At 45.3% G+C, this 72,089-nt stretch overlaps 1 pseudogene; it reads right to left on the reverse strand.

The window, feature by feature from the left end:
- Nucleotides 1-8,195: 8,195 nt before the first annotated feature.
- On the reverse strand, nucleotides 8,196-51,863 carry LOC142297220 (uncharacterized; annotated as a pseudogene).
- Between the last annotated feature and the right edge of the window lie 20,226 nt (nucleotides 51,864-72,089).

A 72,089-nucleotide genomic window follows, 5' to 3' on the forward strand; every position in this document is an offset into this window, starting at 1 on the left:
ACAACAACCATAGCTGACTTAGTAATCTGATTTTATAAACGGAGTAGACATAATATTCAGATATCATTCTCTACACAACCCTTTACGGCCACCTGTGTTTTTCCAGCTCAAATTTAAACATAGTCTTGGCAGATTGGGCATCAGATTAAAATGCTGTTCAGTCTCTCAGTTTCCAGCAGAAACATACTTTTTTTTCAAAGTAATAATTTATCTACATTTCTCACCCAAAACCCTGAAATGTTTTGCATATCCCAATATTTGCCTAAAAAAATAAAGCCTCATGCACATGACAAAGCCATGTGCACAAAACCCATATGGCAGAAGAAGTTGCACCGTACAGAAACAAAGGCTCTCTGTGTGCAACCATAAAGCACCACTGTACAAGGAAGCATTACTGCTTTAACCTTTAAAGGACAGGCTTATTTTGAGGCTAAGGCCTAAGACACACGGAGAGAAAAATGGTGCGAGTGGAGTGCGATAAATCATCGCATTTCACTCGGACCAATATTAGCCTATGTGCCGGCAACCATGAGCAATTATTTTCTCAGCCCTAATCGGACCGAGAAAACAATCGCAGCATGCTGTGATTGTAATGTGACTCTTTCTCTTGCACCCATTCAAGTGTATGGGGTGAGAGAAAAATCGCACTGCACTCGCGATACACTGGTGTACCATGAGTGCAGAGTGAGAATCGCAATAGCCGGCTACGGAGCAGAGAAGGAGAGAAATCCGTCTCTCACCTCCGCAGTCCTGGTCCTCCCTTCCTCAGTGCCGGCCCGCCCCCCCGAAGCTGAGGTCCGCTCGCACAGTCGGACCTCAGTCGCAGGGACACTCGCATGACACTCGGCTTCTGCTGTACTGCCAGCGTGAGCCGAGTGTCATGCGAGGGGATTGCAGTAATCCCCGTGTGACCCCAGCCTTATAGAACTTATCTGAGATTTAGGCTATGTTCACACGTTATGTTTTTCCTGCTTTTTTCTGCTGCGAAAACCTGCTCTTTTGACAGTAAGAATCTGCTTCCAAGAAGCAGGTTTTGCTGCATTTTTACAGCTTGTTTTGTTGCGTTTTTTAGCTGTGCTTTTGGTGTCATTTATCTACAGTACATATTTAATAAAGTTAGATTTATTCACCACAAAAGCAGCAAAAATGCAGCTGTTGAATTTTTGCCCTTTCCCATTGCTTTCAATGGGGAAAAAAAAAATCGCTGCAAGAAGTGACATGCTGCTTCTTTCAAAATTGCAACAATTTTCCATTTCAGTCAGGGAAAAAAAACAATCTTGTGAGTGAGATTTCTGAGATCTGATCTGATTTTGTTGGAATTGTAAAAATCAGCTTTTAATTTGCATGACACTCAAAAAAACGCTGCAAAAAAAGCAGCAAAAATGCAACTTGTGAACATAGCCTTGGAGATTAGTGCGGTCTAACACTTGGAACTTCCACGGATCCCTGATATTTGCTCTACCAGAGGTCTGATGTAAGAAAGTCCGGAAGTTTAGCTCCCTTTCACTTGAATAATGGAAGCCCACTGATCTGAATGTGGAAGACAATCCCTTTAAGTACATATCAATATTTTTCTGTCAAGGTAGCTATGTGGGGCCAGTTCTTTTGCAGAAACAACTTGCATTTTTGATTGCATCATTTTGAGCTGTACATAACATATTAGCCACATTTATTGGCTCTTTCCAGGGGAAATAAATTAAAGCAATAGGGGTGTACCACCCCGGGGCTCGGCCGGCAGCCGAGCCGCTCAGATCTGGGCTCGTCGGTGAGTGGCTCGAGCGCCTCCGGACCCGGGGGTCACATCGCTCTGAAGGGAAGCTGGCGCTACGTGAGGGGGGGTGGTCTTCGGTGGTGAAGTTCACCGCCGGGGCTGTGGTGTTTAGGGATGTAAGTTCGTGATGCCACCCACGGGTTGTGGTGAGTGTGGACACCACCGCTGCCGTTAACTAGGCTCCCAGGGATGGTGTTGTGCAGCCTAGTGTTGACCCCTCTGTGGGCAGGGGGCGATGGTCCCGGGGCCCGGTGGTTGCGAGGTGCGGGCGTGTTAGTGCGGTGCGGTGCGGTGCGCGGCCCGAGGGCACTGTTGTACTCACTATGACAGATACACCAGAGTCTCTAGTAAACCAAAACGATAGTGGTCGGTGCCCGCAGTCGACTGCGTCAGGACCCCCACACAGTTCGGTGGTTCCCGCCTTTCTCCTGCACCTCGTTTTGTAGATTTTGACTGCCTATGCCTCAGCAACAGTAGTCCGCTCCCTGCCTTTGTGTGTGTGTCGGGAGAGCCCGTTTGCCCGCAGACGCTGGCCCGTGGGACCTTTCTGCTTGAGCAGTGGCTTTCTATCCCCCTCGTTGGGCTGTTGTCTTCAGTCGGGACTTGGGTGGGAAAGAACCTAAGATCCAGACCCCAATCAGTGAATTCGACTCAGTCCAGTGGTTTCTGGGCCTCGTACTGGGTCTGAGTACCCCTCCTGGTGCTCCGGTTTCCAGTTGGTTCCCCGGTTCAGTACCGGCGGGCCACTACCCTGTCCCGGTCCCTTACGGTTCCACCAGCCATCTTCCCACCTCCTGCAGGGGGCAACCACCATCTGCCTCCTGGCCACAGGATATCCGGGCTACAATCCAGATCCCTGACAGACGTTTTACTCCTCCTGACTCTTCTCTCCTAACAGAACTGTTGTGTTTTCCCACCTCAGGCTATCCAAACTCCTCGGTGGGTGTGGCCAACCACCTGGCTCCGCCCCCCTGGTTTGAACGTCAAGACCTGAGAGGGGTGACTCAGGGCTTTAGGTTGGCTGCTGTTACCTTGTTAGGGGACAGGTGTTTGTGCAAGGGCCTGTCTGTGACTACCTGGCTAGTCCAGGGTGTCACATTTCCCCTTGGTTTAATGCAGACCGTCCGCGGGCTGCCCGACCACCACCGGTTTATTTTTGTTTGCTGTAAAAGATAAACGGGAAAAACAGGTACAAGTATACTAAACGTTTTACATTTTAAGCAGGTTTTGAAATCATCCCTTACGGGAGGCGCATTCTTAAACGTTGCACATATATAAAACATTTTTATCAATGGTAAACAGGACCGGGTCCTTCTGCTTGCCCACCCAAGCAAACTTAAACCTTGATGCTGCCTCTAAAATTAGGTCAGCACCCCTTTTCCCCAGTCCAGGAACGGGTCAAGGTCCGGGTATTGCCCATATGGGCCGGGTAAAAAATTCCTTACCCGGCAGTCTCTCAGAGGCCCCACGTCCAGAGGGCCCCTGACTCGGAGGGTAGTCACCGGTTGTATTAGTGACAGGGCCTCGGCCTCCTCTGCCACAGGCCCTTCCTCCAACCAGCCTCTCCGGAGACTGTAGGACCGAAAGGGTAGTCTGGGAATTATTTACAAACATTAACTCTGCTGCCGGTGCAGCCTCCTCCAGCCACTTTCCCTCAGTACACCACAGGGCAGCACGGGTCCCCAATGCCCCCTTCACTCACGGTGACACTGTCCAGAAAGACCCTGTCTTCCACTGCCTGCGGTGCAGGTACGGTGGACCGGACTCTGAAACGGGAACTGTCCTCACTACTTTAACTCCTTGCCGTCCTCTACCAGGGGCTCGGACCCCTGATGGCGCCCACCGGGGCTCCGACCCCAGCAACGTTCAACAAGTCGGGCAGCAAGGTCCTCCTCTTTCCACCCGTGTGCTGGATGCGTCTCCCAGAACATGGGGACGTTCAACAAAGGCAGAAGGGCTACTGCAGGAGCGGGTCCTTTAAAACTTTAAAACTTTGGAACTGTAAAAACTGTGGTACTTCAGGGGTTAACTTGCGGTAGTTCTCCGGCCCCCTCTCACGGCCGGCCATTCTCAGGGCACGCACCCGCAAAGTGCCCTGGCTGTCTGTAGTACCTGAAAATCGCTACCATCATGTCTCCGTAGACGCCAATGATGAGCGGGGCCTCCTCTTCCAAGAGGGACTCCGTATCATCCCCTGAGCTTCTGCCATCTGTTGCTTCTGACTCTCAACTGGCGATCCGGGGGGCCTCCGAACTGGGCGCCGTTCCCATCATGGCCGGGCGGGCTTCCAGAGCCGACGCCCTTCCTGCGGCAGGCGGGTCACCGCCAGCTGCTGCATGGGGAGTCACCACCGGTACCTCAGGGCCCGCCGCTCCTGCGTCCAGAGCAGGAGCTGTAACTTTCTCCTTGCCGGCAGCATTCTCGGCGGGTGCCGCCGCTCCAGCGGTCGGCACGGGGCCTGCATCAGGCTTGGGAGCAGACATCTTCCATCTGCTCCCCCTTGGTCTTTTCGCGGCACTCAGTGCTCTTTCCGCTCAGTTTTACTTTTCTACCACGCGCTTTCCTGCACCGCTCTGTTCCCACGGGGTGGGGATTCACTCTCCCGCTCTTTTCGCGGGGAAGACAACTTTGGCGGCAAATTTCGCAACAAAAGATGGCGGATTCTGCAATTTTTCAACGGGTCACCGCTGACTTCTCCTTCAAGGCGCACTTCCACCGGTAAGTGGATGGGTTCAATCCTGTTCGTGACGCCAGAAGAGTCAATGTGTACCGCCCTGGGGCTCGGCTGGCAGCCGAGCCGCTCGGGTCCGGGCTCGTCGGTGGGTGGCTCGAGCGCCTCCGGACCCGGGGGTCACGTCGCTCTGAAGAGAAGCTGGCGCTACGTGAGGGGGGGTGGTCTTTGGTGGGGAAGTTCACAGCCAAAGCAGGGGTGTTTAGGGATTTAAGTTCGTGACGCCACCCACTGGTTGTGGTGAGTGTGGACACCACCACTGCCGATAACTAGGCTCCCGGGGACGGTGTTCTGCAGCCTGGTGTTGACCCCTCCGTGGGCAGGGGGCGATGGTCCCGGGGCCTGGTGGTTGCAAGGTGCGGGCGTGTTAATGTGGTGCGGTGCGCGGCCCGAGGGCACTGTTGTACTCACTATGAAAGATACACCGGAGTCTCTGGTAAACCAAAAAGATGAAAAACACAAAACAGTATATCTGGATTTCAGTGATAGTAATAGGCAACAACTTCAAGGGACATATGCATAAACGGAGGAATTGGAAGTCTTTCATTTTGCCAAGATAACCACATACCCCGTGGTCAGAATCAACAATCAGTCATAGGCACCAGTGTGCAGATAAAAAGTATGTTTTAATTGATCAGACAAAGATATATAACACAGGGCATGAATAGTAATACAAAGGGTATACAAAACAGTTTTTAAGGCAAAAAGGGTGAACAGTTCCCCATATGAGGCTGCATGCAAAGTCGTGCTAAAGCTAAGTATACATACCTCTCTGGTATGGTAAGTGCTGAAAGATAGGGTTAATGTATTAGATAAACCCAGGTTATACCCACAAGGGGTAAAACACTGGAAAATTCAGAGTACCAGCTAAAGGGGAAGTAAGGAATAGCTGCAGCACAGAGCCAAAAACCAGCAAGGAGCTTACCAAAAGGAATAGAGGAGCATGCAGGCACACATGGGGATAGTCCCAACACGTGTTTCGTGTGATATCTTCTTAAAGGAACTGTGGACAACAGGGAAGGAGGTGAACTTTATATACCTGCCGTAGTGATATGGAATTAGCAACACATGTCGCAGTTCAATGGGGCTGGGAGGTGCAACGTCATGCATACATACTTATATAAGACACTGCACTTCTTATGCAATGCAAGGTTTTATACCTAGCTGCCAGAATTCTACTGACATTCTGCCTTTTACACACTGCCTCAGGTCTCTGTCACACGTTTGTGCCTCCGGTACCTGTTTGACAGTTTTTTCACGTTCCGGAGACACGTGCACACGTTCACCAATGTTACCCTAAGGTAACAGGCACATTAACGTAAATCCACACGGAACGTGTGTCCATGTGGATTGTGCATTTGTGCGTGTTTAAAAACGGCCAACATGCGCACGTATCCTCCGGCATCACGGGTGTCACAGGGCCCGCACCCGTACCACACGGATGTAGTGTGGATGCAGTCACTTGTGACACGCACAGGAGAAACATGTGTCATTATTTAAAAATTAAAAAAAACAAATACTCACCTCCTTCTGCCTTGCAGAATCTTTCACAGCAAACAGTTGCTGCCGGCCGCCGCTCATTATGAGCGTGTTAAGGAGGTGGGTGTGATGTAACGGACGCTGATCTCCGCCCCTCCGCTTGGCCGGAAGCAGCATCAGCGGGGAGTGGGTGGGGCTGGACCCGAAGATCAGTACCCTGGACAGCAGCAAGGACCACGTGAGTATGCAAATTACCGGTTCTCCGTGTGTTATTGCGGATAGCACATGGAGAACACACATGCACCGCACGTCCCGGAGACACGTACTTACCACACGGAAAACGCAAGGAAAATACGTGTCTTGCGGCACGTGCGTGATTTCCACGTGAGTGTGGCAGAGGCCTTACACTGCTTTTTCTAGTTGGTGATTGTGCTACAGGAGGTTGTTGAGTTGACAGATGTTCGATGAAGAAAACTTCCCAAATGCTTAGGATCTTCTTAAATCAAGCATTAACAATATTGATGAAGGCTGGATTATGTTCAATGGATAGTGTCAGAAAAGTACAGATATGTGTGCATGTACTTATAACAATGTCTAAAGTCTGTGACCTTTGCACAAAGGAAAAGTTCACTTTTCTTAAATCTGTTGAAACTAAATATGATCCAAGTAAAACTAAAATTGTTCAAAATATTGTTTCTCCCAATGAAGTTTTTGATACGGATAATTTGCTTTAATTGAATATACAATACAAGTGTCAAATGTCAAATTAGTGCTTATCTAAGGCAGATGATGTGCGTAAGAATAATAAAAAAACCCTATACATCATTTAATACAAAAATTTGACTTAAAATGTGTTTTGTGAACTGCTACAATATGTTTTGGACTCACAATCCAATTTAATCCAGATTTAAAAATAAAAAGCACATAAAATATTTTACTTGTCTATTTTCAACAAAACCTACGTAACTGGAGTCTAATGGAAATAAAAAATGTTTCCTGGAGAGTCTGGCTGAGTCTTACGTGCTCTAATCTAAATAATGAATAGTCAAAAATTCCAAAACAAAGTTAGACCTCAGGAGCAACAAAGCTAAGATTTCAAAAACACATTTTATTAAATACAGCTTTACCGTTAACAGGGTCACTTACGGTACCTTTACATATCTTTTGTCACCTCTGTTTTCATAAACATTCTTGTTTATTGGGAAATGAAATACTGAAATAACAATATAATTGGATGTGTAAATAGTATTCAAAGTTTTACGTAATGTCCATGAATTTAAAGAGTTTGCAGCACTACTTTAACCTTGATGGCCTATCCTTAGGATAGGTCATCAATGTCTGATTGGTCCGACACCCAGCACCCCCACCAACCAGCCATTGTGATGGCGGCAGCAGGCCACTGGAAATGCTCAGTTCCAGAGTTTCCCCGTCTTCTGATAGGGGGAAGGTCTGCAAATCCGCCTCCCATTTAAATCAATAGAGGGCAGTATGCAGATGATGGTGCAGCTCCGGAAAGGAGAATTTCTGGGCATCCTGCTGCAGCCGTTGGCACCGAGAACAGCTGATTGTTGGGGGGTGCTGCCTGTCAGACCCCCGTTGACCAAACATTTATGACCTACAGTTTTCTAAGGATAGGAAAAGTAGTGAACAACCTCTTTAAGTGAAATTACTATCATTAGAGCTTGTGTCTCTGTTTAGATAGGGGCAAAAAATTCTTATTTTATTTTGTTACATGGACTTTTGAAGTCTATCTATTGACGATACTGTGCTCAATCATTCAAATTATGGATCTGATTATAAATCTATGAAATAATCTGATTTATAACTGGGTCATCAAAAACAACAATACTATTTTAGTTTTTTATGATATGTGCACAAAATGACCCCAATTCTTTAAGGGGTGTACATAAGATTTTTGGTGTAAAACGTTAAACAGTAGCCAAGTTTGTCAGACAGTTTTTCCTAATGTCTAATCTGAATTTCCTTCATTTCTGTTTCATCCCATTGCTTCTTGTACTTCCTTATGCTAATGAGATTGTCTGCACTGTGACTACCTTTCAGATATTTGTAGACCGCTAATAAGTCTACTTTCAGCCTTCTCTTTTGCAAACTAAACATCCCTAGTCCATTTAGCCGTTCTTCACATGACATGGTTTGCAGACCTTCTACCATCTTGGTTGCTCTTCACTGGACTTGCTCCAATACTCCCATATTTCAATGTCTTTCTTCTTTCTTAAATTGGGGCGCCCAGAACTGTACACAGTATTCCAGGTGGGGTCTGACCAGGGCAAAGTATAGGGGAATAATTATCTCTCTTGATCTAGTTTCAATGCTTGTCTTGATACATCCCAGAATTTTGTTGGCCTTTTTAGCTGCAGTACCGCACTGTTGGCTCATGTTGAATCTGGTGCTATCACCTAGTTCTATTCCTCCCATACAATATATGCTTTTTAAGTTTCTTTTACCCAGATGTAGGACTTAGCATTTGTCCCTGTTAAACATTAATCTGTTTCCCACGGCCCATTGTTCGAGAGTGTCTAGATCCTTTTGAATGCGCTCTCTTGTCACTCTAGTGTTGGCTACTCCTCCTATCTTAGTATCATCTGCAAATTTTATGAGTTTCTCCATTAATTCCATTGTCCAGATCATTTATAAACATATTAAACAGCACTAGCCCCAGGACAGAGCCTTGCGGCACCTGATTTTCCTCCAGGTTGATGTGTATCCATTTAGTATTACTCGTTGTGCCCAATCATTGAGCCAGTTGTGAATCCATCTAAATGATTTTTTTGTCACTTCCATACTTGATCATTTTTTCGATGAGGATGTCATGTGTTACTTTAACAAATGCCTTACGGAAGTCAAAGTATTTTATCCATGGTATTCCCCTGGACATTCAGTGACTTTGCTGTAGAAGGATATCAGGCTGGTCAGGGTAGATTTTTTGCCGTGCTGGCTTTGGTTCATTAATGCCTTCACATCCAGGTAACTAAGTAAATGTTCCTTGATAATAAGTTGGAAGATTATTCCTGCTATGGAGGTCAGGCTTACTGGTCTGCAATTTCCTGGATCCTCCCTTTTCTCCATTTGTAGATAGGAACCACGTTTGCCATTTTCCAATCTAGAGGGACCCCTCCTGTTTTCCCATGAATTATTGAAGATTATTGCAAGCGGTGCTATTATTTCCTCTTCTATCTTCTTCAGGACTCTCGGGTGTAAATTATCTGGGTCTGGGGACTTGGTGTCTGGTAAATTGGCTAAGTATTGTAATATCAGTCCTTTTTTTATTGTCAACTTGGATTCTTCCTGACTGTCATTTATATAATGATTATGGTTAATACATGCATTAGTTTTTTGGGAGAAGACAGATACAAAATACAAATTTAGTAGCTTCACCTGCTGTTCCACCTGGTTGACTGTTTCACCTTTTTTATTCTGCAGTACTCCAATGGTCTCCTTCACTTTTCTTTTGCTTTGAACATACTCCCAAAATCCTTTTACATTATTCTTTGCCTCTTTTTCAAGCCTCAATTCCTGTTCATCCTTTACTTCTTTGAAAATTTGTTCTTCTGCTCCTTTGATTTGAACCCATCAGCTCAAATGATGAAATGATCAAATATTAAATGGCAGAAGTTGCCTGAAGAATGGTCAAGTCTCTACTTTGAATTACTTAATGGCTTTGGAAACATGAAGTGTTAAAATCTCAAAAGTTTGAATATATATAAACAAGTAATTTTTACATTAAAATACATACACTGAGTAAAATACATATTTGATACACAATAAATTTCCAAGTTTTCCCATCTACAAAGAATGGAGAGGTCTGTAATTTTTATTGTATGTACAGTTCACCTGTGACAGACAGGATTACCCCACCAAAAATGAAGAAAATCACATTGTATGATTTTTAAACAATTAATTTGTATTTTATTGCACACAATAAATATTTGATACAATAGAAAAACAGATCTTTATAGTTGATACAAAAACCTTTCTTCACAGTTACAGAGTTCAGATGTTGCCTGTAGTTCTTGACCAATTTTTCAAACACTTTTTCAGGTCATTATTATGATGGAAAACCCAGCTATAACTTATCTTCAATACCTCTACTTAGAAAAATCTCATGATACATGACCCTATCTTCCCTTCAATTTGGTGCAGTCAACCTTTCTCCTTTGCAGAAAAGCACCCCAAAGTATGATGTTTCCACCCCCATGTTTCACGATTGGGACAGTGTTCTTGAGGTTGTACTCATGCTTCTTCTTCCTCCAAACACATAGAGCAGAGTTGATACCAAAAAGTTCTATTTTGGTCTCGTCTGACGATGTGCTTCCTCTGGATCATTCAGATGGTTATTTGCAAACTTTAATCGGGCCTGGAAATGTGCTGTGGTGAGCAGGGGGACCTTGTGTGCCCTGCAGGATTTTATTCAATAACATCATAGTATGTTACTAACTGTAATCTTTGAGACTGTGGTCCCAGCTCTCTTCAGGTCATTGACCAGGTCCTCCCATGTAGCTCTGGGCTTACTCCTGACTTTTCTATTAATCATCCTTAAACCTTCAGGCAAGATTTTGCATGGAGCACCAGACTGAGTAAGATTGACAGTCATCTTGTGTTTCTTACATTTTCTGCTAAAAAGGCCAACAGTTGTTGCCTTATCACCAAGCTGCTTGTCTATTGTCCTGTAGCTCATTATAGCTTGTGAAGATCTACAATTTTTTTCCCTGGTGTCTTTAGACAGCTCTTTGGTCTTGGCCATGGTGAAGGGGTTGGAGTTTGATTGAGTGTATGGATAGGTGTCTTTTATACAGGTAATGAGTTCACACAGGTGCAAATAACACAGGTAATGAGTGCAGAGTAGTATGGCTTCTTAAAGAAAAAATAACAGGTCTGTGAGAGCCAGAATTCCTGCTGGTTGAAAGGTAATCAAATATTTTTTTTTATGCAATAAAATGCAAATTAATTATTAAAACCATACAATGGGATTTTCTGTATTTTGGGGGGGATTGTATCTGTCACAGTTGAAGTGTACCTATAATAAAAATTACATACCTCTCCATTCTTTATAGGTGGGGAAAACTTGCAAATCGGTAGTGTGACAAATACTTATTTTTCCCTCTATATATTCCTTCTTTTAAACATTTATTTTGTGCTTCAGAGCGTCTTGAAAAAGACGATGTGTGCACATACCCTAAAGATGGTGGAACCCCAAACAATGGATCCAAGTGTAACCAGAACCTTATTGTACTAATGGTGGAATAACTTTTCTGTGTCAGTTCATTATAGCATTATTGCTTTCATCAGTTTATTTTTCAGCAATAAAGTACTACAAAATGTTTGTTCATGTCATTATAGAAAAAAGGTTACTTTGTGGGCATAAAGTTGTAAACATGGCTGCAAAAGTTATCTCGTAAACATATATTTTCTTGTAGATAGCATTTTCCAGATAGGCTCTGCTCTAACCCCTCCTGTAAAATCACAAAGACATGAGTCAAGGTTAAACACCAGAAACGAGAGAGCCCTAGAAACTGTGTAAAAGGCAACAGATAAAATACATCAAATATGTAACATATGACATACCGTATTTTTTGGACTATAAAACACACCGGACAATAAGATGCACCCTGGTTTTAGAGGAGGAAAATAGGAAAATAAAATTTTAAGGAAAAAATGTGGTCATGACACACTGTTATTGGGCGAGGATCTGCTGCTGAATCTGTTATGGGGGTAATGTACCCAAATTCTCTATTAAGGTACCCTATCCTGGTAATGATCCTCCTGCCTTGTATATAATCCTCATCCTTGTATATATGTCCCTCATCCTGGTATATACCGCCATCATGGTATAGTCCCTATCCTGCTACATAGAGCCATTCTGGTATATGCCCTTATCCTGCTATAAACTGCCATCCTGCTCTATAACGCTATCCTGCTATATACCCCCATCCTGGTATATGCCCTCATCATGCTATATACCCCCATCCTGCTATATACTGCCATCCTGGAATATGCCCCCATCCAGCAATATACCCTCATCTTGCTATATACCCCCATCCTGATAAATACCCAGATCCTGCTATATACCCCCATACTGCTAAATACCCCCATCCTGATAAATACCCCCATCCTGCTATATACCCCCATCCTGGTATATGGCATGTATCCTGTGGCACACAAAAAAATAAACACATACTCACCTTTCCTCACTCCAGCAGCATCGCTCGTCTTCCTGTCTGTGCCAGCAGCAGCGCCGCTGACCTGTGTTGAGCCGGTCACCGTTCCCTGCAGCATCATGATGTCCTCCTGTCTGCCTGCCCGCTGATGTGTGTGGAGAGCAGTGTGCACAGGGATGACGTCATCGCTGTGCTCACCACTCTCCACACAGGTCAGCGGCCGGCAGACAGGAGGACATCGCGATGCTGCAGGGGACAGTGTCCAGTGAGTATACCGTACTTATTCACTGCCCTCCGCGCTGATGATAATGTGCAGGGGCAGTGAATATAGCCACACATGATCACTCCAGGCTGTAGTTACCAGGGGTGATTACGTGGGCCAGCTCCCCCAGCCATCATCCCGCCCACCTGTCAGCGCCGGCTTCAGTGCTGAGAGATGATGAGCGGGAGGATGCATGCATATGAAATGAGCGTGTCCACGTGGTCATGGTAGGTGCTGCTACAGCCTGCGCATGCCGCCGATGTCCCGCTCCACCGCAGCAACCTCATTCCCTGCAGCCATGCAGGCCCTACATTCAGACTATGACACGCCCCCACACACTTTCCCCCAACATTTGGGGGAAAAAAGTGCGTCTTATAGTCCGAAAAATATGTAATAGTTTTTTGGTCACAGTAATACAAAACATTTTTGTAAAAACAAAGCCAGGATGAACTAATCCAACTAGAGTTGAGCGAGTAGCTTACTATTCGTACTCGCTATAATCATAACGAGTACTGTCTAATACTTGCGTATTCATTCCGAATAGCGTGTGCAATGCAAGTCAATGGGGAAAAATTCGCAATGCAATGAGTAACCCGAATTTCACACTATTTGTGCGATTAGCGAATAGTACAGCATTCAGGTTACTCGTTACATTGCGAGTATTCCCAATTCACTTGAATTGCGCATGCTCTTATAGTGAGTACAAATAGTTAGGTACTCTCTCAACTCTAAATGCAACTAAATAAAGATACAGAAAACAGGTAAGGATGATGTGGTATAGGATTAGATTCCGTAGATCTGGACAATCATTCCATGCAGGCAACTCTTGTTAACTTATTTTCCTGGCTACATGTCGATGATGATAGCACAAGCAAAAAAAAGTGTAAACACATAGTAAAGTACCTTTTAATTATCTAATCTGCTTTTGTTAGATAATTATCAGCTTGGGTACGATTATTACATACTGAGAGTCTACAAACTGAGTTTTATTACAGAGTATGTGTCGCCAGCATTGACTTTTGATCATATTCTCCTTATTACATTATTGTTGCTCAGACCACCCAAAGAAGGTTTATTTGGGGGCAGTAATGTTGCATTTTTATTTTACATTGCTTTTAAATTTGGAGTGTATTTGATCACATGCTTTAGAAAATAGAATTAAAAGAGCATAAAAGTTGAATAAAAAAATCATGGCTCAGATGCTTGGCGGTAGTAGGTCTCTTATAATGAGGATATTAATCACCTCTGACTTAACTGCATTCTGGTAATTTGATGTGGATCCTTGATCCTGTTCACTGGTGCTTTTCTGTGCGTTAATGAGATTAACCTATTATATGCTCTGGGTGATTGCATCACATCTTAAGGAGAAATACAAATCCCTCTTAATTGTGACATGAAGGATCTGATTGACATGTGGCACCCTCTCTTTGTTTTGTCTACATGAAGTTATAAATATTCCAGAACAGTAGGCTGCAGAGTAAAAACTATGAAAGGAGAAAGAGATTTCGAGCAATATCAGTAAACGAATTTATAAAATGATGCTGGGTATCCTTAAAAAAAAAAAAAAAAAATATATATATATATATATGTATATATATATATGTACAGTATATATATTTGCTCTGTGGAGAGTCGAGGACTTTGGAAGTTGGTTATGAAGTTGTATGATAAAGTTCCCTAATAGGGCTGGAACATTTAAAAGAATTAGTGATGCGCAAACTCATGTACATTTGGGTTTGCCAAACCAGCACAGATGAAAATAAAAAATTGTGTTCGGCATGCGAACTTGAACCTGAACAACGAACCCCATACAAGTCAATGGGGAGCCTAAGTTCGAGGTCGTAAAATGGTGGTAGTAAGAGCTAGGGGGCTGCAAAAGGAACCTAAATGGGGGTAAAAACATGTCAACTGTCCAGAAAAAAAAAGGGAAAGGTAAACAAGTTAAAGGGCTTCCTTCATAATAGCAATAATGGTTACATAGCAAGTAAGTGAACAAACTAAAAATTGTAACAGTGATCCCAAAGAGATGGATTTCAGAGATTCTCCACAGACCAATAATTTAGAAAGGGCCCTTACAGAGCCTGTATTCCTAGTTCACCCACACACAGTCAACATTGCCAGACTTCCCCCCCAAAAGGCAACAAGTTTTACAAATTTCCCCTATTTAGTCGGTATTCCCAGTTCACCCACATGGTCAAGATAAGAAAAGTTACCCTACAGAGAAACAATTTTAAAATGGCCCATACGGACTCCGTCACCAGCTCCAGCTCGGTGCGGAATCCCCAAACAGCTGAGTCTCAGAACAGCCTACTGTTGTTTCCCCCTGGCTGCGCTGTGGTGAGGTTGATCGTGCATGTGTTAGACTGATCGGATGAGGAGGAGGTGGATGTAGCGGAGTAGTAGTAGGCAGAAACATAGACAGAGAAATGTATAACCAATCTTTGGTGGTGTTAGGACATGTGCTAAAACGGTTTGCACCTAAGGCACAGCCCACATTACATTACACCCTGCTGACCCTGTTTTCACATTTTACCATCACAGCTAATATTGGAAGGGTACCATCAGAGAACATTTTTAAAAAAAGGCCCCGAGAGATCCTGTTTTCCAAGTTACAGAGACTAATTTTCAGTTCCTGTTGGATTTGTGAACAAGCTTTCGGTCCGCCAGCTGAACTTGCTACTGCCAGTACCAACCATTTAGGGGTACTTTGCATGCTGCGACATCGCTAGCCGACGCTTGCGATGCCGAGCACGCTAGTACCCGCCCCCGTCGCACATGCGATATCTTGTGATAGCTGCCGTTGCGAACATTATCGCTACGGCAGCTTCACATGCACTTACCTGCTCTGCGACGTCGCTCTGGCCGGCGACCCGCCTCCTTTGTCACACGGCAGGCGGCCAATAAAAGCGGAGGGGCGGAGATGAGCAGGATGTAAACATCCCACCCACCTCCTTCCTTCCGCATTGCCGGTGGAGGCAGGTAAGGAGATTTTCCTCGCTCCTGTGGCTTCACACACAGCGATGTGTGCTGCCGCAGAAACGAGGAACAGCATCGTATCTCCTATTGGTGCGACATTATGAAAATGTCCGATGCTACACAGATCACCGATTTACGACGCTTTTGTGATCGTTTATCGGTGCATCTAGGCTTTACACGTTGCGACGTCGTTACTGGTGCCGGATGTGCGTCACTTTCGATTTTACTCCGACGATATCGCAGTAGCGATGTCGCAACATGCAAAGTACTCCTTAAACTTGAAGCAGATCACCCATGCTGCACAGTGTCTATCTAGAGAATGCACAGCATTTATTTTGAAAAAAATATCATTCAAAGCAAGCAGCTCTGACTAAATATGACAGTTTTAAATAATGGATTAATATTTTGTTTCCATTTTTGGGTTTGGTGGTACTGTGGCCACTAATAGATTACACTGACTGCTTCACAAAGCTGCATGATGTAACGCAACATGAGCTTTCAGAGATATTCACACAACAAGCTGTACACACACTGTTTTGTTGTTTAGACTTGTAACGGCTCACCCATGCTGCTCAGTGTCTATCCCAGTAATCCAAAGCATTTATTAAATAATAATAATTGTTCAAAGCAGACAGACATAAAACATTGGTATATTTTATCCACAGATCAACAAGGTTAACAAATAATGTCCCCTATATAGCCGGTATTCCCAGTTCACTCACACAGCCAAGACTGACAAAATTCCCCCACAGACCACCAAATTATAAAATAGGCCCTGAAACAGCTGGTTTACCTGGTTGACCCTCACAGCTCTCATTGCCTGAGATTCACCACACAGCACCCAATTAAAACAGAGATGAGCCATGGAACCCTATCAAACAAAGTGCTCAAAACCAAAATTGACAGGTGCCTTACTTGTTGTAGTTCCCACTGCTTTGCTCATTTTCAAGGGAGTGATGTTGAGAAAAGATACCCATGATCCTAAGTAGCCAACTCTGCGCTTTCAGCAGTGCACTGATTTTTCAACTGCCTGTTTTAACAGTTTCCACACAGGAGCCAATTTTCTGCTCTAGTGGTGGCCAGTCTAGTTGCTGCGTTTTGAAAGCTCCTGGTTGGATTTATAATTAAGCTGGAGGAACGACCAGCTAGACTTGGTACTGACACACACTGTTTTGTTTTTTAGACTTGAAGAGGCTCACCCATTTTACTTAGTATCTATCCCGGGAATCTAAAGCATTTATTTTGAAAAAAATATTATTCAAAGCATTGAATAATGGAATAGGACTGTGTTTCCGTTTCTGGCTTTGGGGGTATTGTGGCTGTGATAAAGAGGGGATTTGACTACGGTTCAGTGATGGAACTAACTATAGCAGCTGTGTCGCAGTGAACATTCAACAGGGTGGCTACCCAGTAATCAGAACTGGTAACAGTCAGCGGAACTTGGAAGTCACTTGGCAGTCACTGCAGTAAGGATTTGCTCATGTTAGCCACGCTGCCCAGATGCAACTACAAGCTGTTATCAGTTGTCAGGTGTATTGCATTCTAAAATGTTCAGATTTCCCCCACCTCCAAAAAAACTTATAGAAAAAGACCCATAAACAGCCTTTTTACCTGATTAACCCTCACAGCAAAGATTGCCCAAGATCCAACACTCTTGCACAGTGCTGTATTACAGATGGTTTTCAGAGCTCCGCAACACTGTGCCTGCTGCAGCGCAGTTACACGTTTGTGAAAGATTACGACAGTAATACCTAGTACACAGTGATTACTTTCACGCCCGTAATACCTGGTGCACAGTGACTACATTTTTCTTCTTTCTTTTTTTGTAAACTAAAGACCATGGAGAGAAGTGGCGAGAGGTAGTTTTTCCCAAAAAATTAAGGCAAAAGACTTACCTGTCTGTGATGACCCTCCCTGCCATGCTGAACACACCACATGTTTAGACAGTGTTACGCTCACCGAGGAGCGGCGAGCGGCCGGAGGTGGACCCACTGGACTGTGCACCGGACTCCCCTGAGAAGACGACCAGCAGCGAACCCCTATACAGGGACTGTGCGGTGCCTCCTCAAAGGGCCTAGATGCACGGCAGCCAGGAACCGGTAGTAGGAGTCTCTGTACGGCCAGGTGTAGTACGGGTGTGACGTCCGCAGCATGCAGAACACGGTTGTGGCACCGGAGTAGGTTCACAGCAGGTGGCACGGAGACGTTCACTGTAGGTATGGCATGGTGACGTTCTCTGCAGGTATGGCCGGTGACGTCCACAGTAGGTATGGCACGGTGACGTCCACTGCCAGAAAGGTACAGATGGCACTACGACGAGACAGAAGATTAGCCACAGGTAGATGGTGCACAGATACAAACTGTAGTACACAGGGGCCTGGACACTAGCAATGCACTAGTAGGAGCATTGCTTGGGTACCTGCTGCCAGGGGAGGTGAACCTAAATACCCATATGGTAACAGGTGACCTCTGAGGTCACTTCCAGATAATGGGGCGCTACCGCTTTAAGAAAGGGGGCGTGGCCTTGCGCGCAGCCGAGAATCACTTACTGCAGATCTGTGTGTGGACGGGAGACAGGAAGAGGCTGCAGCAGCTCCTGGAGCCGGGCGCCCGACCCGGGAGTAAGCAGGACGCACAGGAGGACCCGAACCAGGAGCAGAGCCTGCAGAGCCATGGGACCGGTAAGAGGAAGGACATCGCTGGCGGGGGCTGGGACCGGGAGTGCACGTGGGGACCATGCTGGGGCTGGGCAGATGTGAGGGAGAGCGCCCCCCTCAGGATAGGGGGGTGCTACAGACAGTATAATTGCAGCAGAAGAGGCCAACACCTCAAAGGCGTGTGCAAGCTAAGGCCTTGTATTCAATGTTGCCCCCTAGAAATTAAATGGTGCAGAACCATCAGCTAGCAATGTGAAAGGTGTGGACATGTACTCTTTCACCACATTTTCAAAATATTGACTCGAGGAAATAAGCACCATAGTAGATGGTGTTGCTGGATGGTGTGGAGGGCTGCACATGAATTGCTGAAACATTGCAGCCATGTTGACCCTCCCTCCGGAGATGAGGCCAGTGCAACTGCAGGGTTGTTAACTTCCTCCTCCTCCTCCTACACCGCCTTTTTGTTCCACTGAGCCCCCAATGTCTGGTGGGAGTGCCCTAAGAACACCGTTACACAGCTTGTTCTTATATTTTCACACTTTTTGATCCCGCTCCAGTGGCGAAAGTAGCGATGCCAAGTGGTCTTTGTAGCGTGGATCCAGCAGGGTCGCCACCCAGTAATCACCACTTGTCAGAAACCTTGCATCTCGAGGGTCATTGTGCAGGCACAACAGCATGTATAGGCTCATGTGTTCAAGTCTTCCTAGCATCAATGACAAGCTGTCCTTTGTTGCAAGTGTGTAGGTTTGGACTGGTTCCTCTGTATCCCCAGCAAAGGTGCAGTGATACCCCTGACCTAACTTCCCAACCACCCTGCTGGGCAGATGGCTCTTCCTCCTCCTCCAAAACTTCCCCTGGTTGTAAAGTTGGGGACATAGCCTCTTTCGACCCATAAACTATACCTCAAAACCTTTTGGAAATGATGGCCCAGATAAATGAGTCAATGTTTCCTCCTGCTCCTCTTCCTCTGGGGCCATCACCTCGTCCATCAAAGCCTCCAGTATTTTTCCAGTGTGCCGCCCCGGCAGCAGCCAAACTGCTCGAATCTGGGGTCTGCTGTGGCTCGGGGGTCTCCGGACCCGGAGGCTCGCGGCCACTTCAAATCAAAAGGGGGGTATTTACAGGGGATTTACAGTTTGTGATCCCACCCGTGGTTCAAGGTAAAGGGAGTACCACCGCTGCCGATCGGAGTACCCGGGGAAGATGGAGTGGGGCAGCCAGATGGCGTTCCCAACACGGGTAGGGTAGGCCCCGGGACTCTGGATGGTGGAGGTGTAGGGGAGTGCAGCACTGGTTGGAAGCAGGGGAGGAAAACGTACTCACTGAGGCAGTGTTGTTGGTGATGTGACCGCAAAGCAGACTCTGGCACAAAGGTAAACCAAGTCTCTGGGTGCCGCTGCTCTCTTGGGGGAGCTCGTCCGGGTGTCCGTCCCCTCTGGTACTGCTGAATGGTCCGAATCTCTGAGCTTCTTTGGGACAGTTTGTAAAGACACTATCCTCCACAGGCTAATTGCCGGGTTGCCTGAAGCTACTCCCCGACCTTGGGTCCTGTACCCCACCATTGTTTTGGTCCTGGACCGGTTATTAGGCTTGAGATGCTGACCGTCCTTCAAGACCAGGTCTAGGCACCCAGCCTCAATACCCTGTGACCGGGTCTCCGACTCCTCTGGGCCAAGACCACCATCTGCGACCCAACCAACAACATACAGGAAGCCACTACTCCCTCAGCTCCTCACTTCTTGAGGGCTACTACTGTTCTGTCTATATCCCTCCCACCAGTCTGCCTGACCCGTAGGTGGGTTGCCCTATTCCAGCTAGACCACCCACTGGTGTGCCTGACAAGATGTGGTGTGAGATGTGGTTGGAATTTGGATACTGATGGAGGCAGTACCATAGGTTGGGAACCCAGAACCAGGAGGGGTTGAGTCCTGCACCAAAGGCTAAAGAGTGCAGGATCCTGTGATACCCTGACTAATTCAGGGGCATCACATTCTCCCTTCGTTAAATGTAGCTCGTCCCCGACCTACAGGATACCCAGAGGTTTATTTTGTTTAACTGAAAAAGAAGAAAACTAACATTTTAATTCAACAATTTCTCATCCCACAAAGGGGAGGCACATCACTTGAACGTTGCATAACAAACTCTCAGAGTTCCCATTTTATGAGAACCATAGGAACACTACCGGTTCTAGCGGTAGTCGGTGGCTCAGCCTACTCTGCTGCAGCCCCTTCCTGCCACAGTCCATTCCCATTGTCCCTCTCCCTTCAAACCACCACCCAAACAACCTGGATCCCCCGGTTCCTTGTGACGGCATTGACGTCCTGGAGGCTTAAAAGATGACTCTGTAACAGTCCTGAGTAACCTGGTAGCCGTTATTCATTGTGCCAACCTCCATCAAGGGTCCTCTGATGCTGTCTACCAGCGCCGCACCATCCAAGACCCTGATGGCCTTTTTACCTTAGCTGGAACATTGACAGGGTCAACAAGGAGGGCACAGTCTACTTGCATCATGAACTTTCCTGTCACCTTCCACCAGGGACCCCTCAACCGATCCCCGACGGCCTTCTCCACTCAAACTTAACACCGGAGAACGTTCAAAAAAGGTGACATGTCTAAACAGTCATTTTTTTACTTTATAACAACTTGTGGGTAGCTATCCAGTTTCAGCTACCGCTGCTGCAACAAGAGGCACCGGCTGTTCCACAGCCGGGATAGCAGAGTCCGGGTGCTCCATACCGAGGTACGGGCCCGGTGATGCGGCCAGGTCTGATCTGGCCGATGACAGGACCGGAGGCGTCTCGGCCTGGTCTAGTCTGGCCAGTGGTGGAACTGGAGGCATTGCGGCTTGCTCGCTTTCTGTGGGGCTAGAAGTTCCATTGCCGGGGTAGGGGTTAGCGGCTCGGCGTCCACCGATGGTGAGGGTGGCTGGGTGATCACGGTGGCCGAGGGCAAACTGGATTCCGCTGGCAGGTAGTCCGGATCAACCGGAACTTGGTAGTTGCTTACCAGCTCCACACGCAGGACTTCCATCTCGTGGTCCCGTACTGCCACAGCCACGCTCCTCAGCTCGACTCTCAAGGTAGCAGCCCCAGGAGCAGCGCACTCCGGTGACCAGTGCCGTGCTGCCGCCATCATGTCTCTGCGGTGCCCAGGAACTTTATCGCAGAGTCCTGGCATCCCTGCTCCACTTCCGCTTCTACATTTCGTCACGCCCCCCTTGGTTTTTCGCCAGCACCTCTCAAGCGCAGGGGAGCACTGGAAATTTCCAGATCCAGCCACTACCGGTTTCTGGGAGCATTCTCAGCGTGGGGGCAGAGCTTCACCTTCGCGCTCTTTCTGCGGGAATGATGGCGGGGTTGTTCTTTTTGGCGCCAAAGATGGCGGAAAATGGTGGCAAATGGTGGCAATAGCAGCAATACAGTTTTTAACACCGCAGTTCACTATCACAAGGCGCACGTCACCCAGGTTAATGGGCCCAGTCCATATCCTGTTCATGACGCCAGAAATTTGAGGTGTGCTGCCCCTGCAGTGGTCGAACCGCTCGGATCCGGGGTCTGCTGTGGCTCGAGCGTCTCCGGACCCGGGGTCTCACGGCCACTTCAAATGAAAAGGGGGGTATTTACAAGGGATTTATGGCCCCATCACACACAGAGATAAATCTTTGGCAGATCTGTGGTTGCAGTGAAATCATGGACATATTGTTCCATTTGTACACAGCCACAAACCTGGCACTGATTGTCCACAATTTCACTGCAACCACAGATCTACCGCAGATTTATCTCTGTGTGTGACAGGGCCTTTGAAGTTCGTGACGCCACCTGTGGTTCACGGTAAGGGAAGTACCGCCGCTGCCGATGGGAGTACCCGAGGAAAATGGAGTGGGGCAGCCAGATGACATTCCCTCCACGGGTAGGGTAGGCCCCGGGACTCTGGATGGTGGAGGTGTAGGGGAGCGCAGGGCTGGTTGGAAGTGTTTGGAATTGATTGTGTTTATTTCTTTTCACTTACAGATTAGTGATAGGGGTGTCTCATAGATGCCTGCCATCACTAATCTACTGCTTAGTGTCAGCTATGAGCTGAAATTAACCCCTTATTACCCCAATTGTCATTGCCCCAGCACAATTGGGAAGAGCCGGGTAAAGTGCTGGGGTTGTCACAACTAATGGCTGATATTTTTAGACTGGGAAGCTCCCAATAACCATGGTCCCCAGCTGTCTGGCTTTATCTTGGTTGGTTATCAAAATTGGCGGGGACCCCAAGCTGTTTATTTATTTAATTTTACTGTACACCTGAAGACCGGGTCTGTGATTGGAAGAGTCAGACAGGCTGTCACACAGGCTGGGGATGCTCTCTGACTGCAACCAATCACAGATATCGGTGGGCGGGGGAAGCAGTGAATATGCCTGAGCGGCCCCTGAAGAATGAGTGGCTACAGGAGCAGTGTACAGTCGCGCAGGTGACTCGGTAAGTAAATTGCACTAGCTTTATTATATTTTTCTTTAGATTTGCGTTATTTTTTTTAATTTATTTTCCAAGTGTCCGACCCCCGCCAGTGCCTTTGAACTCTCAGGGGCCAGACTTCACAGTCCAGTCCACCAATCACTATTTTATCACAAAAAAAGCATTAAATTCAGAACTAACAAATGCACCAAAAAACAAACAAAAAGCACACCAATAAAGCATTCATCATTACGAGTGTTTTTCTTTACATATCCAGGCACTCTGGGAAAAGTGGCAGTTTTGGTTGCAGTTTGGGTGCAGTTAAAACTGCAGACAGAGTGTTAATATAGCCTTACTCTGACCAGATGAGAATGAGGAGGGGGAGGAAAAGAAGTAGGAGGAGAAAGCAACACTGACCGACAAATGTCCAGCGATCCAAAGTTGTGGAAGGACATGTGCTTGAACGCCTGGCACTTCATGCCAAGCCGCCACTACCTATGTCCAGTGTGCAGTTAGAAGAGAGCTATACCATCCCTGCCCCTGCTTACTGATCCAAGTATCTGTAGTTACACGGACCTTTGATGGTGTGGATCTAGTAGATGATGCTGGTAGTAGTGCTGTGGCTGCCACATCATGTGCTTACAGGCAAGAAGGTGGACCAGGTGATCGTGAGTGGATGCAAGATGCCTACACCGCAGTTGAAGAGGCTAACATCGCAGCAGAGGAAGGAACAGGAGGAGCCAGAGTTTTTTCATCATTTCTCAAGAAACTACTCCACTGCACCTTGTGCTTGGAAGCCAGATAATCCATCATGCAGGTTGTGCTCAGGTTGAGAATACTTTTCCATTGTTTCAGACTCTTGCAAACCACCATTCTCTTGTTATCAGCACATTCCCAAAAGAAATGCCATGCCAGGCAGCTCTTTGAAGCTGGCTTTGCTGGGATCTTTTTCCTGGTGTGATGGACAAAAGCTGCCAACTTACTGGCTATGGGCTGTCCACATAGCGTTTGCCCCATGCTCCCTCTTTTGCTGTGCTAGTGGTTCATCTGCCTGAACACTTCCTCCTCATTGGAAGTGCGCATGTCACTTTCATGGCCTTCACTCTAAGCGGGGTCACGTACATCATCGTCAACTCACTCATCATCTCCCATTCACTCCTCATCCATGCCATCCTTCCTCCATACACTGACAAAATCTGCAGCAATTGGCACCTTTGTTTCATCATCTCCTGAGCTGTGGTGTGGTGATTAGCAGACCATATCCACCCGCCCTCCCATGGACTCATCCTCAAACAGAACAGTTGGTTGGGCGTCAGTGCACTCAGTCTCTTCCACCTCTGGGGCAGGACCTGGTAGATGGGCCACGGAACCCCATCTAGCAGAGTCATCAAAAAGCATAAGTAACTTCTACATGACTTGTGGGTCACACTGCTTGGCTAATTTTGAATGGGTTGAGGTGATGGAAGATGACAATGGAACTTAGGAGATGATTTTGACCTTTCAGGTGTGGACTGGCTGGAAGAAAATGCAAAGGAACTGGAGGCACTGGTAGTCATATAATCTAAAACCACCTCAACATGTTCTGGCCTCACCATTCATGCAGGGATACTTAGGCCTAAGAAATGATGAAGAACAGCCCGCGGCCTGTTTGCAGTGGAGGAAGGTGTTTCAGTATGGAGCATAGTAAGCACATATTTACCATGTCCTCGCCCTGAAGTAACTAACCCTCAGCTGCCCCCATCAATGGTGTGTATAACAGGATTTCAAGAAGAAAGCCACAACTCTCCAAAAACAAGATTGCTGCTCCTATGCAGTTTGATAAAAATAACAAGTAAAAGCCAAAGACTATGGGAACAATGTTTTATAGTCGGAAGGACCAAAATAAAACATTTTTGTTTAAACAAGAAGCTTTATGTTTGGATGTTGACTAACAATGCTTTACAGCATAAAAACCTCTTGCCATCTGTGAAACATGGTTATGGTAGTATCATGTTTTGGACCTGTGTCACTAAATCTGGGCCACGACAGGTTATCATTGATGGTTGAATTACAAATGATGCCAGCAAATTCTAAAGGAAAATGTAAGGACATATGTCCATGAAATGACACTCAAGAGAATATTGGTCATGCAGCAAGATAATGACCCAAAGCACACAAGTTTTTCTACAAAAGAATGGTTAAAGAAGAATATAGTTAAACTTTTGAAATGGCCAAGTCAAATTCCAGACCTTAATGCTATAGGAATGTTGTGGAAGGATTGGAAGTCAGTAGTTAATGGGAAAAACCCACCAAAATAAAAGTTGATCTGTATATAGGAATGAGATAAAAGTCCTCCAAGCCCAGGCGCAACACTAATAAACAATTCCTGGAAATGTTTAGATGCAGGTATTGCTGCACAAAGAGGTCACACCAGATACTGAAATCAAAGGATCACATACTTTTGGCACAGACATGGGATATTGGATTATTCTCCTCATTTAAAAATGATAGTCTTTTGACTGTGCATCCGGTTCCTGTTCTGGTTTGTCATCCATATAAAGCTTGTTGAAAGGTTGCAGAGCAGCGAATCAGCAAGCTTTTCCAGTGTGGTTGCTTCCGGAGTCATCACAGCCATGTTAGTATTGGCATCTTGCTCTGATTGGCCAGGGAAATCGTTGTAAAAACAAAAAAAGGGAAGCAAAATAAAGTCTCCATGTTACATCTCATGCATATTCACTCCTTCCCCCACCCACCATCTGTGACATTGTCTGTGATTGGCTGCAATAAAACTGCCGGTGTGTTGGCGTCTCTGATTGGTTGCTCTCATAGTGGCTGTCTGACTGAATAAAGTGTAAAAATAAATAAATAAAAAAATGACGTAGGGTTCCCCGTATTTAGATATTATTTGCCGATAAAGCATACAGCTACAGGCTGTAGCCCCAGCTGTGCCCAATATCTTGGCTGTGTATCACAATAAGATTTAATTTAAATAAATAATTAAAAAATCTCACTTGCGTTCTCCCCTCAATTTTGATACCTTGCTAATATAAAGCCAACTGCTGTGGGATGGTATTCTCAGCCTGGAAAGGCTCATGGTTATTGGGACCTCCCCAAGTGTTGCATTCACTAGATGGGACAATCCCGGTACTTTACCCGTCTCATTCTGATTGACCTGGTGCGGTGGCAATTGGGTTAATATAAGGGGTTAATGACAGCTGTGATTTGTCAGTAGTCATCAAGCCCTGGATTAGTAATGGCTAAGGGTCTATGAAATCCCCCATTACTAATCCTGTAAGTCAGAAGAAATAAATAAAAACACAGAGAAAAATCCTTTATTTAAAAAAAAAAAGAAAAAACACCCTCTTTCACCAATTTATTCACTTCATAAATGCCCCCTGCAGTTCTGATGTAATTTACACGAGGTCCCACGACAATCCTGGCTTTGCTACATCTGAGGTCGCATGTGCGCTGTCAAATTAGAAAATGTGACCGCTCACTGCAACTGTCAGGGACACACTGATTGAGCCGCAGCTTTGAGCGGTGATGTCACTGAGTTCACATCAAGTATACATGCGCTTTTTTGAAAGAAGATGCAAACGTGGTGCAGATATTTGGTGTATAAAGTTCAGCACTAAATCTAACATCTCCTGGCAAAAAAAAGCACACTTTTGTTGCGGTTTTCTGCTAGGAGATGCTGAAATGTCTGCACCAGATTTTGAACCAAATTTGCATCTTCTGGAAGAAAATCATACTATAACAGCATCAAAACTGCTGAGTTTTTTTGCAATTTTCTGCCAGGAAATGCAGATTTGGTGCTGGAATTTATATACCAAATTTCTGCATCAAATCTGCATCTCATGGCAAAAAATGCATCAAAATCGCATCAATACCGCATTACATTTAGATGCATTTTTTGCCATACGATGCAGATTTGGTACAGTACGCTTTTCTGCCAGGAGATTCAGGTTTCATTTAACTCAATGAATTCACCTGGGATGAGATTACTGAGTTCAATGAGTTCACCTGAGAGGAGTTTACCTGTGGTTCCAGGTGGGCTTCCAGCTGTGACCGCAGGTAAACTCAGTGATGTCATTGCTCACAGCTGTGGCGTAGTGAATGTACCTAAAGCCGCAGCAGGCAGTTATGTTTTCTAATGTGCCCATGCGCTGTGACCTCAGTATGTTGCAGAGCCTGGTTCATCGTGGGACTTTGTATGGATTACATTGGATCTGCAAGGGTATTTTGGGGGTTGATAAAGGGCTGAAGAAGGCTGTGTGTATTTTATCTCAAATAAAATGATTTTTTCGGATTTTCTGTTTTATTTCTTTTTACTTACAGGATTAGTAATGGGTGAGGGTCTCATAGAGTCCTCCTCATTATTAATTCAGGGTTTTATGGCAGCTGACAAATCTCAGGTGAAGAGAACAAAGTTTTTTCAGCACAAATAACATGCACACTCTTTAGCAATAAAAAAACATCCCTGCCCACTGTGGGAAGTTCATGGTACTCAACTTCAATAGTCTTGAAAATTATAAATGTGGAAGCATACTTAAAAACATGCTTATAGGAGTCACAAAAAGCACATAGAGGATAGCTGTTTTGTGTTCACAAATCACACTTCAACATATTTTTTAAGGATGGTAAGTGTCACTTTCATTTTTTCTGTTTCCACATTTACAGCTGACAAATCACAGCTGTCATTAGCCCTTTTATTAACCCAATTGCCACTGCACCAGGGCAATCGAGATGAGCTGAGTAAAGAGCCAAAAATGTTGCATCTAGTGGATGTGACAAATCTGAGCAGTTTGGCTCCTCCCATCCTGATAATACCAGCCCCCACTATCTGCTTTACCGTAGCTGGATATCTAAAATAGGGGGACTGTATGTCTTTTTTCCCTCTCTATTTTAATATCCAGCCATGGTAAGGCTCACAGGTGGGGGCTTCAGCCTGCATATGCTGTTTTACCCTCTCTGGCTATCAAAATAGGTCGGGAGCCTACGTAATTTTTTTTTATTATTATTTCTTTTTACACTGCGATACAGAAAACTGACTGCAATCAATCACAGTTGCGGACACAGGCTGGTGAGTGTGTATCACAGTCTACAACCAATCACATACACTGGCACAGTGGTTGGGTGTGGGACGCAGTGAAAATTGATGAACCTTAATAAGTCGGCCAAGAAAAGAGTCTGACTGCACCGTGAGTATCCTGGAAACACCAGGAAATCCGGTATGTATAACTATCTTTTTGTTACTACCATTTAATGTCATTTGCAGCCCCCTAGAGCGTACTACGGCCATTTTATAGCCCCAAACTTCTCGTCTCCATTGACTTGTATAGGGTAGGTTGTTTGGTGTCAAGATTGGCATCAAGTTTGCTTGCCGAACCCGATTTTTCGTTTTGTTCATGCTGATTTGCTGAATTCCACAGGTCCCCTCATCACTACTTTTTACTCACTTTTAGGGCATGTGTGAAAATCTGATATAGATTTAAGTCAAACATTTGCAAAACTAGGGAAAATTTGAAGAGTTTATAAACTCGCAAACACCACAGAATGTATGCTTTTGGTTAAATAATATGCCCAAAGTATATATTGATTTGTTATTAACTCTGAAGCAACTCGCTGTATCCGGAGTCCTTTCTTGCTCATAAGTCTGTAGCAGAAGATAATAAAAGTTAAGTCCACATTCCCTTTCCTATCTACTAGACTAAATAGGCAGTCAACAAAAAAAAATAGGAGTAAATTAACAACATGCCCTATGCAAGATTTTAACTTTGTAGATTATATTTTCACATATGAAGATACAGTATATGTACCTTTTAATTGCAAATCTGTATTAGAAATAAAAATGAAAATCTGCTTTAAAGAAAAGTAGTTTAAAGGTATTTTCCAATACAAAAAAAGGGTGGGAACCACTGCAATATTTTTTAATAAATGTCATTTTTTGTAAAGTTCTAGCTTTATTCCTTTATATTCTGTTACAGTGTTGGCTACAAGGTAAAAGTTTCTTTCCTGGCATCTTTGATCCTTTTTCCATATTACTATATTTCATTTTATTAATACAAACTGGAATTTTGATAACAATGTCTGTTTAACCGTATAATATTAGTTGATGAAAAAATAATTTCCAACTTTTAAAATATGAGGAAACTGATTTTTCCATATACCTCTGTGATAAGACCAAAGACATCAATACATTTTACCAAATGTTGTAGGGGCCCATTTAGCTGCTGGATACTTGTGTATTTTTTAGCTGCCCACATCCCGATTTTCTCCATGCTATAGAACTAACCATTACTTACAAGTTTAAAAATACATTATAATGACTAAAATATATATATTAGATAGCTTTAAACTACCATATTTTAAGGACTAAAGAACTTATTATAACATGTAAATCAAAATATAGACAACAAAAATAGGAACTTTTTTGCATTCTTTGAAATTCCATGGTAGTGGAAGGAAATGTAGGTGTAATAAAGAGTATTTCATTAGAGTTAATCGGTCACAGTCAGTACCTTTTAATGTTTGTTTTAGCAAGATCGTTAAATATATAAACATGCATGTGTGTACACACACACACACACACACTCTCCCACACACACACACACACACACTCTCCCACACACACACACAAACACACACACTCACACACACACACGTTAAATTTCCATCATCAACTGACTATTTCTCTTGCGTGACTCCTTCCCCATCAGATCTATTCATCTTTGTTTATACACTCAACATTTAATTTACAACATAAAGAAGGATATCTCATGGACTTATGAAAATCACAAGAGAATTAGAGGTAGGCGAGCAATAAAATGCTTGGGTGTTCAGTATTCGAGTCGAACAATTTGGTGTGGTCAAGTGCTCGAGTAATGAGTATACTGGAAGCCAGTGGGAAGCATTTTTCCGGAAGACCCTCTGAGGTGGCCTGGGGGTCCAGGAAAATTGCTAAAATAGACGGAAGCAGTGCTCAATTGGAATAGGAACAGCATGGGGAAGACACCTGGACACATCTCTAATTACCAGGTAGCTGCTGGGAACAATGTTGTCATAGTATTACGCCACTTTTATAGACTGACAATAAAACATCCCATTCCAAAGATAACTTGGAGTAACACGGTGACCAGTATGTATCACAGAAGTGGAGTAAACCTGGATATCCGTTCCAGTACTTGTAGTACCACAAGTCTTGTTAGCGCATACCAGGGCCATGTTGTATGGATATTGGAGAGACGGGTGGGTCTGGCTATCCACATATCTCTGTCCATGGCTGTGTCTCATCTGTTAAGATGGAGCCAGTTTGCCATTGTGGGGATACTGTGATGTCTCCAGGAAGGTGTCCTCTGAGATAAAAGAGGATTTGTTTGTCCTTACTGTGTTCATGGATAATAGGTTGTGACATCTTTGGAAGGTATCCATTGAAGGAACAGGGTGTTCGCTTGATCTCACCGGGGTCAGGATATGAAGGTTTGTGAACCCTCGGAAAGGTACCTCTGGCCGGGGTTAGTGATAGGAGACAGCCATAGCTCTACTGAGATACTTAAGAAGTGTATTTGAACCTGTGTGAGCATAATGCAAGGTTAACGGACTTGAAATCTGTGTTTATGTTATGAAGCGTGGTTTATATGTGTGTACTTCAATAAACCTGCTGGACTTTTAATGAAAGTGTTGTAGTCTGCTACCTCTAAGAAGGAAGCAGAGTGAGTAACCCTGTTACAATAGATTTATCAGGAGAAAATGTTAGGACACATTCTGTCCTGTATAATGGTGATTAAGGTGGCTCTGGACAAGTGTCAATACTTACTGAGAGGGGCAGTGCATCCAGTTGTCATCTACACCGAATGCAAAAAACTTGGCCTACCTTCTTTCAGCTCAGAGACTGGATGTACATCAAGCTCGATGGTCGCTCTTCCTTGCCCACTTTGACTTTGTTCTACATTTCTGACTGGCTGATAAGAATGTTAAGGTGGATGCACTCTCCTCATCCTTTATGTTGGGCAAGTAGGTGAAGGAGCCTAAACATATTATTGAGCCATCCAAAATGCTCACGGTAACTCTGGTTAATGTGTCTCAAATGCTTCCCAGAAAGATGTTTGTTATGGAAGCAGACAGGAAGTGTGTTCTACATTGTGGTCTTACCTCTAAGTTGGCCAGACTACTCTGCTAATTTCTTGGAGTGGAGTTTATCTTGCCTGTCTATTGCCTGTGCCAGAAACAGACCCCCAAGAAGCTTCCAGTGACTAGTTCCCTTAGCGATGCCATCCGCTCCTTGGCAGCACATATCGATGGACTTCATCACCTACATGTGTAAGCCCTCTGTGTGGTTCGTCATCTGGGTCATAGTGGACAGGTTCTCTGAGATGTCCCATTTCACTCCGCTGTGAACGTCTGCCCCTGTGCTCACTGAGCACTTCATTCTGCACATTTTCCGCCTGCAAGGCCTACCTTTCTACATTCTGTCCAACATAGGTGTACAGTTCACATTTCTGGAGTGCTACCTATAAGCTGCTAGATGTCACCTTGGACTTCTCATCGGCCTACCATCCATGATCCAATGACCTAGTGGCACAAGTACATCAGATCCTGATGACTTTCTTGTGGCACTTAGTCAACAAACAGCACAGTGATTGGGTCAAGCTTCTTCCATGGGCGCAGTTTTCCTACGACAATCACGTGGGTGAATCCTCTGCTAACGCTGTTTCGTAAAGTATATTGACATCCCGTTCCCTGTGGCTCTCACCTTTGGCAACCCTGATGACAAAGCTCTTTTCAAAAGTTTTTCCAAGACCAAGTCCTACCTGGAGCATTTCTCCATCTGAATGAAGAAGCTCGTGGACACTAGATTGTTCCAGCCAGATGACAAGGTATGACGCTCTTCTAAATATGTCTATCTCAAGATACCGTCCTTCAAGCTGGGACTCTGTTTTATTCAACCCTTCGAGGTGCTCCATCAGATCAATGCCATGTCCTACAAGCTGAAGCTTCTGACCTCCTTGCGTATCCCAAAGTCCTTCCATGTGCCTCTTGATAAACTTGTCATCCTGAGCCACTACTTCAGGGATCCTGGAATCTTGCCTCCACCAGTCAGTGCTGAACACATCATTAGGTAAAATCCATAATGGCCATATAATGGGTATGAGGTAAAACCCTATACTTAATGGATGGGAAGGGTTTTGGTCCTAAAGAGAGTTCATGAGAACCCAATTCTGCCCCTATTCTACTTGAAAAATTCCTGGAAAAAAGTGGCATAAGGGGTGTACTGTAATGCTGTTACTGGCATCCCCACACTGTCCTGCCCCTTGCCCCACCCTGGACGCAAACATACTCACCCTCCAGGCCACTTAGCAGTAGCTACTGTGTCCCTGGCCCCTGCCAATGGCTCCAAGGGCCTGTGCACCCCACACAGGTCTGGTAGCGCACTTCAGGTGCACTCGCCTATTCTTAATGGGCCAGCATGACTTAATAATAATAAAAAACACTTATACTCAACACTCTGGCCTCTCAGATACTACTTGCTACTCTACTCCCCTCGTTAAATCTCTGAATCGGCGTTGGCAACACTGAGCTTTGATCACTAGGCTTCCAGGTTTGCTAGACCCAGTTCTGTGCATGCATCTGCAGCACCCAGGGGGCAGGGGGAATCAGGAACGGGGTCTCGTACCTGAGTTACTCGTCACCGGGCTGGTGTGCTGGTTTGGGATGTCGCGGTGGCCTGCCCGGCTTCGTGCCCCGAGGTGTACACCAATAAAGAGGGAAGATGATGGGGGTAGTAGTAGTATAAATTTTGTAACGCCACCTGTGGTACGCGGCCAGAGATTAGCTGCCGCTGCTGTCGCTGTCCTCTGGGGGCGCGGATGGTAATAGCAGCCAAAAATGGTATCACTCCCCACTGGCGGATCGGGCTCCGGGAAGGATGATGAGGGCAGTAGTGATGGCGAAGGCCTTTGGCGCCCAGGCGTGGGGCGACCGCACCGGTAATAAGAGTCTGAGTCAGATGCTGTGGTTCCAGGTGTCTTTACTTACTCTTTGTGCCGCTCACCCCGGTAGTACTGGTCACTTGCTGTGATGTGCCCCGTTGACCTCAGATAAGTTAGAAGCAGTCACCATTGTTTGAAAGAAGAAAGTCCTTTGACAAAGTTGCCCTTCCAGCCTTGGGGAACTGTGCTGAGTGCTCTGCTCTAAGCCATAAGCCCCGTGAAGAGAAGAGAAGAAAGAGGTGATGGTGTCATGTCCCAGAACTATTGTCCCGGGTAGACTGACTGAAGATTGTGTGAGTTTGCTCCTACTTCTACCCCAAGTGTAACCCGCCCCTAGGTGGGTGGCTTCAGTGACCGGGGAAGTCCCATGCCTCGTGATGGCCACCCACCTGCCTACCCTGAGCCATGCCCCCTGTGGGAAGGCTTCTAAGCTGTATGTAAAGTGTGAATGTGGAACACCGGTGATTAACCCCCTCCTTACCTGAGGCGAATATCGCATCTTAAATAAGGTGCAATACTCTGTGGCGACTGGAGCCTCAGGGGCGCCACACATCCACAAAGATCATGGACATGCTATAACATCATGGGCTGTAACCTTTAGGGTCACAGCTGCAGAGTTATCCTGAGCATAGCATACCTGGAAATCTCAGTCTAGCAACTGAGGCCCTGGGGTTTTCAGTGCTGCTGATGCTGATCCAAAGATGTGATGAGAACTTGACTGATGGCAGTCAGGAGCAGTGGGGCCAGAGAGGTGAGCAAAAGGTGAGAAAAAGGACTTTTTCTATTATTGTGTTTTTATGCTCTAGAGTCAGGATATATAGTCATAGCAAAAGTATTGGTACCCTAGAAATTGTTACAGAAAATAAAGTATTTCTACCAGAAAATTATTGCAATTATATGTTTTGTCATACACATGTTTATTTCTTTTGTGTGCATTGAATCAACACAAAAATGCTCAGAAAAAGGGCAAATTGGACATAATTTCACACAAAGCCCCAAAAATGGTGTGGACAAAATTGTTGACACCTTGCCAAAATTAAGGGTAAACAATTTTGTTTCAAGCATGTGATGCTCATTCAAACCTTATACCTGATATCAAATAAAAAGGGGAGAAGTTGACTCAATCTTTGGATTGGGTGTCTGTGTGTGCCACACTAAGCACGGAAAACAGAAAGAGGAAAAGAGAACTGTCTGAGGACTTGAGAACAAACATTGTTGAAAAATATTAACAATCTTAAGGTTACAAGTCCATCTCCAGAGATTGTGATATTCCTTTGTTCACGGTGCACAACATAACACGTTTACAACCCATGGCACTGTAGCTAATCTTCGATGTGGACAGCAGAGAAAAATTAATGAAAGGTTGTAATGCAGGACAGACCAGATGATGGATAAGCATCCCCAATCAAGTGCCAAAGAAATTCAAGCTGTCCTGCAGGCTCAGGGTGCATCAGTGTCAGCAAGAACAATCCATCAATATTTGAATGAATTGAAATGCTATGGCATGAAACCCAGGAGGACCCCATTGCTGACACAGAGACATAAAGCTAGATTGCAGTTTACCAAAATGTATGAGAGTAAGCAAAAATATTTCTGGGAAAGCATCTTGCAGACAGATGAGACCAAGATAGAGCTTTTTGGTTAAACACATCATGCTACTGATTACCAAAAATGGAATGAATCCTACAAAGAACAGAAAAAAAAACAATTCATCCATGGTAGACACATATGTGATAGAGATGATGCCTTTAACAACAGGTGCATGATCTTTGTCAGAGATTTCTTCAACAGGATTACCATCAGGGCTATATTGATCGGGCTTATCATAGATCTAAAAATCTTGACGTACACTCCTATCTCTCAGAATTAAGGACACCATGGAAAATACATTGCGTTTCATTACGAAATATCATTCGAAATGTAATGAATTGACTAATATTGTCTTGATATTTTGGCCTATTCTTAAACAGGATCCAGGACTGTCTAAGATCATTATGGAAAAAACCCTCTATGTCGCCAAACGCAGCAAAACCCTACAGGACATGCTAGTGAACAGCCATTATGTAGCCACTAGTGATGAGAGAGTACAAAAATGCTCAGGAGCTCGAGGCTCGGGCCGAGCATCTCAAAATACTCGTGTACTCGGCCCGAGCACCGAGCCCAATGTTATCCTATGGGAGACCCGAGTATTATTCTGAAATGACCCCCGGCAGCATGTATAAACCATAAAACTGTAAATTAAAAAAAAAACCGTGCGTGTGTGTGTGTAAGCGTGCATATATATATACACGCGGAGTGGAGTGCGGGAGGGGCCGTAGCCGAGCGGGGAAGTGTCGGGCTAAAGGCACGGTCATGCTGTGCGGGCCGGCCAATCACTGCAATTCCACAAGTAACAGGGCTGTGGCATTGCAGTGGTCTGCCAGCCAATCCCTGCCTAGGGGATGGCTGTAAAAAGAGCGCCAACATGAAGACCACGAGTACAGCACGAGTATCGCGAGATTACTCGGTCCCCGCCGAGTAGCCCGAGTACAGTGATACTCGTGCGAGTACCGAGTAGTAACAAGCATGCTCGCTCATCACTAGTAGCCACCCCTTCAAATTTTATCTTCAATTCCAAAGGCCCCAAGTGAGGATACTGAATATGTGGCAGTTGCACAGCATGTAGGCATGTCATGAAAACTAATAGCTTTACAGACTCAACTAAAACAAGGGAATTCAAAATACTTCATTTTAACATAAATTGTAGGACTTCATATGTCATCTGTGTTGCTATATGTTGGCATGACCACATGGGAATTTAGAATCCATATGTTAGAATATCTAAGGGACATAAAAGCGGTGAAGGGGGGTCTCCAATGACCAGACTGAGAAAATTTCCAAACTTAAACCATTTGCAAGGAACTTTTGGGATTCTCACTCAGGGACATCTTTGATTCACAAGTTTTGATCGTTTATATTCTGGTAGTGGAAGAGGAGATTTGACCAAAAATTGGGACACATAGAATGCAAATGAATCACACTGTTGAAAAGCATGAAACCAAATGGGCTAAATGATCAGAGGGACCTTTCTAGCTTTTTGTAAATCTTCCCTTTCCTCTTGTCTTTTTATTCGATACTCTTATGAGTATATACCCTTGGGGGTGTAAGTGAGCTGTGCTACTGCTACATATTTTAATTGGTCTCAGTGGGAGTGGGTCTTTTGTGCTTTAAGTGTATTTGTATTTGCAATCATATACACCACACATTTTTCCTGATAGTACAATATATACAGAAAGATACACATGCCTTTTTTCAACATAAACAGATTATTGCATTGATTTTTACAATTTGGGCATGTTTTCACTTACTATAGCATTGGAATGTGCGCCTCTATGAAATTTTGATTTCATGATATTAATGGTCGTTTGTATGAGCCTTTATGTGCATTGGTTGGCGGATGGTGTGCATGGATACACTGTCCTCCTGTGCCCTTGATGAAAAAATGGGTTTATATGAGCTCTCATGTGTCTATAATGTGCTTTTTTTCCAAACAAGGCCTGGGTATGTGTAGATGCAGATGCACACACCCTATAATTATTGGGCATAATTTTACTATATCCTTTTTTTTTTTGTTGCAGGATACATTTTCATCTTTGATTAGATAATATCTCAGATCAGATATTATATATACACATTAATTTGATACACCACATCTTTTGAAGATCTTTATTTAGATTTTACTGTATTTTTCCTATGCTGTACAATGTGATATATGAATGCCTCTCTCTTTAAATTCATATAGATGGGAAAAAAAAAAGAAAATGTAATGAAAGGTTGTAATGCGGGATAGACCAGATGAAGGATAAGCATCCCCAATTAAGTTCCAAAGAAATTCAAGCTGTCCTATAGGCTCAGGCTGCATCAGTGTAAGCAAGAACTATGCATCAACATTTGAATGAATTGAGATTCTAATGCAGGAAACCCAGGAGGACCCCACTGCTGACATAGAGACATAAAGCTAGACTGCAGTTTACCAAAATATATGGGAGTAAGCCAAAATCTTTCTGGGAAAGTATCTTGCAGACAGATGAGACCAAGAAAGAGCTTTTTGGTAAAGGACATCATTCTACTGATTACCAAAATGGGAATGAGGCCTAAAAAGAACAGAATACAGTACCTACAGTCAAATATAGTAGAGGTTGAAATATGTTTTGGGGTTATTCTCCTGGCTCTGGCACTGTGGCAAGGCATAATGAAATCTGAAGATTGCCAAAGGATTTTGGATCATAATGTATTTAGCAGCGTAAAAAAACTGGGTTTGAATTCTAGGTGTAACGCCTGCCTGGAACAACAGACTCAGGTGGGATGTAATGGAACCCTTTAACCCCTATACAGGGATTTGGAATTACACAGGGCCCTGGCGATCACTACCTGTGGAAGGCTGCAGTCCGATGAGAGTAGTCGTCAGGCAGGGTCAAACCAGGAATAGCAGAACAGGGACAGAATCAGCAGGCAAGGACGTAATCAGAAAACGTAGCAGAGGTCAAATCCGGATCGGGCAGCGAGGTACAAAAACAGCAGGCAGAAGGGTAGTCAGAAAACACGCAGAAGTCAGCACACAGGAATCACAAAACAGAATAGGGCGGACCAGGAGCCAGGAAATCAGAACTATCTCTGGCAGAGGTCAGCAGACAGGAGGGGAACTAAGAAAGGGGCGGTATCTTCCCATTGGCTGTAGCTGAATGCTGGCAACTTCAGCTGGAAGACACACGCCACCCACAGTCAGCCAGTGGTACTGCAGATCCCAAGATAACCCAGCCCAGTGAATGATCGGAGCCTGTGCCCATTGGTGCCGCTGACATCGACTCCTCTCCCATCACCAGCACCATCCACGGCAGGAACATGGCGTCACCTGGCAATCAGAGCAGAAGTCGCTGGAGTGGACTCCGGTGGTGACGTAACACTAGGCTAAGGGTCTTCCAGCAGGACAATGACTCATAATATATTTCAAGAAGCACCTGGATGGATACAAATCGCTTGAGAGTTCTGAATTGGCCAGTAATGAGTCTGGATCTTTTTTTTCTCGTTACACACTACATCCAAAAAGGTTGTTTTTACCTCCAGTGAGAGCTTTGATTGGTGCAACAGAATATCTGATATGTAGGTTGGGTTTTGCTAGTTATTCCCACCCCTATCTGCCTGCATGTCATTCCTCCCCCGTGTGCTTCCTCCCTCCTTTTATCCCCCTGTAATAACAGACACAGGTAGAGGAAGGACAGACAGCAGACAGGGGTAGGAATAACTAGCAAAGCTCGACCCACCTATAAGATTTTCCGTTACACTTCTCATCAAATAACAGTGCTTTTCACAAACTTTACTTGCCTATATTTCAGAAACTATGCATCCGATCTTACAACTAAAGGTATGTAAAAAACACAAAAAAACTGAGCTGAAACAATGTTCAGTAAACATGCAACATTAAGCATGTGAATTGCAGCCTCAAGACTAGAAAAAAACCAAGTAGAAAATTGCATGAAAAATACCCTGACTATAAATAAATAAATTGCAAGTGCTTAATAACAGGGTACTTAGTGTATACATTTTTGCAAAAAGGGAAAAAGCTGTCTCACCTCGTCACGGTGTACCCATCTGAGACAGTCCCTAACCTACTGAAGTTAAAAACATTATCAATACCTGACTTGTGTCATGTTTTTTCATGCAATTTTCTACTTGGTTTTTTTCTAGTCTTGAGGCTGCAATTCACATGCTTAATGTTGCATGTTTACTGAACATTGTTTCAGCTCAAAAAACATGACACAAGTCAGGTATTGATAATGTTTTTAACTTCAGTAGGTTAGGGACTGTCTCAGATGGGTACACCGTGACGAGGTGAGACAGCTTTTTACCTTTTTGCAAAAATGTATACACTAAGTACCCTGTTATTAAGCACTTGCAATTTATTTATTTATAGTCAGGGTATTTTTCATGCAATTTTCTACTTGGTTTTTTTCAACTAAAGGTATGTATAGAATCAGCATGATGGCACCAGTACAGCACTGGCTTTAGTTTATATATGAAAATCCGGGTGGTTGATCCTCTTTAATTACAATTCTAATGACTTCAAAACTTACATCTTTCTTCCTGGCTTAATGTCTATATATAAATTATTATTAGCATCGAGAAGTATTTTTACTTTATATCCTTCAAAGTTACTAGATTCAGATGTAACTCCCTGTCTTATTTAATATAAATGTTCTGGTCATTATAATTGAAGAGTATCTATTGGCAGCTTTATTTTCTAGATGTCAGCTTTAATTATGACAATCACTGTCTACTATAAATTGGCCTATTGTGAAATTGTGATTTATCACAGTGCAGAAAACAAACAATTCATTGACAAAATTTAGATAATCTTACAGACATGACAAACATGTAGCTACAAAAGAATAAACGACAATTATATTCGTATTTCAATGTTTCCTTCATTTAGTAGACAAATTGCTGATAAATATTTGACCTGCCTTTTGATTGAACATTATCTATAGTAAATCCACTGAATGGTACATGGTACATTCTCACAGTATTTCCAAGAAGGTAGCAATTCATATTTATACTTTCCTTGAAAAGAAAAATTTTCCCACAAGAAAAATCTATGACGATGCAAGAACAGGAAAAAATAGAGGAAAAGTCTGCAAACTCACAGTTTCCCTAGCTTGTCTGACTATCATGCCAGATCGCTATTGTTACCTTTTGTGACAATAATCATTGAGAGATCTTCCTGCATAAATCAAAACTGCATGATAATTCTATGCTACTTTCACAGAATAATTCTATTCCAGGGCAGCCAGAATGGGAAACGGACATCTCTGTGTATACTACCTGATGAAACATAAATAAATGCATAGTTGTGCATGGGAAAGTTTTATTATCTCTTCCCACATTAAATGGATTTTTTATATCTTGAATTCATTGAAAGCAGGAAGCATTTGTCGGAGTGTTTAATGCATAATAATACGATTATATGCAGTAAGAATAATTAGTAATAAAATTATGTAATGTAAGGATATTATTGGAATTTGTAATGTTTCTTCTATTTGCGGTTTCCAGTATTGTCATAAAATTCCTATGATGATTTTATGTCAAAATCTTGATAGTGAAACTCAATATCTTCATTTAAAGAGGTTTCTGCTTTGGACAATACTTGTCAGAAGAGTCCCTTGACGATAAGCTAAACGTGAAGTAACCTCCTACCGGAACCTACATCGGTCAGCTGCACTGTATAGGCAATCCTGGTAGAAAGTGTTTCATTTCTTTCCAATGCAACTACAGTGAAAATGAAAGGCATTATCTCAATTTATTAAAGGGGTAAATTTACAAAATACTTGTAAAATCATGCAACTTTGCAATTTAATTCTTATTAAAAATCCTCTCTGTTCTCAAGAACTTAAAGATTCTTAATGTTATTGTTTACAGCTCATTGCCTTAGTTACCAGCTACGTCTTGGTTAATGCTAGAAATTAGCAAATATCTCCTAGTAAAATTGAAGTCTTCTTGAATATTACAAAATGTGAATTCATTTGTAATTTGCTTGGTGTAGATTCTCAAAATGGTGACCCTCAACTCCTCCCCAACACTAGTCAGGTCCTCTTTGCAACTTCTTACTGTCACTGCAAGTGCTGGTTTTGTCACGCTAGGACAAAATTCGAGCTCTGATGAGGCTCTGGACAGATTGGAACATGAGCAAGAATGGTCATGATGAGTGACATTAGGTTAAAACATCGTGACTAATGATGAGCGAGCATGCTATCCACTGATCGACGCTCCATTGAGCATCGTGGTGCTCTGGTACTTGTGATGCTTGGCCAAGTATTAAGAGTTCTTGGATGTGTCGTTTGTGAAACATCGAAAACACAGGCTCGCTTCACTGAATGATTGAAGCCGTCACCCCAGTGAAAGCCGCTTTCAGTCTCTGAATGGCTCTCACTGGGGGTAAAAACAACATTTTGGACATAATGTAGGACAAAAACTACCTTCCCTCCCACTTCAATGCTCTGTTTATGGCTGGCTGTATGTGGGCAGAGAGCTGAACTGCCCAATCCTTGACTGCCATAACACTTGGTACCGAGCCAAGCCCATCCAATCATTTGACCTGCTCGATTTGTATAAAGAGCACTCAAACATTGTGGTGTTCACTCATCATTACGAGTACTGATCACTGAGAATTGTCCAGGGGCCATCACTAATCATGACCTTTCACATACTTGCAGACAACTCTCCTGAACCTCATCACAGCTGGAAGGCAATGTTAGGGGTTGTAATAAGAAGATGTGTCAAGTGCCAGATGAGTAGAATAGATTATCTTCGGCACACCAATAAAGAGAGAAAAAAGTTTTGATCAGAAAAACTTGATATTTATTGGTAAGGCATATGGAAAAAGATAAAAAAAAAAGACATCCAATGTTTCGACCCTCCAGGAGTCTTTCTCAAGGACAATTGATCTATTTAGGTACATGTACAAGTGTAATCTCCACAGGAGGTATATGTTGAATCTTGTATTATATGCCTTAAGAATAAATAAAGAAGGGCTTTATGTATGACTAGACAAAACCAGGGTATCTTAATGGCCCAAGAGAAATCAGGCAAGAATTAATGAATCCAAATCTTACTCACAGGACCAGTAAGATCTAAAGCAACCCAGTGGGAATTAATACTATGTCTGAATACGCCTTTTAGAATTGTAATGTGTTGGAAGATATATACTGGCTCTCCGTATTGTAAAGTTGTTGCTGAGAATGAACCATTGAGTAAAGAAAGGTTGCTTGAAATGGATGGGTGGTGTCCTTGTGAGTATGAGTCATCATTCTGTCCTAGCCAGCCGATGTCAGTGGCAACATATAACCTGACCCTGGTTCACAATCCACGCGACACATGTCCACATGCCCAGCGAGGTCTAGCTCTTTCATGTAGCATCCTGTTGCATCTGGAGTCTATCCCTCACCCAGGGCTCTGGCCCCACACCTTATACCAGGAGAAATAAAGTTCATTTCCTCCTGGCAGCAAGGCTTTCAGTGTTTAGGCCACATGGCACCTGAACACTATTAACTTGCATATTAACCCCATATCTGCAGGTTAACCCTAGAACGCGCAAGCAATTCAATCTACCATAGAAAAAAAATGACCTAGCAGGCCTGCGAGGCCCCAGGTATGCGTTCTAGGGTTAACAGCATGTTTTTAACATGACATGTTCACTTTTAAGAAGTCTATATTCAGAAATGGCTTGTTGCCGGAATGATAAACTTTTCAAATATTGGCAAGCATTACTGATAATAATATATACATCAATTTTTCCACCAACTCAGATTTAAATAGGATTTATGAATATTTCACAAAATTATTTTTATTTTATCTTCTCACTGTCCCTATTCAGAATTTGCAACCATATACAGTGTAGCCCAATAAATTTGCACATTTTTAATTTTGTGAGAACATTGTAAACTATTATAAAGTTGAAGGTTAAATGCAGAATTAATAACAGGAATTACTCCATGTACTATTGTTTAACGTGAGAATTTCTCTGACGAGATTACTGTAATTTTTTTTTCTTCAGAACAATCATGGGAAGTTTGTCATAGGAATATAATACAGGGGAACATGAAGATGACTGTATCTTCTATTACATTTTAGGCTGATATGTGTAAAGAGATTTTGTCAGTGAACATGTTTCTCTCGTAGAGATGGAAGAATCTTTTGAAATTGCAATTTGCTCGGTTTGACAAATTTTTCTGAAAAATGAAACACAAACTGCTTCAGTTGCCCTGTAAAGACAGGTCTAATAATTTGAGGTCTCCAAGGACTGTATCCAATGTATCTAAAATTCTTTTTACCCCTTCTTCTCGAAGCCTGTTTTCACCTTCCTGACCAGGCCATTTTTTTCCAATTCTGACCAGTGTCAATTCATGCAGTAATAACTCTTGAACATTTAAACGGATCTCAGACTGTTTATTCATGTCATATTGTAGTTCATGTTAGTGGTAGACTTAAGACGACATTTTTTGTGCTTATTTGTGAAAATATCGCACATTTGGCAAGAATTTTGAAAATATTACAATTTTTGCATTATTAATTTTTATGTCTTTAAACAAGAGAAGTTATGTCACAAAAAAAAATAATAAATAGTATTTACCACATCTACTTTACATCAGGATCATTTTTGAAACATAATTTTTTTTTTGTATGAAGTTTGAGGGTTAAAAGTTTATCAGCAATTTCTCATTTATCCAACAAAATTCACAGAATAAATTTTTTAATGACCAAATCATATTTGAAGTGACTTTTTTGAAGCCTATGTGACAGAAAATACCCAAACATTTTAAAAGCCGCACCCTTTAAAGGGATCAAAACAATATTCAAGAAGTTTATCAACCCTTTACGAGTTTCACAGGAATTAAAGAATAGTGAAAGGAAAAAAATAAAAAAAATTGTTTTCTTTGAACAAAAATGGTAAGGTAGCCTATCATGTTTTATTTTCACAAGGAGAAAATGCACCATATCATTTGTTGAGCAATTTCTACTGAGTACGCCAATACCCTATAGGTGGTGGAAAACTACTATTTGAGCATGGAAGGAAAGGAGCACCATTTGACTTAATCATAGAAGATGCCATGTCACATTTGCAGAGCCCCTTATGTGCCTAAATGATGGAAACAATCAGAATTAATAATTTCAAAATACACATTGAATAATTAGGGTTAACAAATAGAAAAAAATCCCTTAAAACCTAAAGTTTATTAATTATCAATTAAAACAATCCAAATGAAATACACACCACAATCAAAAATAACCCACCTGTAAAGGGTACGAGTGAATGAAAAGAACCGAGAATAAGGGACCAACTTATTTCATGGTGGGTAATTGTAGAGGCCAAAAATCAAATATCACAGACCCTCACTAGGGCTGTGGACTAGTGTAACCCTATTGATGCCTTAGGGCTAGTCCCTACCTTGCACAGGAGGGTATGACACCTTAACTTAACTTGGCACCCCCGTTCCGCGATGGCTCACTCTAGCTTACAATGGTGTCACCCTGAAAAAGTGTAAGTAGTTGCACTAAAGTTGAAAAAATAATTGATTTTGAATCTCTATATTCTGAAAGCTCTAAGATTTTTATTTGCATGCAACTTTTTCTTTGCATTTTGTTCAACTTTTTTTTGGTGGTATGATGAAGCATCGTTCTTTGACACTTTTTTCTCACAGTGCTCACAGAAGGGGTTAACTACTGTGATAATTGTATATCGTTCTAGACGTGACAGTACCAAATATGTTTACTTTTTATTTGCTTTTTTTACATAGATATATGTATTGATTGGTATAATTTTTTTTTCACATTTTTGCTTTTTATTTTGTGATTTTTAAAAAAATATTTTTACATTTTTTTTATACTTTTTTTTACTTTTTTACCTAGTTTCAGGATGGAACATTAACTTTGATGCTGATCTAATGCTCTGTAATACTTTCATATTGCAGGGCATCAGTTTAGTGACTTGCACACAGGCAGGAACCTTGTTGGGTACTGCTTAAGGAAAGACCTCACAGGCCTAGCTACGTGATCTCATGGCAGTTATTGAGGTCCCTACTTGAATTTTTAAAGAGTTTGCTAAGTTTAGGCCCGATGCTCTGGTTTTGATAAAAGGGACTTTAATGAAGTGTCATTGCTTCAGGCCATTATGGAGAAATCCATGTAGCAATGCAAAATGAAGTTTGCCTGCTCACTGATGCTTCAGCAGTGTGGGAACCGGTGAAAATAGATCTTCTAATAAATCATCTCAATGCACAAGACCACAAAAAATTTCTATCCAGGCAGCAAATATATTACAATAGATTATAAATAGGAGAAATAAATAAAAGAGGCAAATAATACAATGGGTAAACTCTAGAGATGAACATAACTATGTGTCAGGGCCAGGTGGACGGGCAGACCCAGGAGGTGGATCCACTGGGCCGAACTCCTAGATGTTGGTAAGGGGTCCGGTAGCTGGAGCACTATAGACAGCAGAACAGTCCGTGCACACGAGGATAACGGAGAAGTCCCTGGGACCACGGAGTCACTGGTGGTAGTCCGGGTGACGCAGCTCAGGTTCGGAAGCCGAGATGATGTCAAGCGGGGTCCGGAACCTTTGGAGCGAGATGACGGGTCACCGCAGGGATCCGAGATGGTACGGACTGTCAGGATGGCAGATGGACAGCGTTCGGGGTTCGGGATTCGGTCAGGACCGGATGGCGAGGCAGGCACGGCTCTACAAGAGAGATAGGTGAGTATATCACAAAAACACCAGGAGACCTGACTCCTAGCTTAGGACACACGAAGATCAGGCCCCGCCCCCTTGGACAATAAACCCCTTTATACCCTGTACCTGTTTTGCATCATTTCCTGTTAATGGACGCTGGCCCTTTAAGAAAGGGTCAGTGACCGCGCGCGCGCCCTAATGCGCATGCGCGCGGCCCGGGTGCCAGAAGCCAGGGAAGGAAGCTGAGAGGAGGACGCAGGGGAGCCGGCCAGGACCTGGGAAGCCGTCGGGCGCCGGGATCGGAGACCAGGGGGCCTGGGAAGGACGGGCACCGGAGGCTGGAGAGCGGGGAGCGTGGCAGGTGAGCCGGGGAGCGGAGCTGAGGACCCGGGGAGCGGAGAAGAGGACCCGGGGAGGGGAGCCGAGGACCCGGGGAGCGTGACAGTAACCCCCCCCCCGCCCCCCTCCCCGCAACAGGGACATGAAGGCACGGATCAGAGGAGTGCCCACGTTCTCCCTGGGCTCCCAGGACCTATCCTCAGGACCATACCCCTCCCAGTCCACCAGGAAGAACTGTCGACCCCGTACGGTCTTCATGGCCACGATATCCCTTACCGCATAGATGTCGTCATCGGCAATAGGTGGAGGAGCCGGACTGGCAGCAGCGGAGAAGGGACCAAGGACAACCGGCTTGAGCAGGGAGACGTGGAATGAGTTGGGTATCCTCATCGTGGCCGGGAGCTGTAGCTTGTAGGAGACCTCATTGATCTTGTTGAGGACTTTAAACGGCCCGATGTAGCGAGGACCCAGCTTGTATGATGGTATCTTCAAGCGGACGTACTTGGAAGCAAGCCAGACGAGATCTCCAGGAGAGAAACACGGAGGGTCCAGACGTCTCTTGTCTGCGTGTCGTTTCATCCGTAGGGAAGCACGCCCAAGGGACGCCTTGACAGAGTCCCAAATGGTTGCAAAGTCACGGGCTACAGTATCAGCAGCAGGGACATCCGAAGAAGGGGATACCGGCAATGGGACGGAGGGCTGGAGTCCGTAAACGACATGGAAGGGAGAGCTGGAGGACGACTCACTGATGTGGTGGTTATGGGAGAATTCAGCCCAAGGAAGAAGCGTGGACCAGTCGTCGTGATGGGCGTTGACATAGTGACGTAAAAAAGAGGTCAAGATTTGATTGACCCTCTCCACTTGGCCATTAGACTGAGGATGGTATGCAGATGAAAAGTCCAGAGTCACTCCCAGATGTTTGCAGAGAGCCCTCCAGAAGCGGGAGGTGAACTGAGTTCCTCTGTCGGATACGATGTGTAATGGAAAGCCATGCAAGCGGAAGATGTGATGTATATAGGCATCCGCGAGTTCTTGAGCAGAGGGCAGTCCTGCCATAGGGACGAAATGAGCCATTTTAGAGAACCGATCCACCACGACCCATATGACTGTGTGCCCGGAGGACAATGGCAAGTCCGTAATAAAGTCCATCGCTATGTGTTGCCACGGAACTGAGGGTATCGGCAGAGGCAGAAGACGGCCATATGGCAGGTGTTTGGGCGTCTTGTTCCTGGCACAAGAGGAGCAGGCAGAGACAAAAGCAGCGACGTCCGTGCGAAGGGATGGCCACCAGTAGTGACGTACAATCGCACTCCAAGTTCTCTTCTGACCAGCATGACCGGCTGTTTTCGAGGCATGACCCCAGTGTAACACTTTTTGCCTGTCTGTCTCAGAGACATAGGTCTTCCCGGGCGGTATCTGGGCCAGGGTGACAGGGGCCACCTGAATGATTTTGCTAGGACAGATGATGGGTTGGGTAGTCTCTTCCTCCTGCTCCATGGGCATGAAAGACCTGGACAAGGCATCAGCGCGTACATTCTTGTCCGCGGGTCGGAAATGGAGCTGGAAATCAAACCTGGCAAAGAATAAGGACCACCTGGCTTGCCGTGGGTTCAGTCGCTGAGCAGACCGCAGGTATTCCAGGTTCTTGTGGTCCGTGTAAATGATCACGGGGTACACTGCTCCCTCTAGAAGGTAGCGCCATTCCTCCAGAGCCAGTTTGACTGCCAAGAGCTCTCGGTCACCGATGGTGTAGTTGCGTTCAGGCGCTGAGAAGCTCTTGGAGAAGAATCCGCAAGTCACCATCTTCCCGGAGGAGGACTTCTGCATGAGCACTGCTCCGGCTCCTGAGGAGGAGGCATCCACCTCCAGGGTGAACTGGCGGTTTAACTCCGGACAGTGGAGTATAGGAGAGGAGGCAAATGCCCGCTTCAGAGAGCCAAACGCGGCGTCGGCCGCCGGGGACCAGTCCTTGGGGTTAGCCTCTTTCCTGGTCAAAGTGGAGAGAGGAGCAGTCAGAGCAGAGAAGTGAGGGATGAACTGGCGGTAGTAGTTGGCGAATCCCAGGAAGCGTTGGATTGCCTTCAGTCCAGAAGGAGGAGACCAGTTGAGAATGGAGGAGACCTTCTTTGGATCCATCTGCAGTCCAGTATCAGAGATGATGTACCCCAGGAAGGGGAGAGAAGACTGCTCAAAGACACACTTCTCGTACTTGGCGTACAGGCGATTCTCTCTCAGTTTTTGTAGAACCAGTTGTACGTTCTCTCTGTGGGTCTGGAGGTCCGGTGAGAAGACAAGGATGTCATCCAGATACACTACTACACAGACGTAAAGAAGGTCCCGGAAAACGTCGTTCACCAGTTCTTGAAAGACGGCTGGGGCGTTACACAGGCCGAAGGGCATCACGCAGTATTCATAGTGCCCATCGCGCGTATTGAACGCGGTCTTCCATTCGTCCCCAGAGCGGATGCGTACCAGATTGTAAGCACCCCGAAGATCCAGCTTGGTGAACACACGAGCTCCTCTAAGCCGGTCAAACAATTCGGGGATGAGCGGCAGAGGGTACTTGTTTTTTACGGTGATTTGATTCAAACCCCGGTAGTCTATGCATGGGCGTAAGTCGCCCTCTTTCTTCTTGACGAAGAAGAAACCTGCTCCAGCAGGAGAGGAGGATCTCCGAATGAATCCCCTTGCCAGGCTCTCTGTGATGTAAGTAGACATGGCCCTTGTTTCGGCTGGAGACAATGGATATATCCGTCCTCGAGGTGGTGTTGTTCCAGGGAGCAGGTCGATGGCACAATCGTAAGGACGATGTGGCGGAAGTACCTCGGATTCCTTTTTATCAAAGACGTCTGCAAAGGACCAATAGGCCGAGGGTAGCCCCGGTAGGTTCTCTGGAACCGGAGGTCGTCGGATGGGTTGTATAGTCTTCAGGCACTTCTCATGGCACGAAGAGCCCCATCGGGTGATTTCGCCAGTGCCCCAGCTGACTGACGGTTCGTGTGTCCGTAACCAGGGAAGTCCCAGCAGGATCTGATGGGACATGTGTGGGAGGACATAGAAAGCGATGTTCTCGGTGTGCAGGGCACCGATACGCAGTTCCACCGGCTTGGTGATCCAGGAGATGGTGTCAGAGAGGGGTCTCCCATCCACAGAGGCAATCACGAGGGGCTTGTCGAGTGGAGTAACAGGCACCTGGTACTTGTCCACCGTGGCCTGCTGGATGAAATTGCCTGCTGCCCCGGAATCGAGGTATGCCTCAGCCGTGAACCGCGTCTCTCCCGTTGTCACTTGCACAGTCCACGTAACCGGGTCTGAGAGAGTCCCAGCACCTAGGGTGGCCTCTCCTACCAACCCTAGGCTTTGGAGTTTCCCGGCCTCTCTGGACAGGAGCGTAGCAGGTGTGTGTCCTCTCCGCAGTAAAAGCAGAGGCCCTTGGCGAGCCGCTCAGCTCGACGTAGTTCAGACTGCCGCACTCTGTCGATCTGCATGGGCTCATGAATGGGAAGCCCAGCTGTCGATGACTGAAGTACGGCGGGCTTCTGCGGAGGAGAGGAATGCCGTACCGGACGTCTCTCACGGGACACTTCCTTGGATCGCTCCTGAAAACGAATGTCCACTCGAGTCGCTAGGGCGATCAGGGCATCCAGGGTGGTCGGTACGTCACGACCCGCCAGCTCGTCTTTAATTCGCCCCGAGAGTCCTTCCCAGAAGGCGGCGGTTAGGGCCTCATTATTCCACCCGAGTTCCGAAGCCAAGGTGCGAAACCGGATGGCATATTGGCCCACCGTCAGAGTCCCCTGACGTAACCGGAGAAGAGACGAAGCGGACGCGGAGGCGCGTCTGGGCTCATCAAAGGTGCCACGGAATGCCTGCAGGAACTCCTGGATGTTCGTGGTCACAGGATCCCCCTTCTCCCACAAGGGGTTCATCCACGCCAGTGCCTCACCCTCTAGATGGGACATGATGAAGGCGACCTTGGCTTGATCGGAGGCAAACAAATGCGGCAGCTGCGTGAAATGAAGGGAGCATTGGTTTAAGAATCCCCTGCAGGTCTTGGGGTCTCCGGCGTACCGGGGTGGTGAGGCCAAACGAAGTCTGGAAGTATCTGAAGATGTCGCCACGGGAGCTGGAGCCGTGGACTGACTAGTGGAAGCCCGGGATGCTGAAGACGTAACTGCCGCTTGTAGCGTGTTCAGGCGGGCGTCCACAGAAGACATGAATTGCAGCATGCGGGTCTGAGTCTCACGCTGGCGTTGGAGTTCCTCCTGTACGGCTGCTAGTGCTGCAGCGGGATCCATGGCCTGATCTTACTGTCAGGGCCAGGTGGACGGGCAGACCCAGGAGGTGGATCCACTGGGCCGAACTCCTAGATGTTGGTAAGGGGTCCGGTAGCTGGAGCACTATAGACAGCAGAACAGTCCGTGCACACGAGAATAACGGAGAAGTCCCTGGGACCACGGAGTCACTGGTGGTAGTCCGGGTGACGCAGCTCAGGTTCGGAAGCCGAGATGATGTCAAGCGGGGTCCGGAACCTTTGGAGCGAGATGACGGGTCACCGCAGGGATCCGAGATGGTACGGACTGTCAGGATGGCAGATGGACAGCGTTCGGGGTTCGGGATTCGGTCAGGACCGGATGGCGAGGCAGGCACGGCTCTACAAGAGAGATAGGTGAGTATATCACAAAAACACCAGGCGACCTGACTCCTAGCTTAGGAAACACGAAGATCAGGCCCCGCCCCCTTGGACAATAAACCCCTTTATACCCTGTACCTGTTTTGCATCATTTCCTGTTAATGGACGCTGGCCCTTTAAGAAAGGGTCAGTGACCGCGCGCCCTAATGCGCATGCGCGCGGCCCGGGTGCCAGAAGCCAGGGAAGGAAGCTGAGAGGAGGACGCAGGGGAGCCGGCCAGGACCTGGGAAGCCGTCGGGCGCCGGGATCGGAGACCAGGGGGCCTGGGAAGGACGGGCACCGGAGGCTGGAGAGCGGGGAGCGTGGCAGGTGAGCCGGGGAGCGGAGCTGAGGACCCGGGGAGCGGAGCAGAGGACCCGGGGAGGGGAGCCGAGGACCTGGGGAGCGTGACACTATGTGATATGATATTTGCAAGTCCCTGTGAATTCTGATAATTTGAGATTAAATATGTGTATTTTACCCCTAAATTGCTAGCCACCTTTTTACACATTGCAGAATATTTCCTCAGCCATGGAAGGATTTTATAATCTTATGGATGACCACACAGACTTGCCTATAATGCTATACAGTTCATACATCACATGGCAATATGCAGCCAATCAGGAAAGAGTATAATAGTGATTATAAAAGCCTAAGTAGGGAATGCAGCTGCCGTGTTAGCACGATTTAGGTTTGTAGGAAGAAGTTGGAGCTTAAAACTCAGTAATTGATTTAGCAATGCAAAACTTTCCAGCATTGAATAATTACTCCAGACAGTAATGTGTTGCATAACTACTGCAGTACACAGATGAGCATGGTAGTCTGCAAACAATACAGAGCTTTAACTGATAAGGTAAGAGAGAGATATAAAGGGTGCCTGCTAGCAGCAGCATTTTCATACTTTTATGTGATTGATCAGAGATATGGTGTAGCTGGCATATGTCCTGCTGTATTTGAAATACAGCTGCATATTTTGTTCTGCACTAATATATTAGAAAGTAAAGGCAAAAAACTCATTCTTTTAATTCCTTCATGACACATGATGTATTTTGTCATGTCCCTGCCTTTGATGCAGATTCTGCATCTTTCTCAGCACATGATGACACACACACACACGGATGAGCCACGGAACTCCACAATGGACTGTGTAAAACGTTCATGTTTTGCACAGACATGGGAAGGGGGCCTTAAAAAATGTGCATGGCTCAGTGTTTATAATGTGTTTCACAGGGGAAATGCACTAAAAATATACCATATATCCATATTTTCCCATGCAGATTTTCTATATCTGATGCTATTGTACAGCCCCGCGGGCTCAGCTGCGACCGCCGAACCGCTCGGATCCGTGCTCGTACTGCGGGTGGTGGCTCGGGCCTCTCACGGACCCGGGGGTCAAGTTGCTCTGCAAGGGAGTTGGCGCTACATGCGGGGACTTGGGTGAGGAGTTCCACAGTCGGGGCCGCGGTTGTTTGGTTTGGATTGTAAGTTCGTGACGCCATGCTCGGGTTGTGGTGAATACATGGACACCACCGCTGTCGTTAACTAGGCCTCGCGGGGACGGTGTTGTGCAGCTTGGTATTGACCCCACTGTGGGTAGGGGAGCGATGGTCCCGGGGGCCCGAGGGAGGTGCTGAGGTGGGGGAGTGGGTTGGACGCTGGTGCGGTGCAGCACGGTCCATAGGCACCGGTGTACTCACTCTAACACAATACACTCGAATCTCTGGTAAACCAAACGGAGTGATGAACGGAGCCCGCAGCCGGCTGCAGCTTCTCCCGGTATAGGTTGGTGGTTTCCGCCTTTCTCCTGCGACCCTCTCTCAGGCGGACATCCAGGGCAAACCAGCCCCTCTCCCCACAATGATGGGTATATTGAACCAAGTCGCCGGGTAGCAGGTCATGATCTGGGTGACCATAGGGTAGGTGTGGGTTTACATCTCTGCAGGAGAAGAACACTTTAGCCTTCAGGCTGGGCTCATAAATGAACACCCATCCGCGGTCACGGTCGACCTGACCCTGGTACTTCTGGCCTCGTACCCGGTAGGTGGCAATCTGCAGGTTGTCCTTCTCCCGGATTGTGCGGGTGAGGATTTCGGCTTTCCTTCTTTTGCAGGCCTTGATCTCCCGGCCCATCTGGTTTGGCCGCCGCTCCCAATACGGGGCGTCTGCGTGCCCGGGGTCTGTACGGGTGGGGGTCTGGCCCAGCTGGAGTTCCCCGGTCGCGGCCACGACCGTCACCCTCTGGGGGAACCCCGCTGCATCGCGGCCGGCTCTGCTGCCTTGCAGCGGACTCCCCTTGGGACCTCAGTCGAGGCCCTAGACCCGGGAACGGCCTGCCTCACCTTTGGGGCCTTCTTCCGGGTGACGCTCTCCCCCTCGGCCAGGCGGACTGCCAGGGCTGGGGCATCTCTGGGCGTCACCATCGCCGTGACTGGTGGGATCACGTCCGGGACTGGCACCTTCCATGACAACGGGGTTGGTGCGGGCCGGGTATATGGCCGTCCACGAGCTGCGTCTACAGGCAGGTCCTCATGGGCAGTTGGGGCAGGTTCCACCGGCGGTGTCGGGGGCGGCGGACTGAGCGGGAGGGCAGCGCAGCTGCAACGAGCTGTGGAGGAGGTGACTGGGGAAGCAGGGGCAAACCGGGTCCCTCAGGTGCAGCGACCGGTCCCTCCAGGACATAGGGGCATGGGTCGCCCACTCGCTCCTCCAAATTCGCCTCCATCTCGCGTGCCTGCACAGCCGAAGCTAGCTCTCCCATCTCGGTTGCCCACTGCTTCATTAAGAACCTCAAATGTACTTGTAGGCGGCAACACATCAGAGTTGTCCGGGCTTCCACCCACACCGCTGTTCCAGGCGCGGGTTCCGGGAACTCGGGCTTCTCAAATGGGGCGGACATGTTGCACTCTCAGGATCCAGGAACACAACGGGTAGCAGAGTCCTGGCGTCCCTGCCCTTTATCTCCTCAGTCACATGAGGCTGGATTTTCACCCGCCCCCCCTTAGTCTTTTCCAAGCACTTCACTTGCTTCTGGCTCCGCTACGCTCTCGGGGGGCGGGGCTTCGCTTTCGCGCCTCTTCTGTCCAGGGAAGACGGCTCGGGCGGGAACTCTTCGCGCCCAAGATGGCGGCTTCTCCAATTTTTCAGTGGGATGCCGCTAACAACAATCCCAAGGCGCACTTCCGCAGGTAAGTGGACGGTTCTATCCTGTTCGCAGACGCTAGAAGAGTCAATGTGTACCACCCCGCGGGCTCGGCTGCGACCGCCGAGCTGCTCGGATCCGTTCTCGTACTGCGGGTGGTGTCTCGAGCCTCTCACGGACCTGGGGGTCACGTCGCTCTGCAAGGGAGTTGGTGCTACACGCGGGGACTTGGGTGAGGAGTTCCATGGCCGGGGCCGCGGTTGTTTGGTTTGGATTGTAAGTTCGTGACGCCACCCACGGGTTGTGGTGAATGCATAGATACCACCACTGCCGTTAACTAGGTCTCCCAGGGACGGTGTTGTGCAGCTTGGTGTTGACCTTTCCGTGGGTAGGGGAGCGATGGTCCCGGGGGCCCGAGGGAGGTGCTGAGGCGGGGGAGCGGGTTGGACGCTGGTACGGTGCAGCGCGGTGCACGGCCCGAAGGCACTGGTGTACTCACTCTGACACAATACACTCGAGTCTCTGGTAAACCAAACGGAGTGATGAACGGAGCCCGCAGCCGGCTGCAGCTTCTCCCGGTATAGGTTGGTGGTTTCCGCCTTTCTTCTGCACCTCTGTGTGTAAATGTTTGACTCCTGTGCCTAGACACTGGTAGTCCGCTCCTGACTTGTATATGCCGTAGGACCCCGTTTGCCCGCAGACATTGGCCCTTTGGGTCTCTATGCCTTGGCGGTGGCTTTACCCTGTATGATTGGGCTGTTGTCTTTTAATGGGTCTTGCGTGGGATAGGTCCTTAAGTCCAGGCCGCAATCAGTTGATTTGACTCGTCCCTGTCGGTTCGGGTCTTCGTCTGGGTCTGAGTAGCCCTCCTGGTGCTCCGGTTTCCAATCAGTTCCCCGGTTCGGTACCGGCGGGCCACCGCCCGACCCCGGTCCCTACGGTTCCACCGGCTGTAATCCCAGCTCCTGTAGGCGGCCACCACAGTCTGCCTCCTTGCCAAAGGTGACTGGGCTCTGACCCAGAAACTGGAGTAGTCTATGGCAGGCCTGGGCGCAGGTCTGTCCCTGGACTCAACCTCCCTCCTTCACTGTCAAAACTACTCTGCACTGTCAACTTGAACTTGTGTCTGTGTTTTCCCGCCTCCAGGCCTGTGAACTCATTGGTGGGCGGAGCCAACCGCCTGGCTCCTCCCCCTGGTGTGGACATCAAACCTGGAGGGTGGTGACAAGGTTTTTAGTTTGACTGTTGTCACCTAATCGGGAGGGGGTTTGGTGTTGTGTGTGACTACCTGGGACGACCTGACTAGTCAAGGGTATCACACTATTCTATAAGAAAAATCCACAAATAAATCTTAGCATAACTGAAAGAACTAGACATATTGTGGATTTCAAATACACTCCACTGGTGAATTTTACACAGCGTAAAGAACAAGCACAGTGAGCATGAGATTTCCATAATCCCAGCCACTTTGCTGCAACTGTCAATGTTGCGTTTTTTGGAGCAGCAAAAATATGCACCGACAAAAACTCACCAAAATCCCACCGAACATAATCTTATACTTTTCTTACTAGTTATTTCTAGTTGTAGTTTGAAGTGTACTTGTTGAGAAACACATTTTATTAATTCCCATAAATCAGAAAGAGAAAACTGTGGGAAGAATACTCAAATATAGAATCTCACAGCATGGGAGCTCAATTCTACATTTTTGTTTTTCCATTTGGATCCATGCTCTAATATCTAAGAGGGCTTGAAATTAGAAATTTAACTGCCAATATTACTTGAAACAATACTTTTTTCTTATAATCTGGCATTTTACTTGCAGGTTTAAAAATAGATACTTTTGGAATTAGTTCTCAATGCTTGAGTAAAATTATATTATTAAAAGAAGTGATTGATATTGATCCAGAATCACGTCTAGACTCTTAAGTCTTTGTCTTAGTATATGTGTGTAATAGTCACTTGATTATCTTTCTCAACTTGAATGTTTTATGTATTTTTTTATACTGGCGCTTCAGTTTCTTGTAGCTTATAATAATTCTAGTTCTGATGTCCCTGTGCTGGGCTTTTGCAAACACATAGGGGACATAGATCAGAGGCTTAAATTGACAATAGGATGACAGATAGATTCAGTGAAGTAAATAAGTATCAACTATAAATTGACATGTGGTTAAAACAAGTGGGAATTACTACTATGACTAATAGGTGGTAATACCAATAGAGATATGCATATTCTCTTTTAACCACTTGGCCATTTTCCTTTTTTTCACTTTCGTTTTTTCTTCTTCTTCAAAGAGCCATAACTTTTTTATTTTTCCACCAATATTGCTTATTTTTGTGGAACGAGTTGTACTTGTGAATGATTCCATTTATTTTACCACATATTGTACTGGAAAACAGGAAAAAATTCCAAGTGCGAAAAAATTGAAAATCTAGTCCCCTTAGGGTACTTGAAGCTTTGATCGTCTGATCGCTTCTGCTAAGCAGAGCAGTGATTCAGCACTCTAGAGTTGAAATCATAATCTCCTATGAATGCCGGCTTGCAGCTGACGTTCACAGAAAGATTGTCATGCCAGGTACAGGGGTCATCAATCTGATTCCTGGTTGTCATAACAACCAAGTGGCGGCCCACAATGATGTCCCAGTGCGTCATTGGGAGCGAAGAATGTTGCGCTGCACATCAGTGCATGTTAAATCCTACTGTACTGTCAGAGATTAACAGTGAAATTTAACTGGTTAATACCAGAGGAGCTCAGATCTGCCTGCAGCTGTTGGAGCCACATGACGGTTGTTCAGGTCAGCCAACATTTGCAGGGAAAGATGTAGGCTCGGCATGTGAGCACTCATAAAAGGCAAGGACACGACCTATGATGTAAATATAAATCATATGTCATGAAGGGGCTAACACCACCAAAAGCGGTGATCAGTGTATCAGTGCCCTCTCTGCCACCCCCATGATCTTGACAGATCAGGTGGGAGAATCTGTCCACAGGACAACTATTAGTCATATACTCCACTGGCTTTTATGGAAGAATGACAATAAGAAAGCCATTTTTTGAAAGCAAGCCATAAGATATCCAATTTACAGTTTGCAAAAAAACATGCAGGGGACACAGACAGCATATGAAAGAAGGTGCTCTGGTCAGATGAGACCAAAGTAGGACTTTATGAGCTAAATGCAAAACACTAAATGCAGCGGAAAGCTAGAAATGCACACCACTTTCAAAGCACCATACACACCATCAAACATGGTAGTGGCAGCATCAATCTGTGGAAATGTTTTTCTCCCACAAGGACAGGGAAGCTAGTTAAATTTCATGGGAAGATGGATGGCACTAAATACGGGGCAATATAATGAGGAAAACCTGTTAGAAGCTGCAAAATAGACTGGGACATACATCAGAAATCCATCAGAAAAACAACCCTCTGCCACTTCCACAATGTAATGGTTTAGATATAAACATATTCATGTGTGTGAATGGCCCAGTCAAAGCACAGACCTAAATCTCCTTGAGAATATGTGGGAAGACTTGAAAATTGCTGTTCACAGACGCTCTCCATCCAATCTCACTGAGCAGGAGTTATTTTGTAAAGTAAAATTAGAAAACATGTCAGCCTTAAAAAGAAAATGTGCAATCCGCATTTAAACAAAATTTGACCGGTGCAAAAGTATGGGCACCCTTATCAATTTCTTGATTTGAACACTCCTAACTGCTTTTTACTGACTTACTGAAGCACTAAATTGGTTTTGTAACTTCATTGAGCATTGAACTTCATAGGCAGGTGAATCCAATCATGAGAAAAGGTATTTAAGGTGGCCACTTGCAAGTTGTTCTCCTATTTGAATCTCCTATGAAGAGTGGCATCTTGGGCTCCTCAAAACAACTCTCAAATGATCTGAAAACAAAGATTATTCAACATAGTTGTTCAGGGGAAGGATACAAGAAATTGTCTTGAGATTTAAACTGTCAGTCTCCACTGTGAGGAACATAGTAAGGAAATGGAAGAAACACAGGTACAGTTCCTGTTAAGCCCAGAAGTGGCAGGCCAAGAAAAATATCAGAAAGGCAGAGAAGAAGAATGGTGAGAACAGTCAAGGACAATCCACAGACCACCTCCAAAGACCTGCAGCTTCATCTTGCTTCAGATGGTGTCAATGTGCATCAGTCAACAATACAGCGCACGTTGCACAAGGAGAACCTGTATGGGAGAGGGATGCGAAAGAACCAGTTTCTGCAAGCACGCCACAAACAGAGGTATGCAAAAGCACATTTGGACAAGCCAATTACATTTTGGAAGAAGGTTCTGTGGACTGATGAAACAAAGATTGAGTTGTTTGGTCATACAAAAAGGCATTATGCATGGAGGCAAAAAAACATGGCATTCCAAGAAAAGCACTTGCTACCCACAGTAAAATTTGGTGGAGGTTCCATCATGCTGTGGGGCTGTGTGGCCAATGCCGGCACCGGGAATCTTGTTAAAGTTGAGGGTTGCATGGATTCAACTCAGTATCAGCAGATTCTTGACAATAATGTGCAAGAATCCCCCGTGGAATTTTAGGGGCATTGCAGCTATAAGTCCCCTTACCTGGCAGCCAGACTGGCTTGCAAAGTCTCCTTAAGGAGAATAGTGTTCCCCCGTGGTCCCCACATAGCTTTCTCATGAGCCAGATCAGACACCCCCATACTTTGCACTGACGAGGGGCAAGCACCCCGAAACACCGTGTCTGCAAATTGGGATTCTGATCTGGCTTATATATCCTGAGTCATATTGCAAAGGATTGTCAAAAAATCCACTTGTGACTTTTAGGATCGCTACTTCCAATAGGTGGCGCTGTGCTAGAGTTTGTCTCCTTTACTGGAGAGACAATTTGAATATTTCCCAGAGGGGCATTGCAGCTATAAGTCCCCTTACCTGGCAGCCAGACTGGTTTGCAAAGTCTCCTTAAGGAGAATAGTGTTCCCCCGTGGAATTTTAGGGGCATTGCAGCTATAAGTCCCCTTACCTGGCAGCCAGACTGGCTTGCAAAGTCTCCTTAAGGAGAATAGTGTTCCCCCGTGGTCCCCACATAGCTTTCTCATGAGCCAGATCAGACACCCCCATACTTTGCACTGACGAGGGGCAAGCACCCCGAAACACCGTGTCTGCAAATTGGGATTCTGATCTGGCTTATATATCCTGAGTCATATTGCAAAGGATTGTCAAAAAATCCACTTGTGACTTTTAGGATCGCTACTTCCAATAGGTGGCGCTGTGCTAGAGTTTGTCTCCTTTACTGGAGAGACAACAAGAATCAGTGATGAAGTTGAAGTTACGCAGGGGATGGATATTTCAGCAAGACAATGATCCAAAACACCGCTCCAAATCTACTCAGGCATTCATGCAGAGGAATAATTACAATGTTCTGGAATGGCCATCCCAGTCCCCAGACCTGAATATCATTGAACATCTGTAGGATGATTTGAAGCGTGCTGTCCATGCTTGGCGACCATCAAACTTAACTGAACTGGAATTGTTGTGTAAACAGGAATGGTCAAATATACCTTCATCCAGGATCCAGGAACTCATTAAAAGCTACTGGAAACGACTAGAGGCTGTTATTTTTGCAAAAGGAGGATCTACAAAATATTAATGGCACTTTTATGTTGAGGTGCCCATACTTTTGCACCGGTCAAATTTTGTTTAAATGTGGATTGCACATTTTCAGTTAGTACAATAAACCTCATTTCAATCCAGAAATATTACTCAGTCCATCAGTTATTATCAGATATATGAAACTGAAATAGCTGTTGCAAAAACCCAAATTGTTATAAAGAAAAAAGGTTAACATTAATAGGGGTGCCCAAACTTTTTCATATGACTGTACTTAGAAAACCATGTATCATTTCCTTTACATTTCACAAATACTGTACTTTCTACTTTGTGTTGGTATATAACATAAAATAACATTAAAATACATTTAAGTTTGTGGGTGTAACATGAAAAAATGCAGAAAAGTTCAAAGGTATGAATATTTTGTCATGGCACTGTATGCCAAATCTGTCACAGATGAGCCTCATCAAGTTTATTAGATCTACTGTATGTGATAATGTATTCAGTTTATATGGCAAAATCTGACAACAGAATCCTTTGGAACCCCCCAAAATGATTTTAACGTGGCAGGTAAAATTTACCAGTAAGAGTTAATTTTCAAAAAGTTTTTTTGAATCCTTATTTTTATTCCAATGCCATAATAGACCAAGTAGACTAAAATATTTTCCAATTCTTTATCAATGGGAAATCTGTTATCTGACTTCTTTAAGCGTTCCTCCACATGTCTCTGGCAATTCTGCCAAATATCGCTCCTTAAAAATGTATTTAAAATGTTTATTCCAGGATCATTGCAACCAGCATAAAATGATTGGTAGATTTGTCTACATACCAATCGTTCTGTTATTCCATGCACATTGGCAAGTCAATTATTACGTGTAATGTGATCCATAATGCACTCATGTTACTTTAGGCTTTGCTTGCTGGCTCTACTGTGTTATCTTCTGTTTAATCACATCTGCAAAACAAATGAAAACAAGTTTATCAATACTTTTTTATAACTTTCTGCAAAGATGCCCGCTAAGGTGAAGCCCAAGTTTCCATTGTGAATTGCTATCAATGTTTGATACACCTTCTTGCCTTCACTATTTATTTCCAGTTGCATTTTGATAAATCGCGGATTTTATTGGAGAGTAGCTCAAATTTATGAAATATGTATCACTGGTAATTATGAAAACATACAGTAGTCACTTAAGATGCCATTTATTAAAACATTCACAAAATATATGAGCCAAGTTTAACTTTTAAGAAAGATCAATTATAAATGTTCTTGCAGTAATCTGAGGATAAACCACAAAGACATCATACAATCTGTTATTATTTAGGAATCATAATTGTCCAAAAATGTTTAGATATTCACGGTTTATAGCATTACAATGTTATATATTCATTTTTTTGGGTTATTTATCTAAATACATTGATAAAATATTTTCAGCATTTTTAATTGGACTGTCTTAACTTTGCTACCTTTCCAAAATGAAGTAATTAGAGCATACCTAAGCTTCTGATTGACTTTTCAGAATAACATGCTATAAGTATGTAGATAGAGAATAACACTGTTTCTGGTAATCATATGAAAAGTGTAAAGCCTGCTTTACACGGGATGACCGATCGTGCGATTTCACGATCGATCGTAACCGCCTCCGTCGTTTGTGCGTCACGGGCAATTGATTGCCTGTGGCGCACAAACTCGTTAACCCCCCGTCACATGTACTTACCTCCCGTGCGACGTCACTGAGGGCGGCAAACATCCACTTCCTGAAGTGGGAGGGATGTTCGGCGTCACAGCGACATCACACGGCAGGCCGGCCAATAGAAGCGGAGGGGCGGAGATGAGCGGGATGTAAACATCCCGCCCACTTTCTTCCTTCCACATAGCCGGCAGGAGCCGCGGGATGCAGGTAAGCGATGTTCATCGTTCCCGTGGTGTCACACGGAGCAACGTGTGATACCACGGAAACGATGAACAACCGGCGCCATGTTTCATAAACGATTTTATGAAACCTAGCGACGAGTATACGACTCACGATTTGTGAGCGATACTGCGTCGCTAGGAGTTGTCACACAGGCCGATGTCGCAAGCGATGCCCGATGTGCGTCACAAAAACCGTGACCCCCGACGATCTATCGCACGATAGATCGTCTCGTGTAAAGCACCCTTAATCTGACATCGAACTTAGGATCAGTCAATGGCTTTTGCAAGATTAAAGGGTCTGGCAACTACTTATTTATTGCTTGCCTATCAATAACTGATTAATGGGGCCGATCAGTTAGTATTCAGTCTTATGACAATATTAGAAATTGTTCCTGTGATCAGCCAGATATTGATTAAAATCTTAATTTACAAAGGCGTATTCTCAGTTGTGCTGCACGTTGTGTATATATATATATATATATATATATACTAGAAGGTGGCCCGATTCTAACGCATCAGGTATTCTAGAATTTACGTATTGTGTAGTTAATGTATGATTTTTGTTATATATATAGATGTTGTTGTGTGTAGTTACAAAGTGTTTGTGTATGGCGCTGTAAATGTTCTGCGTGTTGTCTCGGTGTGGGGGTGTATGAGAGTGGTGTTGTATGTGTGTTGCGTTGTGTGTGTTGCGTTGTTTGTGGAGCGCTGTGTGTCTGCAGCGTTCCGTGTGTGTGGTGCTGTGTGTGTTACGCGGTTTGTGTGGGTGTGGAGTGCGTGTGTGTGTTTTGGGGGAGGTATGTTTTGTGCAGTGTGTGTGTTGCGCGGTATGTGCGTATATTTGTGTATGCCGCGGTGTTTGTGTATTGGGTGTTGTGTGTGTGCGGCGTTGTCTGTGTGTGTGTGGGTGTCTGTGTAGGGCGGTGTTTGTGGTTCCCAGTGTGTGTATGGTGTGTTGTGCGGTGCGCGTGTGGCGGTATGTGTGTGTGTGTTTTGGGGGGAGGTGTGAACCCCTCATCGTGCTCCATCCCCCATGCTGCGCACCTCCCATCGTGTTCCATCCCCATGCTGTGCACCCCCTATCATGCTCCATCCCCCATGCTGCGCACCCCCATCGTGCTTCATCCCCCATGCTGCGCACCCCCTATTGGACTCCATCCCCAATGCTGCGCACCCCCCATCGTGCTCCATCCGACATGCTGCGCACCCCTCATCGTGCTCCATCCCCCATGCTGCACACCCCCCATCGTGCTCCATCCCCCATGCTGCACACCCCCCATCGTGCTCCATCCTCCATGCTGCACACCCCCCATTCTGCTCCATCCTCCATGCTGCGCACCCCCCATTCTGCTCCATCCCTCATGCTGCGCACCCCTCGTGCTCCATCCCCCATGCTGCGCACCCCCCATCGTGCTCCATCTCCCATGCTGCACACCCCCCATCATGCTCCATCCCCCATGCTGCGCACCCACCATCGTGCTTCATCTCCCATGCTGCGCACCCCCCATCGTGCTCCATCCTCCATGCTGCACACCCCCCATCGTGCTCCATCCTCCATGCTGCACACCCCCAATCGTGTTCCATCTCCCATGCTGTGCACCCCCATCGTGCTCTATCCTCCATGCTGCACACCCCCCATCGTGCTCCATCCTCCATGCTGCACACCCCCCATCGTGCTCCATCCCCCATGCTGGGGCCGCCGGGGGTGGGTCCGAGCAAGGAAACATGTGCCGGGGGCGGGGCTGAGCTGGCGAGGCGTCAGCGTATACCGGCTCCCAGCACATATGTACTGGGAGCCGGTGTATGCTGGTAACCATGATACACATCGGGTAACTAAGGGAAGCGCTTCCTATAGTTACACGATGTGTATCATGGTTACCAGCGTACACCGGCTCCGTCACGATCCCAGCATTGCAAGGTTATGTCCGCTGGGGGCGGGGCCGAGTGTGCCAATGTGTGGCGGGGGCCAGCGGGTGAGGCGTCAGCGTATGCCGGCTCCCTGCACATGTGTACCGGGAGCCGGTGTACGCTGGAGCGGGGCTTAGCGGGCGAGGCGTCAGCGTATGCCGGCTCCCTGCACATGTGTACCGGAAGCCGGTGTACGCTGGAGTGGGACTGAGCGGGCGAGGCATCAGCGTATACCGGCTCCCTGCACATGTGTACCGGGAGCCGGTGTACGCTGGAGCAAGCGATGCGTGCGGAGGGCCGGGGTGAGCGGCTAATCCATGCGGGGGGCGGGGTCAGGCCGAGGCGAGCAGCCAATCCTTGGGGGGCGGGGCCAGGCCGAGCCCAGCGGCCAATCCGACAGTTGTCACTGTAATGACACTGTCACGGTGACACAATTTTGGAGCAAGACAGACAGACAGACAGAATAAGGCAATTATATATATATATATAGTATATATATATATATATATATATATATATATATATATATATATATGTATATATACATATATATATATATATGTATATATATATATATATATATATATACACACACACACACATGTGTGCCTGTGTATATGAAAATATAGAACTAAATAAATTATATATATATATATATATATATGTATATATATATATATATATATAGATATATATATATATATATTTTGTATATACACAATATATATATTTATATCTATGAATATATCTATATATATCTTTCTATATCTATATCCATCTGTATATCTATATATATATATATATATATATATATATATAAAAAAGCCATATATATATATATATATATATATATATATATATATAAAAAAAAATTATATACAGTACAGACCAATATATAGATATATATATATATAGATATCTATATATATGCATCTATATATATATATATATATATATATCTATATCTATCCATATATATATATATATATGTATATATATATATATATATATCTATATCTATATATATATATATATATATATAACTATATCACTATATATATAAATATAACTGTATATATATATATATATATGTATATATATATATATATATATATATATATATACAGAGAGAGAGAGAGAGAGAGAGAGAGAGAGAGAGAAATGTATACAGTGCAGACCAAAAGTTTGGACACACATTCTCATCTCTAGAGCAACTATTAAGAGGAGACTTTGTGCAGCAGGCCTTCATGGTAAAATAGCTGCTAGGAAACCACTGATGAAGACTTTCAACGAGCAGAAGAGACTTATTTGGGCTAAAAAACACGAGGAATGGACATTAGACCAGTGTAAATCCGTGCTTTTGTCCGTTGAGTCTAAGTTTGAGATCTTTGAATCCAACCACCGTGTCTTTGTAGAAAAGGTGAACAGAGGGACTCTACATGCCTGGTTCCCACTGTGAAGCATGGAGGAGGAGGTGTGATGGTGTGGGGGTGCTTTGCTGGTGACACTGTTGGGGATTTATTCAAAATATTCAAAATTGAAAGCATACTAAACCAGCATGGCTACCACAGCATCTTGCAGCGGCATGCTATTCCATCCGGTTTGTGTTAAGTTGGACCATCATTTATTTTTCAACAGGACAATAACCCCAAACACACCTCCAGGCTGTGTAAGGGCTATTTGACTAAGAAGGAGAGTGATGGGGTGCTACGCCAGCCTCCACAGTCATCAGACATGAACCCAATCGAGATGGTTTGGGGGGAGCTGGGCCACAGAGTGAAGGTAAAAGGGCCAACAAGTGCTAAGCATCTCTGGAACTCCTTCAAGACTGTTGGAAGACAATTTCTGGTGACTACTTCTTGAAGCTCATCAAGAGAATGCCAAGAGTGTGCAAAGAAGTAATCAAAGCAAAAGGTAGCTACTTTGAAGAACCTAGAATATAAGACATATTTTCAGTTGTTTCACACTTTTTTAAGTATTTCATTCCACATGTTTTAATTCATAGTTTTGATGCCTTCAATGGGAATCTACAATTTTTAGAGTCATGAAAATAAAGAAAACTCTTTGAATGAGAAGGTGTGTCCAAACTTATAATCAGTCTCACCCGATTCCAATAGACAGTACCTTGTACTGCTTGAAAAAAATCACTTGTGATTGAAATGTTGCTGTATCATATGGACCAATAAATAGGCTTTTTCATTCAAGTTGAAGCTGTGTGCTGCCTTCATATTTTTTACTATGTCTATATATATATATATATACAAACCTGGCCAAAGGTACAAAAGAATTTCTGCAATACTCAAGGTTCCTAAGTAGAGATGAGCGATGTTTCGAGGTTCGAGGTTCGCCAATTTCATGTTTGAGGGATTTTGGGGGGTTCTCGAGATCGAACTCGAGCTTTTTGCTAAAAGCTCGATAGCTCGAGTTACGTTCGAGAACGGTTCGATCAGCAAAAGGCCTAGCTATTTACTAGCTGGCTTTTCACAGTAATAGTGTGAGTCACTGTGATTCAAACTATTATCAAATTTCAGCGCATAGTGTGCGGGGTGGACGCGGTTTAGATCTGTGCTGCAGCTGAGTGCTAAGATAATGCCGATCGACATTTTTTTTTTGTCCTAAGCGTGCGTGCAGTGGGGCGGGCCAAGATGTCAGCCAATCACAGACACACACACAGCAAAGTGTACTTTTTGCAAGACAAGCAAGGGCATGTGTCATAGACTGTGAATGTCACATGTCCTTGCCTTATAAATACGGCCATTTTCCCTCACGCCGCCATTATCTGCTTTCTGCGTGTGGGTGATAGTCACCGCTCACACTGCTCCTGCTGCCACTCCTGCTGTGTACGCTATACATACAGCGCTGTACAGATTAGGGACTGCAGTTTTTTTCAGCCCTTTTCAGGGCTGATTTCCAGGCGCTCAGAGCCATAGCTGACAGGAAGGTCCATGGAAAAACTGTATACAGTTTAAGATAACAGCATCTGTGTACCTAAGCTCAGGGAATTCCTTGCTGCATTTCATTATTAGGAGAGATAGAAAGTGAGGCTTCCTTTCCTGTCCTGGTACCCACAGAACCCGGCCACTGTACCCACCTGCCTACTTTTGCCACGCAATTTTATTTGCCCAAAGAGCTGACACTTTTGCTGCCATCCTAAAAGTGTCTGGAATACTAAGTTACTGTTCCTTTCCTGTCCACTGACCCACAGAACCCGGGCACTATACCCACCTGCCCACTTTTGCCACGCAATTTTTTTTGCCCAAAGAGCTGACACTTTTTCTGCCATCCTAAAAGTGTCTGGAATAGTAACTTAATTTTCCTTTCCTGTCCTAGTAGCCACAGAACCCGGGCACTGTAACCACCTGCCCACTTTTGCCACGCAATTTTATTTGCCCAAAGAGCTGACACTTTTTCTGCCATCCTAAAAGTGTCTGGAATAGTAACATAGTTTTCTTTCCTGTCCTGGTACCCACAGAACTTGGGCACTGTAACCACCTGCCCACTTTTGCCACGCAATTTTATTTACCCAAAGAGCTGACCTTTTTGCTGCCATCCTAATAGTGTCTGGAATACTAATTTAGTGTTCCTTTCCTGTCCACTGACCCACAGAAGCCGGGCACTGTACCCACCTGCCTTTTTTGGAATGCTATTTTATTTGCCCAACGAGCTGACACTTTTTCTGCCATCCTAAAAGTCTATGGAATTGTAACTTAGTTTTCCTTTCCTTTCCTGGTACCCACAGAACCCGGGCACTGTACCCACCTGCCCCCTTTTGCCACGCAATTTTATTTGCCCAAAGAGCTGACACTTTTGCTGCCATCCTAAAAGTGTCTGGAATACTAATTTAGTGTTCCTTTCCTGTCCACTGACCCACAGAACCCAGCCACTGTACCCACCTGCCACTTTTTGCCACGCTATTTTGATAGCAAACAGTGCTGAAACTTAGTGGCATCCACAAAGTGTCTGCTATACTAACTTACTGTCCCACTGGTGCCAAGCAAATCCCACCACCTCTGCCTTCTACCCTCCTGCCCATTTTGCTATGCTATTTTGATAGCAAACAGTGCTGAAACTTAGTGGCATCCACAAAGTGTCTGCTATAGTAACTTACTGTCCTACTGGTGCCAAGCAAGTTCCACCACCTCTGCATTCTACCCTCCTGCCCATTTTGCTACACTATTTTTATAGCAAACAGTGCTGAAACTTTGTGGCATCCACAAAGTGTCTGCTATAGTAACTTAGTGTCCCACTGGTGCCAAGCAAGTTCCACCACCTCTGCCTTCTACCCTCCTGCCCATTTTGCTACGCTATTTTTATAGCAAACAGTGCTGCCAGTTTTAGGGCCATAGTTGCATTGTCAGGGATAGTCAGTGTTGGTTCTTCAGCTGTGAATAAAGCTAGACAACCTCTGCAATCTACACCACCTCTCAATTTTTGCTACCACATTTTAAGTGTCCAATCTTGTTGCTAACAAAATGAGTTGCAAAAGGCCAGATGCTGGTGGAAAGGGGAACAGGCGTGTTGGAAAAGGAAAAAAAGTTTGTGTCTGTGGGGAAGTTGCAAAAAAAGTACATTAACATCTGCTGAAGATAGGCCATCTTCCAGCAAAAGTAAGATGTCTACTACTTTCCGTGGACAATCCGATGTGCTCCCTTTTTTACGGAACAAAACAACTCGAACAAAGGTAGACGATGCACAAAAAAAACACATGCTTGAATGGATCTCAGGTGCTTCAACAAGTGGCCTCTCCTCCACCTCAACTTCAAAATCCAAAAACAACATTCCTCTGAGTTGTCATTCCAATCGCACTTGCTTTCTCCCAGCTCTCAAGTCTCCACCCCCCTGCAGAGTATGGTGTAACAGAGATAGCTGGGTCTGCAAAGCTGTTCAGTCACACTTTAGGCTGGGAATCAGTGGTCTGCTCCCAAGCTACAGTGAGTACAGACCAGGAAATGGTCTGCAGTGATGCCCAGAAGCTTTGTGAGTCAGATTCAGGCCCTGATGACCAAGTTTCTGAGCATAATGTAGACCCTCATTCCCAAACTGTAACACCTGTTGGTGGAGACAATGAGGAACATACTGATAACGATGAGACGCAGATACGAGATTGGGATGACAACTTAACTATTCAGTCAGGGCAAGAAAAGGTTAGGTCTGAGTGTAAGGGGAATGCAAACACAACGCTTGATGATGAAGTTCTAGATCCCACATACTGTCAACCCTCAGTCGGGCACTCGAGGAGGTCACCAGAGGCGATGGAGGAGGATGCAACTGACGACGAAGTTACCTTGCGCCTTCCCGGACAGAGTCGGAGTACTGGAAGCACGTCTACAAGTGCATCCTCAGCCACCACTCTGTCTCTGAGCACACGTCGGGGTGGCTCTGCAGGTTGCATGTCCTCTAAGCCTTGCCTAGCCTGGTCCTTTTTTGACCTTGCAAAGGATCTCCCAAATCATGTGATCTTTAAAATTTGTCGGCAATCTATAAGTAGAGGCCAAAGCCTCACCAGTTTGACAACTTCTTCCATGAATCGTCACATGAATAACAAGCATAAGTCCCAGTGGGAAGCTCACCATGCTGCAATGCGGCCTAGCGGAGCGGGCCATCCACCGCCTGCCCCTTCCAGTGCATGTGCGCGCTCTTCATCTTCTATGACTGTGGGGACAGCTGTCAGACCTGTTCTTCCACGCAGACCTTCCACCACTTTAACCACAACAGTCAGTTTGCTTGGTAGGTCGTCAGCTGGTTTGGAAGGGGAAACAAGTGCTGGTGTACAGCTCTCTCAGACATCGAGAGCACCAACTTTGGATGAAGGCAACATCATATCACCGCCTGCACTTTCTTCACAGACCTGCAGTTTTGCAGGGACACCCTACTCACCACTGTCTCCACACAGCAGCCAGATCTCGGTCCCTCAGATGTGGACAAATAAAAGGCCATTTCCTCCGACCCATGACAAAGCAAAGAGGTTGACTTTATCTCTCTGTAATCTCTTGGCTACGGAAATGCTGCCTTTCCACCTGGTGGACACAGAGGATTTTCGAGACCTTATATCCGTCATAGTGCCCCAGTACCAGATGCTCAGTCGCCACTACTTCTCCAAGAAAGGTGTGCCTGCACTACACCAGCATGTCGCACACAACATCACCGCTTCCTTGAGAAACTCTGTGTGTGACTGGGTGCATTTCACCACCGATACTTGGACAAGTAAGCATGGACAGGGACGTTACATGTTGCTGACTGGGCACTGGGTAACTATGGTGATAGATGGAGAAGGGTCTGCTGAACAAGTCTTGCCGTCCCCACGACTTGTGCGTCAATCCTCTGTATGTCAAAGTTCCTCCAACGCTTCTGCCTCCTTAACCTCGTCTGGGTCCTCCACCTCCGCCCCAAGCCTGCCTGTAGGTGAAGTTTCTTTCTGACTGAGCACTCCGCCCTATAAACCAGGCTGTGTTCATAATCCTTATACCAGGAGTCCTAGCTGCCCAGACAGAAGTAGAGTCCAGATAGTAGCATTTCAAGTTAGATTTTTAAAGAAGAAAGAGACAAGGCGATCAACGGTTCAATGCATATTTTATTAATGTTCATGGAACATGTGGACAAGTGAGGGGAGGAACAACGGTGTACATCACCACAAACAATGTAGGTAAAAAGCTGATATGTCAATTATATCCCAAATTCATAATATGGGGTCCTATCCAGAAAAAGTAAAGGTCCCATCATTCGGAGAAAAGGCCACATCAAACCGCCATGTCAGAACAATTCCCGCTACATAGATACCATATATCTTATATATCCATGTGAATATATAAATAAATAGACGCAGGAAGAGTGAGACAAGACCCTTCAGTGTGGGAAAGACTCCTTAGACATCATATAGTTTGTACCGTCCATAGTAGTACACATCCATGTGTTCATATATCACAAGAGGGGCCCCAGTCAATATGCTTGAAGTAACAATTAACAAGAGCAACAATATGGGGATACCTCACAACATGATTGCACACCTGTATCTGCACACATTAAATCCCATAGGTGGATCCCACGTGGAAAACAATGAACTAATCCCACATGGAGGACAATGTGTGCATCACAATGACAAAAATAGCAATATAATGGGATGCCTCACATAATGATTGTGAGCCCATATCTGCATGTATACACATTAAGTCCCGCATAGAGATCAGTGCATTGATCCCACATGGAAGTCAATGAACAAAACACACATGAAAATCAGTGTCTACATCACACAGCATGAGGATCAAAGAGATGCTGGTGTGTATATGTGCCCATAGACATGTAAGCGGACAAGGCTGCAGAAAAAGACCATACACAGGCTATACCGTCCCACATGGAGATAAGTATGTGTATAACATAGCATAAGGATAAAGGGGCTCCTAATGTGTGCAAACGCACGTAGATGTGCTAATAGATGAAGCTGAAGCGGGAGGATGCACTCAGGCTATACCATCATGACATAATCCGCGCAGAAATCAAAAGCTCATATGTTTATATGGCCTCACAATGGCAGCCAGTCGTGCGCCCACCCTGCGACAGCAGCGGCAAGCACCAGACAGCAGCAAGTGCAGGTGTCAGTGTGAAAAAAGATATATATCACCACGGGGCAAAGAGCCAATGATACCTCCGGGTTACCAAAGCTATAACACCGACACCACACATCCGTTACCGGCCGGCGACCGCCACCATACTAATGCAGCACGATGGAATCATATGGGAGAAAAATTCCACAATGAGGGACAACGAGACAGTTCCTGGATCAGCCACAAACAAGATAAGGCATTACCTAAGATGGATGGTTTGCGGAGGGAATGCGCCCGATGCGCATTTCGGAGTGTACCTTCGTCAGGGGGCGCCCCTTGTTTGTGGCTGATCCAGGAACTGTCTCGTTGTCCCTCATTGTGGAATTTTTCTCCCATATAATTCCATCGGTATAGCCTGTGTATGGTCTTTTTCTGCAGCCTTTTCCGCTTACATGTCTATGGGCACATATACACACCAGCATCTCTTTGATCCTCATGCTGTGTGATGTAGACACTGATTTTCATGTGTGTTTTGTCCATTGACTTCCATGTGGGATCAATGCACTGATCTCTATGCGGGACTTAATGTGTATACATGCAGATACGGGCTCACAATCATTATGTGAGGCATCCCATTATATTGCTATTTTTGTCATTGTGATGCACACATTGTCCTCCATGTGGGATTAGTTCATTGTTTTCCACGTGGGATCCACCTATGGGATTTAATGTGTGTATGTGCAGATACAGGTGTGCAATCATGTTGTGAGGTATCCCCATATTGTTGCTCTTGTTAATTGTTACTTCAAGCATATTGACTGGGGCCCCTCTTGTGATATATGAACACATGGATGTGTACTACTATGGACGGTACAAACTATATGATGTCTAAGGAGTCTTTTCCACACTGAAGGGTCTTGTCTCACTCTTCCTGCGTCTATTTATTTATATATTCACATGGATATATAAGATATATGGTATCTATGTAGCGTGAATTGTTCTGACATGGCGGTTTGATGTGGCCTTTTCTCCGAATGATGGGACCTTTATTTTTTCTGGATAGGACCCCATATTATGAATTTGGGATATAATTGACATATCAGCTTTTTACCTACATTGTTTGTGGTGATGTACACCGTTGTTCCTCCCCTCACTTGTCCACATGTTCCATGAACATTAATAAAATATGCATTGAACCGTTGATCGCCTTGTCTCTTTCTTCTTTGGTTGTTCCCTCAGCGATTTGGTTCTTATAATATAGTCCTTTCTGCGCTGTATATGATGAATTTGTATGTATATATGCATTTCTACATTTGAATTAACGATATGCAGATGTTTATGCCAATTTCTATTCTAAGTTAGATTTTTAGTCTAGCTGCCCAGACATGGATGTTTTTAACCTAATGGCCTTTTAGTTTGGGACCGGGAATATTGAGATTTACCTTGCCGTTGGTTTCCGGGCTTACATGCATTCACCAATTCATAAACTAAAAATCTCATTTTTTTCATATAGCAGTAATGCAGTACCAGAGTTCCCTTATACATTCATGGCATTTAGTGTGTGGCTGTATCCATTTTGTATTTGCTAGGTTTTTTCAGCTGGCACCTATACACACTTGTAGGATGTGTGGGTCAGTTTTTTGAAATACAAACACAGCGAGGACTTGGTCTGCATGGATGCGCAAGACACATGAGCGCCTTCTTGCTGCACTACCTACAACATGACCCTCGGATTGTGAAAATTAGAAGTGATGATGACTACTGGGTTGCCACACTATTAGATCCCCAGTACAAGTCCAAATTTTGTGAAATAATTTCAGCCATAGAAAGGGACGCACGTATGCAGGAGTATCAGCAGAAGCCGTTACTCGATCTTCGCTCGGCTTTTCCAGCAAACACCAGTGGTGCACGGAGTGAATCTCCCAGTTGTAACTTGAAAGACATGGGACTGTCTCGTCATCAACAGTCTAACTGAACCAGCAGCACCGTTTCTTGTGCTGTTAACAGCAATTTTATTGAATCGTTTCATAATTTTTTTAGACCATCCTTTGCAAGGCCATCTGACGCCCTGGACAAGCCAGGGGTCACAGGTAATGACATCACCACACCCTACACCCCGGTTAGGCAAATCAAAGCTAGACCAGAAATCCTTGTTGCCCTCCCCAGGGGCTGATGTCCACACCAGGGGGTGGAGCCGGGCGGTTGGTCTCCACCCACCAAGGAGTTCACAGTCCTGGAGGAGGGAGAACACAGGCAGTTAGAGTGAAGTG

This window comes from Anomaloglossus baeobatrachus, chromosome 3, assembly GCF_048569485.1.
Source record: "Anomaloglossus baeobatrachus isolate aAnoBae1 chromosome 3, aAnoBae1.hap1, whole genome shotgun sequence".
Taxonomy (NCBI): domain Eukaryota; kingdom Metazoa; phylum Chordata; class Amphibia; order Anura; family Aromobatidae; genus Anomaloglossus; species Anomaloglossus baeobatrachus.